This window comes from Vigna umbellata, chromosome 3 (genome assembly GCF_029865625.1).
Source record: "Vigna umbellata cultivar VRB3 chromosome 3, Vumbellata_1.0, whole genome shotgun sequence".
NCBI lineage: Eukaryota > Viridiplantae > Streptophyta > Magnoliopsida > Fabales > Fabaceae > Vigna > Vigna umbellata.
In genome coordinates this window covers 18788953-18860693 of record NC_142167.1, presented here as the reverse complement: position 1 = coordinate 18860693, position 71741 = coordinate 18788953, and the positions used below count along the sequence as shown (strand labels likewise).

The 71741-nt window shown below is 30.2% G+C and overlaps 7 protein-coding genes, 1 non-coding gene and 1 pseudogene across 8 annotated transcripts; 5 read left to right on the top strand and 4 right to left on the bottom strand.

Annotated features, from left to right (window-relative positions):
- Nucleotides 1-2865: 2865 nt before the first annotated feature.
- LOC124845835 (cyanogenic beta-glucosidase-like) lies at nucleotides 2866-5917 on the top strand. The gene is made up of 13 exons (XM_088108915.1): nucleotides 2866-3094; nucleotides 3206-3275; nucleotides 3369-3427; nucleotides 3584-3659; nucleotides 3752-3829; nucleotides 3918-4005; nucleotides 4095-4350; nucleotides 4484-4599; nucleotides 4684-4901; nucleotides 5009-5040; nucleotides 5144-5246; nucleotides 5341-5452; nucleotides 5540-5917. Exons 1-13 carry the CDS (start codon nucleotides 2918-2920, stop codon nucleotides 5730-5732), a joined length of 1578 nt encoding a protein of 525 aa, XP_087965041.1. The 5' UTR covers nucleotides 2866-2917; the 3' UTR covers nucleotides 5733-5917.
- A 6222-nt stretch (nucleotides 5918-12139) lies between these two features.
- Nucleotides 12140-15247, bottom strand: LOC124848824 (cyanogenic beta-glucosidase-like). The gene is made up of 13 exons (XM_088108914.1): nucleotides 15062-15247; nucleotides 14893-14962; nucleotides 14702-14760; nucleotides 14511-14586; nucleotides 14340-14417; nucleotides 14157-14244; nucleotides 13804-14059; nucleotides 13594-13709; nucleotides 13260-13477; nucleotides 13127-13158; nucleotides 12937-13039; nucleotides 12717-12825; nucleotides 12140-12624 (listed from the first exon to the last, which is right to left on the bottom strand). The coding sequence occupies exons 1-13, from the start codon at nucleotides 15230-15232 to the stop codon at nucleotides 12429-12431; spliced, it is 1572 nt and encodes a 523-aa protein (XP_087965040.1). The 5' UTR covers nucleotides 15233-15247; the 3' UTR covers nucleotides 12140-12428.
- Nucleotides 15248-17344: 2097 nt separating this feature from the next.
- LOC148201787 (uncharacterized) lies at nucleotides 17345-19299 on the bottom strand (annotated as a pseudogene).
- Nucleotides 18260-18563, bottom strand: LOC148201788 (signal recognition particle RNA). The gene has a single exon (XR_015785388.1).
- Nucleotides 19300-20136: 837 nt separating the features above from the next.
- Nucleotides 20137-23229, top strand: LOC124848833 (cyanogenic beta-glucosidase-like). Its single transcript, XM_047326645.2, has 13 exons — nucleotides 20137-20321; nucleotides 20421-20490; nucleotides 20625-20683; nucleotides 20798-20873; nucleotides 20970-21047; nucleotides 21142-21229; nucleotides 21327-21582; nucleotides 21677-21792; nucleotides 21911-22128; nucleotides 22235-22266; nucleotides 22354-22456; nucleotides 22568-22676; nucleotides 22769-23229. Exons 1-13 carry the CDS (start codon nucleotides 20151-20153, stop codon nucleotides 22962-22964), a joined length of 1572 nt encoding a protein of 523 aa, XP_047182601.2. The 5' UTR covers nucleotides 20137-20150; the 3' UTR covers nucleotides 22965-23229.
- A 14283-nt stretch (nucleotides 23230-37512) lies between these two features.
- Nucleotides 37513-41481, top strand: LOC124848826 (cyanogenic beta-glucosidase-like). Its single transcript, XM_047326635.2, has 13 exons — nucleotides 37513-37730; nucleotides 37871-37940; nucleotides 38397-38455; nucleotides 38558-38633; nucleotides 38731-38808; nucleotides 38910-38997; nucleotides 39105-39360; nucleotides 39575-39690; nucleotides 40152-40369; nucleotides 40480-40511; nucleotides 40632-40734; nucleotides 40824-40932; nucleotides 41157-41481. The coding sequence occupies exons 1-13, from the start codon at nucleotides 37554-37556 to the stop codon at nucleotides 41326-41328; spliced, it is 1554 nt and encodes a 517-aa protein (XP_047182591.1). The 5' UTR covers nucleotides 37513-37553; the 3' UTR covers nucleotides 41329-41481.
- A 2478-nt stretch (nucleotides 41482-43959) lies between these two features.
- Nucleotides 43960-47681, top strand: LOC148201786 (cyanogenic beta-glucosidase-like). Its single transcript, XM_088108907.1, has 13 exons — nucleotides 43960-44264; nucleotides 44619-44688; nucleotides 44870-44928; nucleotides 45124-45199; nucleotides 45280-45357; nucleotides 45464-45551; nucleotides 45670-45925; nucleotides 46150-46265; nucleotides 46406-46623; nucleotides 46847-46878; nucleotides 46987-47089; nucleotides 47184-47292; nucleotides 47421-47681. The coding sequence occupies exons 1-13, from the start codon at nucleotides 44097-44099 to the stop codon at nucleotides 47590-47592; spliced, it is 1545 nt and encodes a 514-aa protein (XP_087965033.1). The 5' UTR covers nucleotides 43960-44096; the 3' UTR covers nucleotides 47593-47681.
- A 1293-nt stretch (nucleotides 47682-48974) lies between these two features.
- On the top strand, nucleotides 48975-53273 carry LOC124848827 (beta-glucosidase 12-like). The gene is made up of 13 exons (XM_047326637.2): nucleotides 48975-49552; nucleotides 49780-49849; nucleotides 50372-50430; nucleotides 50866-50941; nucleotides 51023-51100; nucleotides 51187-51274; nucleotides 51396-51573; nucleotides 51688-51803; nucleotides 51880-52103; nucleotides 52301-52332; nucleotides 52460-52562; nucleotides 52635-52743; nucleotides 52828-53273. Exons 1-13 carry the CDS (start codon nucleotides 49370-49372, stop codon nucleotides 52997-52999), a joined length of 1488 nt encoding a protein of 495 aa, XP_047182593.2. The 5' UTR covers nucleotides 48975-49369; the 3' UTR covers nucleotides 53000-53273.
- Nucleotides 53274-54878: 1605 nt separating this feature from the next.
- LOC124848825 (linoleate 13S-lipoxygenase 2-1, chloroplastic-like) lies at nucleotides 54879-59829 on the bottom strand. Its single transcript, XM_047326634.2, has 8 exons — nucleotides 59432-59829; nucleotides 58094-58362; nucleotides 57756-57993; nucleotides 56865-57179; nucleotides 56709-56794; nucleotides 56520-56630; nucleotides 56128-56429; nucleotides 54879-56018 (listed from the first exon to the last, which is right to left on the bottom strand). The coding sequence occupies exons 1-8, from the start codon at nucleotides 59781-59783 to the stop codon at nucleotides 54992-54994; spliced, it is 2700 nt and encodes an 899-aa protein (XP_047182590.1). The 5' UTR covers nucleotides 59784-59829; the 3' UTR covers nucleotides 54879-54991.
- Nucleotides 59830-71741: the final 11912 nt, after the last annotated feature.

Below are 71741 nucleotides of genomic sequence, written 5' to 3'. Positions count from 1 at the left end.
TTTATTTAACATTTGATTAAATTGACACTAAGTTAAATAATTTTTAAAAAGTACATTAACCTTGACTTAGTCAACACTAAACTAGTTTAATTAAAAAATTAATTTTTGAATTAATATTAAATTAGCAACAACTTAGAGTTGGTCTTCAAAAACTAATAATAAGAATTTAGCCTCTATAATTTTAAAGTTTCATACGCGTGTAATCCAATTCTAATATTAATATGATTTGTTAGTATTGACTTGAATTTGTTGACTTACACTAAATATTTTTTTTGTTTAATAATAACAGTAATAATATAACAATGATCAATTAAAAATATATCCATTTTCACATAATTAATTCAAACATACATAGTGATTTCCGTTGTCCAAATTACAATAACTTCGCAATTAAAGTGGATGAAAAAAACTCTTGTTATAGAAAAATCAACCCTTAAAATAAATTCAAATACTTTAAGAGATTAATCAATTTTTCCATTAACAATATCCCTGTTAAAAAAAAACTGGCTTCTACTTTTATTTTTAGTTGATCATGTCTCCGATATCATAACACGTAATTGAATGGTTAGCTATTAACACATTTTTATCATTCAGAAATTTAAAAAGAATGTATATTGACAATTTGGGTGGTCAATTATGAATTGCATAATATTTTATTATAGCAATGTGTTTGACGAGAATGAAGAATTTGGTTGCTTGAGATAATATGAAAACTACAATGTGAAACCAATAATCGCTGATGTGTTGATCGCGTAGCGGAATTTTTAAATATTACGATTATTCAACAAGATGAATTCTAAGTAAAAATATATTTAATTACTTGCGTTTTAACTATGTCGAAATAAATGTGCTATCTTAATCTAATTAAATAATTTTTTTTATCTTCCATAATTTCATATTTTCAAAATTTGAGAATCAAAAGTGAATTCATGATTTGTTTTCAATTAGATTAAATATTTTTTTTCTTATGATGAATTACTTATATTTTATTTTTGATTCTAATTGTTTAAACTAGTTTGAAATTAATTAATTTTTTAAGTTGTGAAAATTATTTAAATAGTACTTTTAACATTGAAATAAAGTGATTTGGATAAAGTATTTAAAAAAGAAAAGATTTATAGGAGAGCAATGTTAGAAATTTTTTATTATACAAAAAAAGAAAATCCAATAACTTTTAGAGTAAGTCTCCTCAATTTAAACGATTTACCTTACAAATCATGCGTTTATATTGAAAATTCATTTAAATTCTTGCACTCTACTAAAAAAGCTCATGTGATCAACATTCGTTTTGAAAATTGTTTAAGTAATATTATATCTTCTAAATTCCTTTGAATTATTTGAAACCACCAAGGTTGGTAAGATTCGGGGTGATTGATTTATATATTTTGAACAAATTCAAATCTAGTGAAAAACACGGGTTTTCATAATGCTTGAATAAGAAAGGTCAAATTTAGATAATTACTCGTGGATCAAAGTTTAGTCAAATTATGGATAAATATATTTTGACTTATAGCAGCATTTTATTTAAACCAAAATTAAATATTAATTAATTGGTCGTTTGAGAAAAAGTGTGAACAGCTCTTTGTTTATTCATAAAGTCCTATAAAAATATATTATTTGTTGGAACCAAAGTAGAAAGTCATCCAAGATTTCAAAGGATAACTCAAATCGATACAGCACATGATAAAAATAAGTTAATCACCTTATTTTTCTTCTCTATAATGTGTTCATAAAAGGATAGTTCAAAGTCCATAATATACCAAAAGGTTTACGAGAACTGAAATCAAAACGAATTTCTCAGAAATTATAGAAAGAGATAAACATGGAATTGGCCTCGTATTATTACTGTGTGATTGCGTGGTAAAGAATTTTCTCAGATGAATAATTTTGAAAGTTCATTTGCTTAACATCATTGTTTTGATTTGGATAAGATTGTCTTCAACATCCTCAAAATTTGGTTAGCCCAGTCAACAAGTTACAGTAGACCTCATCCACATATAACTTTTGTCGACAGAGATTATGTACCTTATTTTTTTATACATTAAAATACTATTTTATTTGTATTAAAATAAAAAATGTTTAACGCGTAAATATTTGACAAATATATTCAACAGAGATTATTAAATTAAATACATCAAACATAATTCAAATACAGAGAGCTGGTTTTAAAAAATGAAAACTAAATTTAGATTTGACGTATTATTCTAACATCATGATTTTAATTACATGAATTAAATCGTGCTGTTTTCATTAGTGTGTGAAGTGATTATTAGATGATCCACCGATAAATTTTATAATATCAAATACGACAGATTTATGGCTTCATTTGAATTTAAGTTTGACGAATAGTTGAACCAGTAATTAACCATTAAGAAACATTGGTCAAATTAGAAGTTAAACGCGTAACCAATCCCTATCTAACCTTATCACCAACCAACAAAAGGTTGTTGCTATACCTACCACATAGCTTGTAGGCTTCACGTACAGCACTTATTAAATTAATGACACATGTTAACAAATGATGAATGAGATTTAAATGATGTGTGTTTAATTTATAAACACTAAACCAGACATTCGTGCTAATTAGTAATTAATTGGTAGTTCAGACGTTAAAAAAATAAAAATAAATAAAGTTGATGAATGATTCCGTAAGAAAATATAACATAAAAAAATGCCGCCATATTTGTCATTCAACTTTGAATTTGTCAAAGACAAAGCTCTAATATTGTTTTTCCAACATCAGCATACGAGACTGTGTCTGTCAATCTGCACATGCAATATTATTATTATTATTAAAAGGTAGCTGGCTACTTTCCCTATATAAACACACACTTGTGACCACATGAAGCAATGAATTAACACAATCGTTGACAGAAAAAAAGAAAAGAAAAGAAAAGGTTAAGCAGAATCATTAGAAATGGCACGCAAGAGCTTTTGCATTCTCAGCATCATTACTTATGTTCTTGTAATCAGCAAAACAAACGTTAATTGCATAGAAACTGATGCAGTTGATCCTATTATTGATGTTGCTAATCTGAATCGGGATAGTTTCCCACCGGGTTTCATCTTTGGGGCTGGATCCTCTTCATACCAGGTATTAATTAAGACAAGATAGAGTAATCAACCACTAATTAGTACTTAATGTTGTTCATTTCACTAATAAGACATGGTCTTGATTATGTTTTCATCGTAAAATGTAATATAGTTCGAAGGTGCTGCAAAAGAAGGTGGCAGAGGACCAAGTGTGTGGGATACTTTCACCCATAAATTTCCAGGTATATATTTTGTTTCCCAGATATATTTATCTATGGTTTGGTTAATATCTTAAAAGGAATTATATAATTTACAATGTGTGAATTGACTTGCAGATAAGATACTGGACAAAAGCAATGGAGATGTGGCTATAGATACATATCACCGTTATAAGGTATATGATTTCTTCAAAGTAGTATTTTATTAAGTCATTCTTAAGATATGATAAATTAATTCTTACTATATCTTGAGTATTGTGTTTGTTTTTAGTTTATTCTATTTTAATCGTTGATGCAATATAATAACATATACATTATACATAAATTTACAGGAAGATGCTAAATTTATGAAGAATATGAACTTGGATTCATACAGATTCTCGATTTCTTGGTCCAGGATTCTACCAAGTAAGTCAAATGCTGAACAATGATGATTTTAGATTAAATTTGACTTTTGAAAATATAAAAGTTGATTTTTACAAACAATGCATTCATTGCAGATGGAAAGTTAAGTGGAGGTATAAATCAAGAAGGAATTGACTACTACAACAATGTCATCAACGAACTATTGGCTAATGGTAAGGTTCAAACTCAGATTTCTTTTATCTCATCACATTCTTCTGTTATCAATGGTGGTATATGACAATTAAATATGAATATTTGTAGGTATAAAACCACTGGTAACTCTTTTCCATTGGGATCTTCCCCAAACTTTAGAAGACGAATATGGTGGCTTCCTAAGTCCTCTCATAATGTGAGTTTTGATTCCAAAGTATTACTTACTTTACTCTTGGAAAATTCAATAGCTAGTTTTGTTGATCAAACACCTGTATCAATCTTCAGCAAGGACTTTAGGGATTATGCTGACGTTTGCTTCAAGGCATTCGGAGATAGAGTTAAGCATTGGGTTACACTGAACGAGCCATGGACTTACAGCATTAATGGCTATGCAAATGGAACAATGGCACCAGGACGTTGTTCTAGTTGGGTAAATCCAAATTGCGTTGGAGGGGATTCTGGTACAGAGCCCTATATAGTTTCACACAACCAACTTCTTGCTCATGCAGCAGCTGTTCGTGTATACAAGACCAAGTACCAGGTTTGTTATTACTTTGTTAAGAACCTTTTCTTTCATCAGTTCAAATTTTGATAAACTTCACCGTATATATATATATATATAAGAAAAGGGATAGTGGGGTAGTAAACTGATATTTTGAAACGTGCATGTGCAGGCATCACAGAAGGGTTTGATAGGCATTACCTTGGTATGTAATTGGTTCATACCATTTTCAGATACCAAATCTGATCAAAAAGCTGCTGAAAGATCGGTGGAATTCATGTATGGATGGTAAGAAATCAATTCTTGTTCCTCTTCTCTTTAGTTTGTTAAAGGCTACCAATGGAAAACTAAATCAAAGCTTATTGATTTCAGGTTTATGGATCCATTAACAACAGGAGAATATCCGAAAAGTATGCGATCTCTTGTGAAATCACGGTTACCAAAGTTTACTGCGGAGCAAGCTAGGTTACTGATTGGTTCATTTGACTTCATTGGCATAAACTACTATTCTTCAATATATGCCTCTGATGCACCTCGTTTGAGCAATGCTCCACCATACTATGTAACTGATTCTTTAGTCATTTCTGACTGTAAGTAATCAATCTACAACACTTTTTCATCAACTTTCTAAATTGCTTATCTGGAGTTCGATCATGGTTAACATTGGCTTTTCTTATGTTTTAATATATAATTGCAGTTGAGCGTAATGGGAAGCCCATAGGTATAAAGGTACGTGTATATATACTCTCACTGAGCTTGCAAATTTACTTTAGTTTAATCCCTTTAATGAAGTATGAAACTAATTAACCTTTTTCATTTTATAATTATGCAGATTGCTTCTGATTGGTTGTATGTTTGTCCAAGAGGAATTCGTGATCTTGTAATGTATACCAAAGAAAAATATAACAATCCTTTGATTTTCATAACTGAAAATGGTGAGTAAAATAATTTACGTATAATGTTTAGTTTCTCAAACATATAAATATTTGTTCAATATTTGACAAGACAAATACATTATATTATTTGCAGGTGTAAACGAATTTAATAATGACCAAACACTGTCATTGGAGGAATCTCTGTTAGATACTTACAGAATTGATTACTATTACCGTCATCTTTTCTATCTTCGTTCTGCAATTAGGTAAGTAGTATTTTACATTGCTGAAAGGTGTTTTTGGTTATGCAAGTTAATTTCTTTCTAATTTGTTTGCTTCGTATGTTGTTACAGGGAAGGTGCAAATGTGAAGGGATATTATGCTTGGTCTTTATTTGACAATTTTGAATGGTCGATGGGTTATACTGTGCGATTTGGAATGACATATGTGGATTACAAAAATGGTTTGAAAAGATACGAGAAACTTTCTGCAATATGGTACAAGAATTTTCTCAAGAAAAACAACAGACTTTTCAGTTCCAGTTAGTGATATTGTAGTTTTTTTTTTTTCTATCTTTGAGCTTAGAGCTCAGAAGATGGAGTGATATTAGTTGATTCATTTGTTCAATATTTGTATATCATTATTTGTATTTATTCTAAACAAGTCTTGTTCATATATATAGAAAGCATATGGGAAATGAAGATATGAATACAATTGATTAATTATTGCTAGTAGTGATTGGTATTATTATTATTTTATTTCAGTCTAACAAAAAATAAAAACTACGTATGTTAAGACAAGGGACGACCAAACATAAGGTTTTCCAAAGTACTTAAATTTTCTTTTATTGGAAAAATAATAGTGGCATTAAAAGTATTATAAACATTATAAATTATTTACTAAACACAATGATAATATAAGAATTGAAAATAAATCTATTACTTCTTACCTCTTTAAATAATATTTTAAACTTGAAGCTTTCATACAAAGTTTGATTCACCATGAAGTGCTCCAAATTTCTATTAATATCCTTTTTATATGATCAAAATTTCAAAACATGTGAATTCCTTTTCGAGTTATTTCTGAAGAAAATATTTTTTTAAGAAATGTTCAAATTCAGAGTTTATTCCCAATATTTTTCTCTTACGATTTCGTTGGAAAAATTTAATTTGCCCAACAATTGTTTTTTTTTTTTTTTGTATTTAAAAGCATTTGTCTAAGAAAAGTGACACATGCCATTATTTAATATTGTTGTCCTTTTAAAGATGTTTTTTCTTTACATTGTACTAAGTCTAAAATTAATTTCGTTTGCACCATATAATTATCTTTAGTCTAACTAGTTTTGCCGTAAAAAAAAACTTTAGTCTAACTAGTTTTGGCATGAGTTCCTATTATATTGGTTTTGCCCTTATAATATAAATTGGTGTTTAACCACTTCTCCAACTTATTGAATATTGTCAATAATTTAATGAAAATACTAATTTGAAATTGAAAATAATAGTCACCATTAAAATTCCAAGATAAAAAATTACATAATTATAATAGTTGGTAAACTAAATTTATTCAACCAAAGATAGAAAAACTAACCGAAATTTGTTTTTATGTAAACCAACTTTATTTTAAATATGGATTTTAAAATTAAAAACTGAAAAGGTCATCATAACCACTTAACGAGAGTGGTGTAATTATTTTAAGATCTAGTGCCGATCACATTTTTGATTATTTTATTTCATCATTATCGAAGCTTATTCCATGTAATCTGTACTTAATTCACACCCACCCATTTACGACAATAGTAAACAAACAATTAATCTTCATTTTAAATAATGGAGAGGTGTTTATCGATTGAATGGACCGAGTAAATGCGGATTTTACAACTTTGATTTTAACTGCTTGTGTGCAGATACTATGTGCTTGTTCTTTTTTTTTTTTCAACACAAGATTGATAGTATGCTTATTTTAACGTAAAATTTTTATTATTATAATTAATTAATTTAAACAAAGATTTGAATTAAACCTTGAACGTGAAGCTAAACATTAATGGATGGTTCGACAACGAGTGAAACAATATATCCAACTAATATAGCTAGGATAGGCTCTAACTAGCCTAACTCAATTTCACAAAACCGATTTGTAAGGTGAGATTTGAACCACTTATATATTACAAATTGACTTTATATCTAGTTAATATGAGACTTCCAGCATTATATTAGATAAAAAAAAAGGACTATCACATAACAAAAAATTAATCAATATATTACTTTAAAGTTTTAGATTGAGATCTTATAATTAAGTTCAATTCTTATTGATTTTGTATTTGTCTAATAAACCTCTAACTTTTATAAACTTAACAGTCATATCAAAATTGATAGTTAGTTTTAAAAACCGGTTCATACGAATACAAGTGTAGACCTTAAAATGACAGTATGAAAACCAAGTATAAATAAGTCTAAAATTAAATAAAAATGAAAAACTGAAACATTATATAAAAAAAATCATCAACATATTATTTTAAGATTTTTAATTAAAATATAGTGATAATCGTTATCTGAGTGAACCAAATCTTATTGGTGCTATGTCTCGTTATTAACAGGACTAGAACAATATTTTATTTTTTGTAAGAATAATATTTACTAATAATAAAATAATTCAGCCACTTATCTATTATTAATTGTTGAGTGTACATCACTTACCGGATCACTCTATCCTGACTAATTCATCCGACTCTGTCCTAATTGTATTTATCAACATTCAGTAATGACATGCTTCCACTTGTGAATATTATTTAATTGTAACTGTTGTTATAAGTACAATTTTGAACTATTCCGAGTAAGTATTATGATTCAATTTAAGAGATGGGTTGCTTTCCTCCATAGCTATTTGAATCTTAGATGGAATACGTGGAATTAAAGGAATAAAATCGGTTGTGGGAATTGGTTCCTTCAATAGTTTTACAAGGATATAACTGGAGTCTCCAACTCCAAACTGATAACTTTTGGACAATTAAAGAAATAAAATTATTTATAGAAATTGATACATTTAAATAGTTTTAATGGTTTATAAATTGAAGATAGAGACAGTTTAAATATATGTTTTTTTAACCATTCAATTTTTTTTAAAAGATAAAACTAAAATTTCATGCTACGGAACAATGTCTTGGATAAGGTAATTAATATTAACAATCTTTATCTAAATTCACTACTTTTAACTTTAATTATGGTTGAAAGTGTACCTTGTAGATATTTTTTTTCATTACTCCACTTCTCTATTCATATTGTAATATTATAATATTTTTATATTTAGTAAATACTAAATAAGTGTAATATTAATGATTCAAACCTTGTTATTTATATATATATATATATATATATATATATATATATATATATATATATATATATGTAAGTAAGTAATTTGTTCAATAAATATAGGTCATTTGTCAGTTCTCAATTCACTCTTAAAATAAGTTTTTTATTTTATTATTTACTTTCATAAATACAACCCATTCAATTAAGGTTGAAAGTCGAGACAAGTTAATTCAATTCGAATGTTGTTTTGAATCAACCCGCGTCAAAAGTTAAAGCCTTTAATCTAGAATGACCCATTTTTTTCTTTTTGTCTAAGCTGACCCATGTCTAACTTTGGCTTAGACCTCTTGGATCAACCTTTAGTCTGAACGGACTTGCCTCAACCTTCAATTCTAACTACCTCGACTCAATCTTTGATTTAGGTTGCTTGACTTGGTTAGACTCGACTCGACCTTCAACCGAGGCTGAAGGTTCAGTCGAGTCGATCTAGCCCTGAAGATCAAGTTGAGTCAACCTGTGCCTAAAGTTGACGCCTTTGATTCGAGATTACTCGACTTTATCTTTTAGCGTAGGCTGACCTAGGTTAAACTTCGGCCTAGGCCCCTTGGATCAATCTTTAGCCTGAGTTAACTTACCTCAACCTTCAACCGATCTAGCTTCGCTTGACCTTTGGTCCCAACTTGGTAAGACTCAAATCGTTTTTAATCTTTAGTCTGGGATGACTTGCCTCGATTCTTCGTCTTGGGTCGATTCGGCTTGACCTTTGGCCCAAATTTACTCACCTTAACCTTCGGTTCTAACTAGCTTGGCTTGACCTTTAACCTTAATTGGCTTGACTTCACCTTCAACCTAGCTCATTCTGCTTAGACCAATTTGGGTTGACTTGCCTCAACCTTCTACCTACTCGCCTCGGCTCAACCTTCAATATGTCATGTTTGGTGTGATTCTTTATCCCAGGCTAACTTGACTTGACTTTTCAGTTTGAACCAACTTAATTCGACTATTTAGTTTGGCTCGACTTTGCTTAATCTTTGACTAGGTTGACTAAGCTTGATCTTTGGTGCAAGTTGGCTCAACCTTCAATCTCAATTAAGTTAACATATTTTTTAGTTTGGACTAATTTAACTTAAATTATAATGAACTTTACTTAACATGAGGTGCATCTGACTCAACTAAATTCTATTAATCTTTGCTTTACGTGAATCCAACCTAAACAATATATATGAGTTAGTTTGATTTTTCTTCACCTAATATCGTCTCATTTATCCATAGTTAGTCTTGTTTTGTTGTGGTTTTGATGTTTGTGGACTTTTATTTATGTGAGTTTTTTTAAGTTAACATTTTTTTTATTCCTACTTACAAGTCAAATATTATGGATTGTGCCAAATTCACAAAATATATAGAGAGAGAGATAGATAGATATAGGTGGTTGTCACAAATTGAATTATTTTATTAGTAGTAGGAATTATTCTTATTAAATAATTAAATATTGTTCTATTATTAATTTATATTTACATAAAAAAATTGAAGTCTCTACTGTTAATTGGTCAGAGTATGAACCACTGAGTCAGAGACAACCAAATATATGCAATCGTCAACTTCTCAGCACGAGGCCGCCACTTACCAGACCACTACCATACCATCATTCCGTTGACATAATCATTAACTCATTCCTGTCCATCCCAAACCCTAATTGTGTTTATCAACATTCATGAATGTCAACAATGTTTATCCACTTCAGAAGGTTTTTTTGAACATTCTTTAATTGCTACTAATGGAAATCGCAATATTGATGAGTATTTAAAAGTACAATTAACTCATGCAAACTATTAATATTCACTATTAAAATTGGATTAATTCCAGATGCAAAAGATTTCCCTTGTTGGATGTTATGGTTGTAACATGTACCTATGAAAAATCTTCAATTAAGAAAACTAACATTGATATTAAAAATATACCTATTTAAATACTTTTATTTTAAAATCATAAATACTTATTTCTCAATAAAATATGGTTTAAACATAGATAATTTAAAGTAGCACCTTTGAAAAATGGATAACCATACCCATGGTATTTTCCGTGGGTGTAATAAATCAGTAACATAAATTAGTTGTATATGAAAGTTTACATTAAACTTTTTCAGAAACACGACTGAGAAGTACTGGTATGAACAAGAGGAGCCAAATTATTGAAAGTTCGAATCAAAAAACTCATAAAAATTTAAACATAACTTATTTTAATTCATATATTGGAAGAGAAATTTTAGTATTTTAAAATGCGGGTTCAAAGTTCCGTAAAGAAAACGTTTCACCCGCACTTTGCCTTTTCCATGTAACTTCCTGCGGAAATGACTAAAGACATTCCCCTTTTTCAAAATATGCGTGGTCTTTTTGACCATTCAAATTAAGACAATACGATTACTATGCTAAAAGTTTTATTTTCTTTCTTACATATGTTGAACAATGCCACCATTGCTGATATTCAAATTCGCCGGGAAAAGGCTCAAAGACTAAAACGTGGAAAAAGTTAACAATAATATAATAATTAAACTTGGTTATCACAAAGTTTAGTCACTTTTTTTTTTTTTAATTTTCCATCTTTGAGCGTGTAGCTCAATAGATTGTTAAATAGCTTAAATAAATGAGAACAAAGTTTATTCACTCATTCAAGTCAACATTATTCTACATTATATTATAAAATAAATTGAGGATGTTTACAATAAGTATTTATATATGTTGTTTAGCTTAATTAAATTTTAATAAATTTGAGGATTTCAAATCTTCTCATCAACTTTGTTCATTCGAGAGATGCATGATAGAACACTTCAAAATAAGATTTTTGACCACCACAAAGAAACCAGAAGGCAAAACAAAAAGAAGAGAAGAAAGAGAAGAAGACAGAAAAAAAAATCTTATATATGATATTTACATGTACAAAGTATTGGTGCAAGATAAAGAAGAAGAAAATAGAAACACCTTGTGGCAAAAAACATATATCATTCCTCCAAATTTACACCTAGACACAAAAACATCCCTACAACACAAGAAATACCCCATGTTGTGGCTTTTTTATCATTAGCCAAATGAAAATTTAGGTTTAGGGTTTTTTTTTATCGTTTTCTTTTCTCTCAACCAATTCTTGAAATGTATACCATTGTCGTTTTTTTTTTGTTAGCCAGATGAAAATTTCATCTTATCCTCCACATTACGGACACTCATTTCTACGTTTATAAGAATACTATTCTATATATAGTTCCGTTCTATCCTATAAGCATAACTTAAACAAAAACTATGCATAAGGTGGATCAAAGAATCTAATCAAATACACACTACTAAAACTAACTAAAGTTACCTACACCATGCACACATGCACAATTTTTCAAATTCGTTAACTATTTTAATCCAACGTTCAAAATTTCAAATCGATATCAAATATAATAATTTATTTATAAATTATAATTCAAACGATCATGTTGTTAATTCACATTAAAAAAATATTTATATATATTTCAAGTGAATTTTTTAATAAATTATCTATTAATTATTGTGGGAAAGAAAAGAGATTTTTAGTGAAATTAATAAATTAAAATTTTAAGGCAAATAGACGAAAGCAATTAACGTTAAACTTTGTTGACTACATATATAGATCTTGTACATAGATGATGGATATGGAAAATGAAAACTTTATTATAATAACAATGTCTTTTTCATTCTGACTGTAACACCAGTGTCAACAGAACTACAACATATCTGTATCTTTTTTCATCGACCGAAGTCCAATACAATATATATAGGACTTTAATTACAATGAAAGAATAATGAAAGAATGAGAAGAAAATCTCTATTTTTGAGACCTATGAACTTTAGAATAAAAGAATATGAATTAATTAGTTACAAAGAAAATGTAATAATTGAATGAATGAATTTTGGTTGTATTATTTACTAGAGCTATAAAGTCTGGTTTCTTTTTTGAGGAAGTTCTTGTACCACGTTGCTGATAGTTTTGGATATCTTTTCAAACCATTTTTGTAATCTATGAAGATCATTCCAAATCGTGATGTATAACCCGAAGCCCATTCAAAATTGTCAAAGAAAGACCACACATAGTATCCCTTCACATTTGCTCCATTCCTATAATAATGAAATGAATATAAATTAAAAAAAAAATCAAACAACATATATAAGAATAAAATTTTAATATTATAAAAGTAAAAATTACTTACCTAATAGCGGACAGAAGATAATAGAGATGACGATAATGATAATCTATTCTGAAAGTGTCCATAAGAGATTCTTCAAGTGATAAGGAGGGTTCATTATACTCGTTGACACCTATAAAAATGAATAAGAATAGGTCAAAAAGAGTACGATGCACATTGAATTTAGCAAGGGAGAGAAACTGTGAAACTGATGTATAAAGAAGTATGAACAAATGATATTTACCATTCTCTGTGATGTAAATCAAGGGATTGTTATATTTTTCCTTGGTATATAACACGAGATCACGAATTCCTCTGGGATAAACGTATAACCAATCAGAAGCAATCTGCATGATTAAAAAAAATGTTAATTTTACATTTTATAAGATTGAACCAGTAGATAATTTTATGTCTTAATAGGAGTATAGAAGTACCTTGATTCCAATAGGTTTCCCATCGCGTTCAACTAGAATGAATCAAAAAGAAAAAAACACAAGCTATTGTTAGTCATGATCATATTCAACTATTTAGGGTGAACTGATAGAAGAAAATAGATGAAATCCTTACATGCAGCAGTGACAAGAGAATCGGTTAAGTAGCTGGGGTTGTCATTGCTCAGTTGAGGTGCATCGGTGGCATATGTTGTAGAGTAATAGTTTAGGCCAATAAAATCGAATGAACCAATAAGAAGTCTAGCTTGCTCTGCAGTAAACTTTGGCAACCTTGTTCTCACAAGTGATCTCATACTTTTTGGATAGTCTCCGTTAGTTAATGGATCCATAAACCTGAAATCATTTAGCATTCAAATCAGTTTTTTATTCATCAAACCATATACTTATCAAATTGTTAACATTTGCATTTTGTATAAAGCAAATTAATAGAGTGTGATAGAAAGTCTTACCATCCATACATGAAGTCAATTGCTCTTTCGGCAGCCTTTTGATCAGCTTTTGTGTCTCTGAGTGGCAAAAACCAATTAGCCACCAAGGTTATGCCTATCACACCCTCTTGAGATTTCTGCATATATATCATTCAAATATTAAAACAACCTTCGAGAATACTCAATTTTAACATAGCTAAATATTTAAGAATACTTAATAAATTGACTAACCTGATACTTGGTCTTGTATAGACGAACAGCTGCTGCATGAGCAAGAAGTTGATGATGTGTGACCAAATATGGCTCAATTGAAGAATCACCACCAGTGCAATTTGAATTCATCCATGCAGAGCAGCGACCTGGTGCCATTTGTCCATTTGCATAGCCATTCTGGCTGTAACTCCATGGCTCATTCAATGTAACCCAATACTTCACCCTATCACCAAATTCCTTGAAGCAAAGTTCTGCATAATCTCTAAAATCCTTCCTGAATAAGAAAAATATATGTTTGTTTGTCAAATTATATTCCTATGCAGCTGCTAATCAAACGTGCTAATCAAGTATATGTTAGAATTGAAACTTACACTATCAGTGGACTTAAAAAGCCTCCATACTCATCTTCCAGTGCTTGGGGAAGATCCCAATGAAAAATAGTCACAAATGGTTTTATACCTGTGCACGATTGTTAACATTTATTAATAATCATCATCAAATTTTATACAATTAAAAAGTCCAAATACGATAGCATTTAAGTCAAATATTCTAACCATTAGCCACCAGCTCATTGATAAGGTTGTTGTAATAGTTTATTCCTTCTTGATTTATTCCTCCACTCAGCTTTCCTTCTGTAAATATATGGTTTTATAAAAAGGGTTAGGTTAATTCAAAAGGAAGATTCAACTATGAAACACTTAGTCATTATCTACAAGATAACTTACTGGGGAGAATCCTTGACCAAGATATGGAAAATCTGTATGAATCCAGATTCGCATCCTTCATCATTTCAACATCTTCCTGCAGACACAGAAAAATATGTTATATTATTTATAGGTAATTGACGCTTATGAACACCAATAACTGTATGTTATTTTCTAAATAAATATAAAACAAAGGAATGCTGTGATCAAACCTTGTAATGATGGTAGGAGTCAATGGCCACGTCTCCGTTGCTTCTATCCTGGATCTTAGCTGCATTTCAGTAATTCAGAATTAATCAGAACATATATTTTGTTTATTATTTAAGATCATTCAGAAAAGTATCGTATTTGCTTTGTATTTGATCTGTTTGTACTGTGGAGAATCGGAGAGAGTGATACGTACCTGGATATTTATGGGTGAAAGTATCCCATACACTTGCTCCTCTGCCACCTTCCGTTGCTGCACCTTCGAACTATATATATGACAAACATAAAAGAAATCAAAATGTCATTCAGGAAAGTAATTCAGTTTGGTAGATATTATATGTAGTTTTTAAGAAGTATATATATACCTGGTAAGAGGAAGATCCAGCTCCAAAGATGAAGCCTTGAGGGAAAGTGTTGCGATTGATTGAAATGTCAATAGTTGGTGAAACTGAAACTGTTTCTTCGCATGTAACTTTGGAAGATCTAACAAGAAGAAGAGCAAAGAGACCGATAAAGAGAGAGCTGTAGAAGGCCATGTTATTTTTCTTAGACGTTTGATGTTGTTTCTGTGAATGCTTCAATCTCTCCTTATATATATATATATATGAAGGAATACCAGCTACCTACCACCTTCGTGCTTTGACCAGTTGATTTCATAATATAATATATACTATTTTTGACTTAGAGGAGTGACTGAACTTGTACTTAGTTTGTTCCATAAAACTATTATTAAAGAACTCCTCCCACGTTTTTATTCTTTGGCTACTTTTCCGTTGAATATCAAAATTGGCGGCTATATTTTATACAGCAATTTGCTAACAGGATATAGCACAACTTTTACCAGGTTTTCTTCAGATTTCTCTGGTGAGAGACAAAATAGTATTTTTATATGGGGATGCCTTCCATGTTCTGAACAGGAAGTTCAAACTAAGAAAACAAACTACTCAATTAACCATATCTAATTTGTTGGCACAAAATTTTCATGTTCTTATGCTTATGCTTATGTTATTACTCCCAAAATTTGTGTTCTTTTTTCTATTATTCACTTTTGGATTACATTATTTTAGTGTTATTTCTTTCCTCTGCAAACAAACACAGCTTGAATATACTAGAATTGTTTAATTAAAAGGTAAGCTGGACTAGGTTAGAGCACAGTCAATGTTGGATGTGTGAATAAAGTGTGATGGTCGTGAGAGGAAGTCGATCTTTATTAACCGAAAACAATATAAATAGTTTAATGTTTTATCTATGTAATTACTTAGATTTTTTTTATAATATGTAAATTTTGTTGATGTTTCGTGAAGAATAATTTTTATCATAGGTTTGATGTGGTTCATTATGATTTGTATTATTTTATTTTATTTTTTATTTTTAATAAATTTTCATTTAGTGACAAATGATGAATAAACTTTAGGATATCAGTATAGTTGGAATGTCAAAAGTTCATAATGATATCTTACATGAAATTAAATTATATCAATGTTATTTGAATATGCATAAAGGTAAATAGAATATTATGATTAAGATGTAATTAACACATGTAACAATAAGTATGGTTGAAATCAAAAACACATTATTTAATTGAACACCAAAGAAATTACTTTTTTTTTATATATTTAATCCAAAAAATATGCAATATACTCTTATATCATATACAAGAGTGGGTTTTTAAGCCTAACTCATCCCTACAAAACCAATTTGTAAGCTAAGGTTTGCACTCCACTTATATATTATAATTTGGCCTTATCTCTACCTCATGTGAGACTTCCAACACTACCTTCTTACTTTTGACATCTATTTATAGTTTTCAGATGGGCCTGAGATCAGTAAAACCCTAATCACGACTTAATCATGACCCATTACCTATTAATCATGTTCAACTAGGCACTCCTCACACTACTTATCTAGATTTCCTAGGTTTAGACTTATGTGGTCGATCGTTCTCTCTTAGTGGTATTTTCTGCTCGGTCTTATTTTTAGCCGTCTGACCATATAGTACGGTTGGCAACAATGAAAATGCCCATGAAGAATAATGTGAAATTCAACCATCAAACAAAGATATATAAGATTTTGAAAGTCAATTGCGTTAATTAAATTTTTTATTTTTATTATATTTTGTAATTTTATTTTGGTGTTCTTGTTTTTAAATACGACAATCTATCATCTACCCTATGATGTATATAATAAATATATAAATATATAAATATATATATATATATATAGTTATTAAAAATAACATCAATATATAAATATAAGATTACAAATAAAAACAATATACTTAAAACTCAATATATCCAACTATTTAATTTATTTCATAATCATTTATCTATTTAAAATAGATATAAGATATGAAATAGAGACTACTTAAAAAATATTAATATCAAATATGTCAAAACAAATTATTTAATCTGACTCGATTTATTATGAATTATTACTTAATAAGTTAATCTGACTCAATCTGGGTTGGTTAGTGTTCTATGATTCATGTTAACGGTGAACTTTTAGGAGAAAAAGGAAAGTTGAAAGATGAGATGCGGAGGGTAAACACATGAACTGTACAAAAAGATATAGATGTTGAAGTAACAATCCTCAATCGATATGTATTTAATAAATTATAAACAAATGTAATCAATCACATTCATGTACAATTGTGACACTCATGGGGGAAATTTGAGTGCACAAAAATCAAGTAGATACTATCATTAGTGGTTGAAGATGTTGAGAAGGGAAACTCTGTTTCTGATTAATTTTCTTGAGAGGTGATCAACACCTATTTCGAGATCATGAATGCACAGCTCCAAGTTTTCCATATCACTATGAAAATTCTCAATAGATGAAAGCTTGTGACTGACGAGAGACTTCAAGGCTGCATCCACCTTTTGAAATTCATTTGTGTTTGATTCTTTAGAGTCCACAAACTTCTCTTTTAGGCTTCATCAACTTGGATATTGCTGACCATCTGCTGGGTTTGAAGTGTTGTTGTTTTTGTGCTTCAAACTTTTCAGGGTGTTTTGAATTTGCTTCTTCATCTTCTTCCTCATTTGCTGACCGAGTATGTCACACATGCAACTGCGAATCCATTTTCACTGCCTTTCTTTCGGCGGATGGATGACTTTAAGTCACTCAAGCTTTCCTTTGATTTCAGAAGGAAATCTTTTAGCAGTACAGATATCCAAGAGCCTAAGAGACCCCTCCAGTAAGTCATCAACCGTTATTGCGATGATGCAGAGAACTTTGTGTTTTCTTTTCAATAGCTACCATTTTTTTCTCTTGAGAAGCAGATCCTTTAGAAAGTAATTTGCAGAGTTATTTGTTGTGGTTTGCTTTTGCTTTATATATAGGAAGTGAAGTTACATATTATGGGAGACTAGGAATCATTTTTTCCCCTCAGATGTCACCTAATGAGTATGCAATTCTATCATATTGATTTGGATATCAGCATCATCACTTGAAACGCTTTGCAAGCATCCAACTCATCCCACAAGTTTTTTATTTATAAGTTGGCAATCACATGGAAGATTGCAAAATGGCAGAGTTTGCATTAAAACAGGTATTTCATAAAAAAATGTGATTGTTCAAGAGCAAGGCTCACCAAGCTTGATTGGGAATGGAGGTGCAGCAGCCTGTTATCCCTCCACTGTCAAGAGCCAGAGGTTGTCGCTGCTCTGTGAAACCAGCCTCACGCTGTGCCCTCCTATCTAAGAGACAGGAAACCCATGCCTTCGCATAGATCCCATGACTCAACTCCGAACTTGGAGTGGGCAAGCCAGAAAATCGCAGCCTCCAGACCAGCTTAGCTAGCAATAGCCTTGTCCAACCACCTTAATGCCCCCACTCAGGTCACAAGCTGACGTTACCCAGCTCGGCGAACTGACATGTTCGTCAGAAGGTTTATAAAGATTATTTTGTCTGATATTCTGAACGGTGTGGGACTTCCAAATGGCAATATTAAGTACGTAAAGTGTTGAGTTGGAAAGTGAGGCTTGTTTCTTCCCGTCTATTTTCTCCATGGTATGATATGATACAACGTAATAATTTATAACCTTGTAACCAAAAGGTTTCATTGAGCATTTTAAGGTGATGAGAAAAACATAAAAGTGGCATTTTAAAGTGTTGATTCCACTTTGATTAATACCCTCATCAGAAAAAGTTCAATTTTGATTATATGTTTTAATGTACTTCTTTATGGATCTCCAATTCGGAACCACCGGGTCGAAAGAATGGAAAATTGGTTGATCACCTTCATCGTTTCTTCTTATACCCCTTAAATGTGATAAAGGTAAAATTGGTAGGAAGATTGGGGGTTAAAAACAGAGGAATCAGTGGGAGGTATAGGTGATTGACCAAACTCGTGAGAAATGGAGAGGCGAAGTAATTGTTCACTAATAATGTCATACGATGGAGCTCTTGTGTTAGATAAGAATTGATTGCAAACATATTCAAATTGAAGAGGAAGTCCAACAAGTGCAAGGACCATCAAAAACTTGTCTCGTTGTTCAACATGTTTGTCTTCAGTATTAGTTAAAGGCATAAGTGACTCCAAATCAGCAATTAAGTGATCGAGCTTACTAAGATACGTTTGTATATCATGATTCTCGAGCATGGCTGTGATAAGATTGAAAATAACATTATAAAACATCATTGGAATATACTTTCTTGACTTTGTTCCACACATCATAACAAGTATTAAAAGCATGGTATTATTTCTTATTATTATGATACAGAGAAGAAACATGACATATCCAGGAAAAGAGGAAGAAAACGGAAACAGAAAACGCAAAAAAGAAGAAAACATAAAGGAGTTAGGGAGGAGAAGAGTCATATTTTTTTGTGTTCTGACAAAACCCAAACAAAAAGTTCTAACCTTTTAATTAAACAATTATAGTATATTCATGCTGTTTTTGTTTGCAGGGGAAGAAAATAACACTAAAATAATGTAATCCAAAAATGCATAATAGAAAAACACAAATTTTGGGAGTAATAACATAAGCATAAGAACATGAAATTTTTGTGCCAACAAATTAGATATGGATAATTGAGTAAATTTTCTAGTAGTTTGTTTTCTTAGTTTGGACTTCCTGTTCAGAACATCGAAGGCATCCCCTTATAAAAATACTGTTTTCTCTCACTAGAGAAATGTGAAGAAAAGCATGGTAAAATTTGTGCTTTCCTGTTAGAAAATTGCTGAATAAAATATAGCCGCCAATTTTGATATTCAACGGAAAAGTAGGCAAAGAATAAAAACGTGAGAGGAGTTCTTTAATAATAGTTTTATGGAACAAACTAAGTACAAGTTCAGTCACTCCTCTTAGTCAAAAATAGTATATATTATATATATTATTATGAAATCAACTGGTCAAAGCACGAAGGTGGTAGGTAGCTGGTATTCCTTCATATATATATAAGGAGAGATTGAAGCATTCACAGAAACATCAAACGTCTAAGAAAAATAACATGGCCTTCTACAGCTCTCTCTTTCTCGGTCTCTTTGCTCTTCTTCTTGTTAGATCTTCCAAAGTTACATGCGAAGAAACAGTTTCAGTTTCACCAACTATTGACATTTCAATCAATCGCAACACTTTCCCTCAAGGCTTCATCTTTGGAGCTGGATCTTCCTCTTACCAGGTATATATATACCTCTTAACAACTACATATAATATCTACCAAACTGAATTACTTTCCTGAATGAGATTTTGATTTCTTTTATGTTTGTCATATATATAGTTCGAAGGTGCAGCAACGGAAGGTGGCAGAGGAGCAAGTGTATGGGATACTTTCACCCATAAATATCCAGGTGCGTAACTCACTCTCTCCGATTCTCCACAGTACAAACAGATCAAATACAAAGCAAATATGATACTTTTCTGAATGATCTTAAATAATAAACAAAATATATGTTCTAATTAATTCTGAATTACTGAAATGCAGCTAAGATCCAGGATAGAAGCAACGGAGACGTGGCCATTGACTCCTACCATCATTACAAGGTTTGATCACAGCATTCCTTTGTTTTATATATATTTAAAGAAAACATACAGTTCTTGGTGTTCATAAGCGTCAATTACCTATAAATAATATAACATATTTTTCTGTGTCTGCAGGAAGATGTTGAAATGATGAAGGATTCGAATCTTGATTCATACAGATTTTCCATATCTTGGTCAAGGATTCTCCCCAGTAAGTTATTTTCTTGTAGATAATGACTAAATGTTTCATAGTTGAATCTTCCTTTTGAATTAACCTAACCCTTTTTATAAAACTATATATTTACAGAAGGAAAGCTGAGTGGAGGAATAAATCAAGAAGGAATAAACTATTACAACAACCTTATCAATGAGCTGGTGGCTAATGGTTAGAATATTTGACTTAAATGCTATCGTATTTGGACTTTTTAATTTTATAAAATTTGATGATGATTATTAATAATGTTAACAATCGTGCACAGGTATAAAACCATTTGTGACTATTTTTCATTGGGATCTTCCCCAAGCACTGGAAGATGAGTATGGAGGCTTTTTAAGTCCACTGATAGTGTAAGTTTCAAATCTAACACATAATTGATTAGCACGTTTGATTAACAGCTGCATAGGAATATAATTTGACAAACAAACATATATTTTTCTTATTCAGGAAGGATTTTAGAGATTATGCAGAACTTTGCTTCAAGGAATTTGGTGATAGGGTGAAGTATTGGGTTACATTGAATGAGCCATGGAGTTACAGCCAGAATGGCTATGCAAATGGACAAATGGCACCAGGTCGCTGCTCTTCTTGGATGAATTCAAATTGCACTGGTGGTGATTCTTCAACTGAGCCATATTTGGTCACACATCATCAACTTCTTGCTCATGCAGCAGCTGTTCGTCTATACAAGACCAAGTATCAGGTTAGTCAATTTATTAAGTATTCTTAAATATTTAGCTATGTTAAAATTGAGTATTCTCGAAGGTTGTTTTAATATTTGAATGATATATATGCAGAAATCTCAAGAGGGTGTGATAGGCATAACCTTGGTGGCTAATTGGTTTTTGCCACTCAGAGACACAAAAGCTGATCAAAAGGCTGCCGAAAGAGCAATTGACTTCATGTATGGATGGTAAGACTTTCTATCACACTCTATTAATTTGCTTTATACAAAATGCATATGTTAACAATTTGATAAGTATGGTTTGATGAATTTTAAAAAAACTGATTTGAATGCTAAATGATTTCAGGTTTATGGATCCATTAACTAACGGAGACTATCCAAAAAGTATGAGATCACTTGTGAGAACAAGGTTGCCAAAGTTTACTGCAGAGCAAGCTAGACTTCTTATTGGTTCATTCGATTTTATCGGCCTAAACTATTACTCTACAACATATGCCACCGATGCACCTCAATTGAGCAATGACAACCCCAGCTACTTAACCGATTCTCTTGTCACTGCTGCATGTGAGGATTTCATCTATTTTCTAACATTCTATCAGTTCACCCTAAATAGTTGAATAAGATCATGACTAACAATAGCTTGTGCTTTTTTCTTTTTGATTCATTCTAGTTGAACGCGATGGGAAACCTATTGGAATCAAGGTACTTCTATACTCCTATTAAGACATAAAATTCTCTACTGGTTCAATCTTATAAAATGTAAAATTAACATTTTTTTTATTCATGCAGATTGCTTCTGATTGGTTATACGTTTATCCCAGAGGAATTCGTGATCTCGTGTTATATACCAAGGAAAAATATAACAATCCTTTGATTTACATCACAGAGAATGGTAAATATCATTTGTTCATACTTCTTTATACATCAGTTTCACAGTTTCTCTCCCTTGCTAAATTCAATGTGCATCGTACTCTTTTTGACCTATTCTTATTCATTTTTATAGGTGTCAACGAGTATAATGAACCCTCCTTATCACTTGAAGAATCTCTTATGGACACTTTCAGAATAGATTATCATTATCGTCATCTCTATTATCTTCTGTCCGCTATTAGGTAAGTAATTTTTACTTTTATAATATTAAAATTTTATTCTTATATATGTTGTTTGATTTTTTTTTTAATTTATATTCATTTCATTATTATAGGAATGGAGCAAATGTGAAGGGATACTATGTGTGGTCTTTCTTCGACAATTTTGAATGGGCTTCGGGTTATACATCACGATTTGGAATGATCTTCATAGATTACAAAAATGGTTTGAAAAGATATCCAAAACTATCAGCAACGTGGTACAAGAACTTCCTCAAAAAAGAAACCAGACTTTATAGTTCTAGTAAATAGTACAACCAAAATTCATTCATTCAATTATTACATTTTCTTTGTAACTAATTAATTCATATTCTTTTATTCTAAAGTTCATAGGTCTCAAAAATAGAGATTTTCTTCTCATTCTTTCATTATTCTTTCATTGTAATTAAAGTCCTATTATATTGTATTGGACTTCGGTCGATGGAAAAAGATACATATATGTTGTAGATCTGTTAACACTGGTGTTACAATCAGAATGAAAAAGACATTGTTATTATAATAAAGTTTTCATTTTTCATATCCATCATCTATATACAATATCTATATATGTAGCCAACAATAATTGCTTTCTTAATGGAAGTGTGTTAAGTTGATTCTTGTTTTAAAAGAAATAATTTAATCTTAACTTTTAGAAGTGCCTTAATTAGATTTTCTTTAAAAATATCATGAAAGACGTTAATGATATGTCACGTCAATTTGTGAATTTTTTTAAATTCTTTTAGTTTTTTTTTTAATTTATTTTTGTAAGAATTTTCTTGCCAAGTGTCATGTTTATGTATGACATGTGGCACTTGTGACGTTCAACATGGAAGTGACACCTTACCCCACCAGTTTTGTGCCTTGTCTATCTACCTCTTCCAATTTTAGCGTTGCCACAAAACTCTACTTTAGGTTGAATTAACAACATAATCGTTTGAATAATAATTTTTAAATAAATTATTATACTTGATATCGATTTAAAATTTTAAATGTTGGATTAAAATTGTTAACGAAATTAAAAATTTGTGCATGTTTACATGGTACAGATAATTTTAGTTGGTTTAGTGGTGAGAATTTTATTAGATTCTTTGATCCATTTCATACAACCTTTGACGGTTTTCTTTCTAGATTTTATTCATCTAGCTGGAGGATTCCAAACCGAACTTTAAAGAAAGTAACGTGGTTAAGGCAATATCAAATTAGTTTGACAATAGTTATTAAGAAAGGAGACAAAAGTTCATTTTTGGCACGATAATTGGAATATGGAGAATTATCTTTAACACAAAAATATTCTATAATATATAATAATTCATTGTTACTTTGATTTCAAAGATGGACAGTTGGAATAATAAAATTTGAGAATGGAAATTAAATCAGGTTAAGAAATTCAAGCAAGATATTTAAAATCAACTCAAGGACAATACACGGGAATGGAAGAGAGAAAGATACCAAAGCTTTTATTATTAAGTCAACTTAATTATAGTATCACACAGAACAATTGCAATGGGCAACAAATGGATTTTTCCAAAATAATATGTTGTGTGTTGCATTTAACATCTCTTCTTTTGAGTGTATGTTATATAATCCTACTTAAAATCTTACTTAAGAGTAATAATAACACAACACAATCAAACTTTACTACATTTTAATCAATTTTATATATCTGGTATTAATATAAAAAATAATAAGATTTGGTAGGTTATGTGAATAGTTATATAAGAAGTATGAGACCATAATAATATGGTTGTAGTTACCAACTCATAAAAGGAAGACATGAAAATTTGTAGAATATATATATAGTTAAAAGTTTAGACATCAATGAAAAATAAATATCAAAACCAAACTTATTGACATTCATGTCTAAAAATACATATTCATTCCGTCATAAATTAATTCAAAAATAAGTAAAAAATAAAGGTCTCTTCTACTATATTGTTATTTTTTATTTTCGTGTTAACCTGCTCCGATCAACTATGCTTTATGTTTTTATGGTATTAAGCTTTTTTAGACAATTTTAATGCATAGGAAGATGCTACAATTTAGAATTATCACACAAAAAATAATTCTAGAAAGAAAATTGTCTATTGTATACTTCATTGAAATTTATCTCTCTTCACTTGCACGGGAGACATATACAATATATCTGGTAGTTTATGGAGGTGGTGTTCAATCCCCTGATTTTATTACTAAATTGATGGTTAAAGTAATCATAAGAATTAGCATTATCATAGTTACCATTTTTTTTTAACTTACATTTCTTTTATATAAACTTATTAATCATGTTTTCTATTTACAAAAATTATTACTATCAATAATAAATACTAAGAGAAAATTATTATTATTTTTTAAGGTAAATATTTTAATGGGCTTTACAGGTTTTTTCTGTTTCTTGTGTGCAAATCTAGTATGGTAATTATAAAATCTAGTGTTTACATCCTAACCTATTTTTTATACTTTTGTACGCAATTTGAGACATCATACTTCATTCTTTAATTTATATATTAATTATATATGATAAAAACATGTACAAAAACGTGTACCTTGATTGTCTATATTATGCATCACATGATTTTGTACAATGGTTTTTTTATACTTTTAACATGTTGACTTATGATCTAATATATAACTTTTTTATTTAAAAAGTTCGATTAAATGGCAACTTTAAATATGTTTAAAAGGTGAATACGGATAAAAAATAAATCTTTAAAAATTTAAATTCTTAATATACACATAAGATAAAGTTTTATTTTATTATATTTCAAGACAGTATAAATCTCTCGATATATAAATTTCTAACATTTTTATTTTAATGATGCTATAAACCTAACATGTTGTTCAAACTATGCATATGTTGAAGTGTTGATTAGGCTTGTTGTCTTAGTGAAAGAAAAACTAAATAAAAGACTTTCATATTTTTTTTGGGTCCATATTCACTTTTACTATTTTTTTTTTCTATATTTTTAGTGATTTTTTCAATATAAAATTTTACTCTTTCAGTGGAGACAAAAAGAATAAAATGTTAAAGTATATACTGGGAGTAAAAAGAAAAGAAAAAATATGAGGACCAAAATAATGAATATATATTACATGGACCATATACTTAAGCCTTAATTTTTCATAAGTAATTTAAAAAATTAAATATTTAATATTGTTATAATCATTTTATTAATTTATCCATATATAACATGCTTATCTACCCAATCAAATAAAATAATAAAAATTAAATATATTTTTAATGTTTGATTATAAAAAAAGACTATTTTCAAATATAAAGTTGACATGTAAATTTCTATATTTAAGAAAAAAAACACTGTTTCAATTTATTTTTCCAAACTTCTCTTATCTAAATATGATCTAAATAAACATTTAAAAAAAAACAGTTAAATAAAATATATTACAAAATTTAAAAAAAACTTAAAAAATATGTTGACCATATTTCCAAAAACGATTAACTTATTCTTTTATTTTTTTGTTTTTAGTTTTTTTGATATGTTTTACTTATTTGTTTTAAATAATAATATTTTATAAATTTAAATATTACTGAATAAAAAAATATATAAAAAATACTAAATTAATTAAATATTTAATATATTCATTAAAACAATTTTTTGATTTTTAAATTTAAAGAAATAATTTTTTTAATTTCATTTTTAAATTTAAATATATTAAATTTTTAATTCTAAACATGTTATAGAAAGAAGGTGGTTATTAGTAAAAAGGATAATAATGGAATATTTGAAGATGTATGATGAAAATTAGGAGGTGCAGCAGGAACTCCTCTAGAATTTGATTAGATTCCTTTCATTTGGTTTTCCTCTAATGGTCTCCTTCTATATTTGGTTCATCCTAGTTTGAAGATTTGAACCAAATCGAATTTAACTTAACCGCATCGAACCCAATCGAACTCAACCCAATTCAACCCAACTCAACCCAATCCAACCCAACTCAACTCACCCCAACCCAACCCAACTCAAACCAACCGAACCGAACCCAACACAACCCAACCAAATCAAACCCAACCCGTTTGTTGAATATATCATTTGGTGAATATATCGTTTGGTGAATATATCGTTTGGTGAATATATCGTTTGGTGAATATATTGTCTAGTGAATATATCGTTTGGTGAATATATCCTCTGGTGAATATATCCTCTGGTGAATATATCATTTGGTGAATACATCGTTTGGTGAATTTATCGTTTGGTGAATTTATCGTTTGGTGAATTTATCATTTCGTGAATATATCGTTTCGTGAATATATCGTTTGATGAATCTATCCTTTGGTGAATTTACAATTTAGTAAATTTACGGTTTTGTGAATTTATCGTTTGGAGAATTTATCGTTGGGTGAATTTAACGTTTGATGAATTTATCGTTTGGTGAGTTTATCATTTGGTCAATTTATCGTTTGGTGAGTTTATCGTTTAGTGAATTTATCGTTTCGTGAAATTATCCTTTACTCAATTTATCGTTTAGTGAATATATCGTTTAGTGAATTTATCGTTAAGTGAATTTATCGTTTGGTAAATTTAACGTTTCATAAATTTAACGTTTGGTAAATTTATCGTTTGATGAATTTATCGTTTGGTGAATATATTGTTTGGTGAATTTAGCGTTTGGTGAATTTATCGTTTGGTGAATTTATTGTTTTGTGACTTTATCATTTAGTGAGTTTATCGTTTAGTGAGTTTATCATTTAGTGAACTTATCGTTTAGTGAGTTTATCGTTTAATGAATTTATCGTTTAGTGAATTTATCCTTTGCTGGATATATCGTTTGGTGAATTTATCGTTTGGTGAATTTATCGTTTAGTGAATATATCGTTTAATGAATTTATTGTTTGGTGAATTTAACGTTTGGTGAATTTATCGTTTGGTGAATTTATCGTTTTGTGAATATATCGTTTGGTGAATTTATCGTTTGGTGAATTTATCGTTTGGTGAATTTATCGTTTAGTGAATTAATCGTTAATTGACTTTATCGTTTAATGAATTTATCGTTCGGTGAATTTATCATTTGGTGAATATATCGTTTGGTGAATATATCGTTTGGTGAATTTATCGTTTGGTGAATTTGTCGTTAGGTGAATTTATCGTTTGGTGAATTTGTCGTTTAATGGGTTTATTGTTTACTGAAATTATGGTTTAGTGAGTTGATCCTTTCAGATTTATCGTTTAGTGAATTTATCATTTGGTGGATATATCGTTTAGTGAATTTATCGTTAGTGAATTTATCGTTTGGTGAATTTATCGTTTAGTGAATTAATCGTTTATTGACTTTATCGTTTATTGACTTTATCGTTTAGTGAAATTATCGTTCGGTGAATTTATCATTTGGTGAATATATCGTTTGATGAATTTATCGTTTGGTGAAATTGTCGTTAGGTGAATTTATCGTTTGGTGAATTTATCGTTTGGTGAATTTATCGTTTAGTGAGTTTATTGTTTAGTGAAATTATCGTTTAGTGAGTTGATCCTTTCAGGAATTTATCGTTTAGTGAATTTATCATTTGGTGGATATATCGTTTAGTGAATTTATCGTTAGTTAATTTATCGTTTAGTGAATTTATCATTTGTTGGATATATCGTTTGGTGAATTTATCGTTTGGTGACTTTATCGTTTGGTGAATTTATCGTTTGGTGAGTTTATCGTATAATGAACTTATCGTTTACTGAGTTTATCGTTTAGTGAGTTTATCGTTTAGTGAATTTTTAGTTTAGTGAATTTATCATGTGGTGAATATATCGTTTTGAAAATTTATCGTTTGGTGAATTTATCTTTTGGTGAATTTATCGTTTGGTGAATTTTTCATTTGGTGAATTTATCTTTTGGTGAATTTTTTTTTGTGAATTTATCGTGTTGTGAATTTATCATTTGGTGAATATATCGTTTGGTGAAATTATCGTTTGGTGAATTTGTCGTTAGGTCAATTTATCATTTACTCAATTTATCATTTGGTAAATTTATTGTTTAATGAGTTTATCGTTTAGTGAATTTATCGTTTAGTGAGCTGATCGTTTCGTGAATTTATCGTTTGGTGAATTTTTCATTTGGTGGAGATCGTTTGATAAATTTATCGTTTGGTGAATTTATCGTGTGGTGATACTATCGTTTAGTGAATTTATCACTTGGTGAATATATCGTTTGGTGAATTTATCGTTTCTTCAATTTATCGTTTCGTAAATTTATCGTTTTGTGAATTTGTCATTTGGTGAATTTATCGTTTGGTGTGTTTATCGTTTAGTGGTTTAATCGTTTAGCGAATTTATCGTTGAGTGAGTTTGTCGTTAGTGAATTTATCGTTTAGTGAATTTATCATTTGGTGGATATATCGTTTAGTGAATTTATCATTTGGTGAATTTTTCATTTCGTGAGTTTATCGTTTAGTGAGTTTATTGTTTGTGAATTTATCGTTTCGTGAGTTTATCGTTTAGTCAATTTAACGTTTAGTGAGTTTATCGTTGCGTGAATTTATCGTTTAGTGAATAAGCGTTTCGTGAATTTATTGTTTGGTGAATTTATCGTTTGGTGAATTTATCGTTTCATGAATTTATCGTTTAGTGAATTTATCGTTTAGTGAGTTTCTCGTTTAATGACTTTTGTCGTTTAGTGAATTTATCGTTTGGTGAATTTATCGTGTGATGAATTTTGTCGTCAGGTGAATTTATCTTTGGTGAATTTATCGTTTAGTGAGTTTATCGTTTGGTGAATTTATCGTTTTGTGAATTTATCGTTTGGTGAATTTATCGTTTGGTTAATTTATCGTTCGTGAGTTTATCGTTTAGTGAGTTTATCGTTTAGTGAGTTTATCGTTTGGAGAATTTATCATTTAGTGAGTTGACCGTTTCATGAATTTTATCGTTTTATGAATTTATCATTTGGTGAATTTATCGTTTGGGGAATTTAACGTTTGGTGAACTTATCGTTTGGTGAATTTATAGTTTCGTGAGTTTATCATTTGGTGAATTTATCATTTCATGAGTTTATCGTTTAGTGAGTGTATCGTTTGGTGAATTTATCATTTTGCGAGTTTATCGTTTAGTAAGTTTATCGTTTAGTGAATTTATCGTTTAGTGAGTTTATCGTTTAGTCAATTTATTGTTTAGTGAATTTATCCTTTGGTGAATATATCCTTTGGTGAATATATGCTTTGGTGAATTTATCGTTTAGTGAATTTATAATTTGGTGAATATATCGTTTGGTGAATTTGTCATTTGGTGAATTTATCTTTTGGTGAATTTATCGTTTTGTGAGTTTATCGTTTAGTGAATTTATTGTTTTGTGAATTTATCGTTTGGTGAGTTTGGCGTATCGGTGAATTTATCATGTTATGAGTTTATCGTTTAGTGAATTTATGGTTTCGTGAATTTATCATTTGGTGCATATATCGTTAGGTGAATTTATCGTTTGTTGAATTTGTCGTTAGGTGAATTTATCATTTAGTGAATTTATCGTTTGGTAAATTCATCGCTTATTGAGTTTATCGTTTACTGAATTTATCGTTTAGTGAGTTTATTGTTTGTGAATTTATCGTTTCGTGAGTTTATCGCTTAGTCAATTTAACGTTTAGTGAGTTTATCGTTGCGTGAATTTATCGTTTCGTGAATTTATTCATTAGTGAATTTATCGTTTGGTGAATTTATCGTTTCATGAATATATCGTTTAGTGAATTTATCGTTTAGTGAGTTTCTCGTTTAATGACTTTTGTCGTTTAGTGAATTTATCGTTTTGTGAATTTATCGTTTGGTGATTTTATCATTTTGTGAATATATTGTTTGGTGAACTTATCGTGTGATGAATTTGTCGTCAGGTGAATTTATCATTGGTGAATTTATCGTTTAGTGAGTTTATCGTTTGGTGAATTTATCGTTTTGTGAATTTATCGTTTAGTGAATTTATCGTTTGGTTAATTTATCGTTTGTGAGTTTATCGTTTAGTGAGTTTATCGTTTGGAGAATTTATCATATAGTGAGTTGACCGTTTCATGAATTTTATCGTTTTGTGAATTTATCATTTGGTGACTTTATCGTTTGGGGAATTTAACGTTTGATGAACTTATCGTTTGGTGAATTTATAGTTTCGTGAGTTTATCATTTGGTGAATTTATCATTTCATGAGTTTATCGTTTAGTGAGTGTATCGTTTGGTGAATTTATCATTTCGCGAGTTTATCGTTTAGTGAGTTTATCGTTTAGTGAATTTATCGTTTAGTGAGTTTATCGTTTAGCGAATTTATCGTTTAGTGAATTTATCCTTTGGTGAATATATCCTTTGGTGAATATATGCTTTGGTGAATTTATCGTTTAGTGAATTTATAATTTGGTGAATATATCGTTTGGTGAATTTGTCATTTGGTGAATTTATTTTTTGGTGTATTTATCGTTTTGTAAGTTTATCGTTTAATGAATTTATCGTTTTGTGAATTTTTCGTTTGGTGAGTTTGTGGCGTATCGGTGAATTTATCATGTTATGAGTTTATCGTTTAGTGAATTTATTGTTTCGTGAATTTATCATTTGGTGAATATATCGTTAGGTGAATTTATCGTTTGTTTAATTTGTCGTTAGGTGAATTTATCATTTAGTGAATTTATCGTTTGGTAAATTCATCGCTTAGTGAGATTATCGTTTACTGAATTTATCGTTTAGTGAGTTGATCACTTGGTTAATTTCTCGTTTAGTGAATTTATAGTTCAGTTAGTTTATCGTTTTGCGAATTTATCGTTGAGTGAGTTTATCGTTAGTGAATTTATCGTTTAGTGAATTTATCATTTGATGGATATATCGTTTGGTAAATTTATCGTTTAGTTAATTTATTATTTGGTGAATTTATCATTTCGTGAGTTTATCGTTTAGTGAGTTTATGGTTTGTGAATTTTATCGTTTCATGAGTGTATCGTTTAGTGAATTTATCGTTTAGTGAGTTTATCGTTTAGGGAGTTTATCGTTTAGTGACTTCATCGTTTAGTGAATTTATGGTTTAGTGAGTATTTTGTGTAGTGAATATATCTTTTTGTGAATAAATCGTTTTGTGAATTTATCTTTTCGTGAATTTACATTTGTTGAATTTATCGTTTGGTGAGTTTATCGTTTGGTGAATATATCGTTTGCTTAATTTAGTGTTTGGCGAATTTATCATTTAGTGAATTTATCATTTGGTGGTTATATCATTTGGTGAATTTGTCGTTTGGTGAATTTATAGTTTGGTGAATTTATCGTTTCGTAAGTTTATCATTTAGTGAGTTTATCGTTTAGTGAATTTATCATTTAGTGAGTTTGTCGTTTAGTGAATTTATCATTTGGTGAATTTATCCTTTGGTGAATATATCGTTTGGTGAATTTATCGTTTGGTGAATTTATCGTTTCTAGAATTTATCATTTGGTGAATTTATCATTTGGTGAGTTTATCGTTTAGTGAGTCTATCTTTTAGTGAATTTATCGTTTAGTGAATTTATCATTTTGTGAATTTATCTTGTGGTGAATTTATCGTTTGGTGAATTTAGCGTTTGGTGAACTTATCGTTTGGTGAGTTTATCATTTGGTGAATTTATAGTTAGATGAGTTTATCGTTTATTGAATTTATCGTTTAGTGAGACTATCATTAAGTGAATTTATCGTTTAGTGAGTTTATCGTTTAGTGTATTTATCATTTCATGAATTTATCATTTGGGGAAGATATCGTTTTGATGAATTTATCGGTTGGTCAATTTAACGTTTGGTGAATATATCGTTTGGTGAATACATCGTTTGTTGAATTTATCGTTTGGTGAATTTATCGTTTGGTTAATATATCGTTTGGTGAATTTGTCATTTGGTGAATATATCTTTTGGTGAATTTATCGTTTGATGAGTTTATCGTTTAATGAATTCACTAAACGATGAATTCACTAAACGATAAATTCACTAAACGATAAATTCACTATATGATAACTTTACCAAACGATAAATTCACCAAATGCTAAATTTATCAAACAATAAATTCACCAAACGATAAATTAACCAAAACGATAAATTCACTAAAAGATAATTTCACTACACGATATATTCAATAAACGATAAATTCATTAAACGATAAACTCACTAAACAATAAATTCACTAAACGATGCATTCACTAAACGATAAATTTACTAAACGATAAACTCACCAAACGATAAATTCACCAAATGATAATTTCACCAAACGATAAATACCATAAACGATATATTCACCAAACGATATATTCACCAAATGATAAACTCACTAAACGATAAATTAACTAGACGATAAACTCACTAAACGATAAGTTCACTAAATCATAACTTACTAAACGATAAATTCACCAAAGGATATATTCACCAAAGGATATATTCACCAATGGATAAATTCACTAAACGATAAATTCACTAAACGATATATTCACTAAACGATAAACTCACTTAACGATAAATTCTAGAAATGATAAATTCACAAAACGATAAATTCACCAAACGATATATCCACAAAAAGATAAATTCACTAAACAATAAATTCACTAACGATAAACTCACTACACGATAAATTCACTAAACAATAAACTCACTAAACGTTAAACTCACTAAACGATAAACTCACCAAACGATAAATTTGCCAAACGATAAATTCACTAAACAATAAATTCACTAACGATAAACTCACTACACGATAAATTCACTAAACAATAAACTCACTAAACGTTAAACTCACTAAACGATAAACTCACCAAACGATAAATTCGCCAAACGATAAATTCACTAAACGATAAATTCACTAAACGAGAAACTCACTAAACGATAAACTCACTAAACGATAAATTCATTAAACGATAAAGTCACCAAACGATAAATTCACAAAACGATAAATTCACCAAACGATAAATTCAACAAACGATAAATTCATCAAACGATATATCCAACAAATGATAAATTCACTAAACGATAATTTCACTAACGATAAATTTACCAAACGATATATCCAACAAATGATAAATTCACTAAACGATAAATTCACTAACGATAAATTCACTAAACGATATATCCACCAAATGATAAATTCACTAAACGATAAATTCCTGAAAGGATCAACTCACTAAACGATAAACTCATAACATGATAAATTAACCGAAACGCCAAATTCACCAAACGATAAATTCACAAGACGATAAATTCACTAAACGATAAACTCACAAAATGATAAATTCACCAGACAAATTCACCAAACGATATATTCACCAAATTATAAATGCACTAAACGATAAATTCACCAAAGGATATATTCACCAAAGGATAAATTCACTAAAAGATAAATTCACTAACGATAAATTCACTAAACGATATTTCCACCAAATGATAAATTCACTAAACGATAAATTCACCAAACGATAAATTCACCACATGATAAATTCACCAAACGATAAATTCACTAAACGATAAACTCACTAAACGATAAACTCACTGAACGATAAATTCATTAAACGATAAACTCACCAAACGATAAACTCACCAAACGATAAATTCACCAAACGATAAATTCACCAAACGATAAATTCACTAAACGATATATCCACCAAATGATAAATTCACTAAACGATAAATTCCTGAAAGGATCAACTCACTAAACGATAAAATCACTAAACGATAAAGTCATAACATGATAAATTAACCATACGCCAAATTCACCAAACGATAAATTGACAAAACGATAAATTCACTAAACGATAAACTCACCAAACGATATATCGTTTGGTGAATTGATCGTTTGGGGAATATATCGTTTCGGAAATATATCTTTTGGGGAATATATCATTTGGTGAATATATCGTTTGGTGAATATATCGTTTAGTGAATTTATCGTTTTATGAGTTTATCGTTTAATGAATTTATCGTTTGGTGAATTTTTCGTTTAATGACTTTATCGTTTACTGAATTTATCGTTTGGTGAATATATTGTTCAGTGAATTTAGCGTATAGTGAATTATCGTTTTGTGAATTTATCGTTCTTTGAATTTATCGTTTAGTGAATATAACGTTTATTGAATTTATCGTTTAGGAATTTGTCGTTTAGTGAATTTATTGTTTCATGAATTTATCGTTTGGTTATTTATCGTTTGGTGAATATATGATTTTTTGAATTTATTATTTGGTGAATTTAGCGTTTTGTGAATTTATCGTTTGGTGAATATATCGTTTTTGTGAATTTATCATTTAATGAGTTTATCATTTAGTGAGTTTATCGTTTATTGAATTTATCGTTTAGTGAGTTTATCGTTTAGTGAATTTATCGTTTAGTGAATTTATCGTTTAGTGAATTTATCATTTGGTGGTTATGTCGTTTGGTGAATTTATCATTTGATGAATTTATCGTTTGGTTAATTTATCGTTTGGTAAATTTATCGTTTAGTGAGTTTATCGTTTAGTGAATTTATCGTTTAGTGAGTTTACCGTTTAGTGAATTTATCGTTTAGTGAATTTATCATTTGGTGAATATAGCGTTTGGTGAATTTATCGTTTCGTGAGTTTATCTTTGGTGAGTTTATCGTTTAGTGAATTTATCGTTTTGTGAGTTTATCATTTAGTGAATTTATCGCTTAGTGAACATTTAAACTTGTATTTCTAAAAAAAATGGTTGAAATGGTGTCAATATCATCAGGGCACACAAGAAGAGCATAATTTATAGGATGCCAACAAAAGTTTATTCAATGCACTAACACCGATATGATAGTTATATAGATAAGTGTCAACCATTTACCCAACCCAACCAAACCAAACCGAACCCAACCCAATCTAATTCAATCGAACCCAACCCAACCCAATCGAACTGAACCGAACCCAACTCAATCCAATCCAACTCAGTCGAACCGTATTTGAATAATATATATTTTTAAGCCTAAAATTTAATTTTAAAAATGAAACTTTGTATAAATTAATAACATTATTTTTAAAATAAAAAAACCTATAACAATATTAACTTGTTTCATTACCTTAAGTAATTATTTTTTAAAATATTATTGATAAATATAATTATATATTTAAGAGACATAAAGGGGCTATAAGATGTTTCGTACTTGTTAAAAAGGATTTTGTGTCCATTATTTTATTATTTTATATTTCAAAAATAAAATTTAGATTTTAAAACTAAAAAACAGACATTTCCTAAAATCATCTCTAAATAATAAAAAATATGCAATGATTTATAAAACAAAGTTTAACACTTTCTTCTTCTTCTTTTTTCTTTTAACATAATGAGGAAAGCTTATATCTTTTTTCATTGTTTTAGCAGATATATTTGTTGGAATAAATAAAATAAAGTTGGTTCTTGCGAATTTAATAACTTTATTTAAAAAAAGAATATAGTAGTGGGATTTTGATAAATATGTTAATTTAATTTTGAGGAGCACCTGTGAGAATCTTGCAGGAAACAAATGGTTTATTGAGATATTCCCATTGATTTAGGTGGGGGAAAAGTTTTGGAGAAAGGTTTTTTTTCAAAGTAGCTTTTTATCTTTTAACCCATTGATACGGTGATTACCATCCTCTTAGGTGCATACACTAATACTTTGGAAAAAACAATATAAATAACTAAGAAATGGGACAGAAAATTAATTTATTTTATTGAAAAAATTATCAGATCAAAGTGAAAAATTCATCTAAATAATTATTTTAAGGATATTTGATCTTCAAACACATAAACACACATAATTAAAAATTTAAAAGAAAAGTTAGAGAAATACGAAAAAAAGAGTTTAAAAAAATTATGTTATTTAAAATAATAAAACTTTTTTATAAAAATTATATTTATACTTAAACTTTTAATATTAAAATAATTAAATTTTATTATTTAAAACGCACTTTCAATTTAAGACATAATTTTATAGACTGTTACAATTATTTTATTTTATTACCATCTTTATCAAAATTATATTAATTAGTTATTTAAATACAATAAATGAATTACATTAAAATATCATCTTTACTCCTACTTCGAATGGAAAAATAAATTATTTTATTATCATTCTTTTCCAAATATCCATATAAATTAAACACACGAAAAATTTAGTAACAATATCACCGTATTCAACTAATACAATTGGTGTCAATATTTTAAAGTGAGTTGAAATAAATAAGATTAATAATATATAAGTAAAATTCTTAATATATTTTTTTATTTCTATCTTTTCATTGTCTCTTCTCGAAATTCTTAATAATAATGAGTTGAAAATAAGTAAGATTAATAATATACAAGTAAAATGATTCATTAATCTTTGTATTAAGAAATTTTGATTCAAAATATTAGTTTTTTTAATGATTTAATTATTTATTGGTGTCAAATCTTTTCATTCTTTCACCAAAAAAACTTAACAAATATCAAATCTACTTTTATCTTCGTATAACTCAAAGCTCTATTGATATAAATAGATGATGAATCTTAAAGATTAATTTTTTTATCAAAGTTTTTTTATTTTAGAAAAGTATGTCTCATTACAAAACTGACAATTAAAAGGAAGCCCACCACTAAAAAACTTATACTTGAGATGAAAGATCACACTTAAGAGGTTAAATTTTTATATTAAAAATAGTGTATTAAAAATTTATTTTATTTTAATTTTAAATTTATTTTAACTTTAATTTATACTTTTAAAATTTATTTTATATTAATTTAAAAAAATTATTTTATAAAATATTATCTAAATATATTAATATAATATTAAATTTATTCAATCACATCAATTAAATATATTAAAATCTTTTAATTTATTTTCAACCTTCTTTCTTTTTATTCAAATAAGTTCTATTTTTCTCTTTCTTTCTTTTCCTCTCCATCATTGGTTAAATGATAAAGCAGAGAGAGCAGAAGCACTTACCCGAATTACGATGATGCCATTACACTCTGACTTGTTTCCGTTACTCTGCGTTTTGTCTCTTTTTGTTACCTCCTTCGTCATCGTCACTCATTCCAAGGCCATTTCACCCATTCATGACGCTTCATTTCTCAACCGGAGCAGTTTTCCCCAAGGCTTTGTTTTCGGAGCAGCATCCTCGGCATACCAGGTACATTATAAACATATGTCTGTCTTTTTTTTTTTGTTATTATTACTTTGTCGATTAATTTTAATCATTTTTATCTTCCAATTTGGTTATTGTTACCGTTCATGTAATCAGAAGCTAAGAGACATGATTTTGCTGTGTAGTATGAAGGGGCTGCAAGGGAAGGTGGAAGAGGACCCAGTATATGGGATAATTTCACTCATAAATACCCACGTAATGTATCTTCTTCACTACTGTTTCATAGTATTATTAATTTTTTTTTTCAAATAAGAGTAAATGCAGTTATTGCAAAAACGTTGGAACTTAGAGAGAACCTTAGAACACAGTTGTTAAGGAATGGAGAAAGTATGCGCTTTTTAATTTCTCCAGCCTTTCTAGAATTTTGGGTCTCTTAGATTGGGAGCAATTTTGGACCTTGTTACACCAACCAAGAATGTTAGTACTTGAAATCAGAACTCAGAGAAGGTTGATAGGATGTGACCAGATATCATAGAGATGAAACTAAAGGAGAGGAATAGTAGAGAATTCTATAGCTGATAACTACTAACTAACTCAATGAGTAATTTTCCAGCTGTATGAGTTGAATGTACTCTCTTGTACTTCATATAACTATAAAATGCAAAAATTACTTGTATATTTCAACTTATTTATCAATGAATTGGCATGCAGAAAAAATAAAAGACGGAAGTACTGGAGATGTAGCAGACGACTCATATCATCGGTACAAGGTATGGATGGTTTCAAATAGTTGTACTAGATAAGTGTTTTTCATATGAATGAAATATATTACTAATATGTATAATCTTGATACATTGGGGCACATGTTTTAGGAGGATATTGGAATCATGAAGTACATGAATTTGGATGCTTATAGATTTTCCATTTCTTGGTCTAGGATTCTACCCAGTAAGTTAAGCTTTATTTATATTCCACCCAGATAATTTATTTCTTTAGTTTGTGTATCGTAACATACTATTAACTTCTTATAACTAATTGTCTGCAGAAGGAAAGCTTAGTGCAGGTGTAAACCATGAAGGAATAAACTACTACAACAACCTTATCAACGAGCTAATGGCAAATGGTCATAATTGATTAAAATTTGTTTATTAATTTAACTCTTTACATTGCTTTAGTATCATGTCCATATTGTTATCACTCAAATGATCGTCGTGAATCATGCAGGTCTGCAACCATATGTGACCCTTTTTCATTGGGACGTTCCCCAAGCCTTAGAGGATGAGTATGGCGGTTTCTTAAACCCTCATATTGTGTGAGTGACTGCAATTTCCTCAGAGTTATAATTGACTGATAAATATTGTATAACTATCGAGAGATAATGTTCTGATAAACATATAAATAATTGATATGAACATGCAGAGATGATTTTAGGGACTATGCTGAAGTTTGCTTCAAGGAATTTGGTGATAGGGTAAAACATTGGATTACTTTAAATGAACCAAGGAGTGTGAGCAAGAATGGCTATGCAAATGGTAGGTTTGCACCTGGTCGGTGTTCTGATTGGTTAAAACTGAACTGCACAGGTGGTGATTCCGGAATCGAGCCCTACTTGACTTCACACTACCAACTTCTTGCTCATGCTGCTGCTGCCAAACTGTATAAGACCAAGTATCAGGTCCTCTGTATTCTTGAGTGTTTTAATGTTGAATCACCAACTATGTCCTGAAATTTAGATAACATGACACTTGAACTTTTCTAATGGTGGGTCAATGAGTACAATACCCACACGTAATTTCTTTTTTGCTGATGGACCATGCTTTATTTTCATGTAAAGATATTGGACGCTGTTAGTAACTAAATTGCCAAAATATTTGAAAATTTGTATGCAGGCATCTCAAAAGGGTTTAATAGGGGTTACATTGAATTCTGATTGGTATGTTCCGGTTTCAAAACAGAAATCAGATCGAGATGCTGCACGTCGGGGCCTTGACTTCATTTTTGGATGGTAAGGTTATACTCAACACTAAAACCTTGAAGGGAACTAAAATGGACAGAGACGATATTTATCATTGAAAATATGATCATGGCATGAATGATGGTATACTACTCCATCATGTAAGAAAAGTTTGGACCCACAACATTAATGGCTATGCAATTATGTGATCGAAATGTTACTGTAAAGCATTCCACATCATTGATCGCCATTAGTGGATGTAATCAAACTTGATGTGTGATACTCATCTTAATGTGGCTGATTTGTGATGTTTACATAACTTATAGCTCTTCTCCGAAACATGAATAAAAATTTGATTGTATATTACTTAGGAATTCAAATTAACTCCACATGAGTTTAAAAGAAACACTCATAAGTCTAACCAGCAAGATTCAAATGTAGTGATGTAGCATTTGTTCTGTTTCGGCACTACTTGTTGATTGCATCTACATTTTTGCACTTTATATTATCAGGTTTATGGAACCACTCACTAAAGGTGAGTATCCAAAGAGCATGCGATCTATGTTGGGAAACCGGCTACCAGAGTTCACCAGAGAAGAGTCCAGACAACTCAAAGGGTCATTTGATTTTCTGGGCCTAAACTACTACTCATCCTTTTATGCTGCCCATGCACCTCACCAACTTGGTGTCAGACCAGCCTTACAAACTGATTCTCTTGTTAATGTTACAAGTAATAATCAAGTTGCTTATATGGCTGAACTAGTTGTTTCTCTTCTAATGAATGATACAGAACTCATAAAATTTCTTGAAAACATAGTTTTTTTTATTTTTCAATTACAGATCAGCATAATGGCAAGCTCCTTGGTCCAATGGTATGTATTTCATAATTTCATTGGCACCAATGTTACGTATCAATGGTTTTCATTTGTTACTTTCTTCACTCTAAAAGATCATACAATTTTATTTAAACTCTTGTTTATAATAATTTGCAGGCTGCTTCTAACTGGTTGTGCATTTATCCACGAGGATTCCGACGACTGTTGCTTTTCATCAAGAAGCATTACAACAACCCCGTAATTTACATTACTGAAAACGGTATTAGATCAGTCATACATAGTGCAATATTGAAAAAGCCAATGATTCATAAAAAAAATTAACGAAAATTATGCAAAACTAATTGATAGGTTATGACGAGTTTGACGATCCAACACTTTCACTTGAAGAAAGCCTTCTAGATACATACAGAGTTGATTACATATACCGACATCTTTATTATCTTCAAACTGCAATCAAGTAAGTGATGCTTTATCAGAGTTTTTTGAATCTTGATTCACAGATTGAAGCTATATTTGTTTTTCGTACTTGCTTTTACATTTACCATTTATAGGAAAAGGGGGGAAATAGTTTCTTTCTCCAATTTCATTTTATTATAAAAAAGTGTGAAAGAGTAGAAAACTAATACAGGAGTGACTTTTTTGGTTAATTCCTTTGTTTTTGTTGATTTTTATACATACAAGGGATGGTGTGAATGTGAAGGGATATTTTGTGTGGTCATTGCTGGATAACATGGAGTGGGACTCTGGCTATAGTGTGCGATTTGGACTCGTCTTTGTGGATTTCAAAGATGGCTTGAAAAGATACCCGAAATACTCGGCACATTGGTTCAAAAACTTCCTTAGTAAATCTTAGTTTGACATATATATGGAGCATGGTTCAAAGGAATATGAGATTTGAAACTCAGGTTTTGAAATATGCTATATAAAATTCAGTACAGTTAGATGAATGATTCGTTTAAACATATATAATGTATCTTGAGCACTAATACAACAGATTACGACATCACTTCTGAATTCGTGACTTTTCTTGATTATATGTTCAACTTTCTTTAAAATCCATCCAGAAAAACAAATAATTTTAAAATTTAATGTATAACTTGCCAATTTTCACTTTCTATGGACTTCAAAATCATTCATCAACGTTTTATAAGTAATATTTATAACACTTCACTGTCAATATACAAATTGATGAATGCTTGCTTGGGCATTGAAATATATTATAGAACAACTTACAATTGTCAATTACAACTCACAGCAAGAAAATACCACATTACGGATAGATAAAAAATTAGTCAATAAAATAGAATTTATTCAAAGGAAAAAAAAATCTATTGTTAAAATAAAATTTATTAACAAATTTTACCAACAAATTCTATTATTTTAATTATTTACGAAAATATCACTTGATAATGGGTCTTTTAGTAAATATGTCGATAATTCAAAAATTTTATTTTCAATGAATATTTTGTCACTATATTTTGTGATTGAAGAGCCTCCGCTCTTAATGAAATATTTAGTGAATGGTTATCACTATGGAATGTTTTGAAGTGTGAATTGAACCTACCTGGCTGATGGTTCTGACCTTGTATTTATAGGTTGTCTCCTGGATCTAATCTGATACAGGCCCAATAAAATATAAATAGATTTACCTTAAAATCCGGTTGGTTACCTTAAAATTCGGTTGGTTGCTCATAAACCGCCTATCAGATCTTTAATCCGATATCTTTGACTATTTTATCATTCGTTGGACACTTGGCCCAATAATAAGCGCTGGCCCAATTGTGGCCCAGACCGATTGCCCTTGTTGGCTATAGAGGTGACCGAACGGTGATGATCGTTCGGTAAGTATAACTGACGAGCGTTGTCGCCCCAGCTTTAATAACAACAATCGCCCTTTTTGGCTATAGTGATGACCGAACGGTAATGAGTGTACGTCCATTCGGTAAATATAACTGACGAGCGCTGTCGCTGTTTGACCTGGATGACGAGCGGTGTTGTTGATGAACACTGTTACAGTAAATAGAGCGATCGGTCTTGGATGTTAACCGTTCGACCTAGATATCATACTATACAATAAGTATCAAAGTTTTCATTTTAACTTTGACAATGTTGTAGTAAAGTTCATTAGTTATTGAATTTTTTTAAAATCGATCAATAAATTTATTAGTAATTATATTTTTGAAAATAACGAAGGTATCAGTAATCATAATTTTAAAAATATGTCGATAACCGTAGTATATATAATTCGTCATTAATCTTTTGGTAAAATGGTCAATAGTTTTTTCATCAAATTTAACGAAATACTCGTTATAAATTAAATGAATATAGATGAAAAAAAGAGAATAAGAAAGAGAATGAGGAAAAGGAAAAAGAAAAAGTGACAGACGATAATAATGATAGTGGTAGTAGCAACGGTAACAACGGTCATACGGTCATAGTGGCAGTGATGGATGAGGAGAATAAAGACGATGAGAAGTTAAACAAAAAAATAAAAGAGAAAACATTCAGATCAGGTCATACGAAAGGGAAAAAAACAAAGAAAAGTAGAAAAAACCAAAGTTATAATTAATATGCATCGGAAAAAAAATAGCCAAAAGAAACCTATCTCATAAAAATTGGGAAAACACAAAAAGAAATCTCCCAAAATGAAAAACATACTTAAGTTATAAAAGAAAAATAGCAATAAAAGAGCAAAAGATCAAAAGGAAAAAGTAACACAAACCAAAACTATCATTAAGAACTATGAAAGAAAATAAAAACGAGAGAAGGAAAACATTCAAATCAAGGTTACGTGAAAAAGATGAAAATGTAAAGTAGATGAAATCAAAATTACAGTAAGAATTATACTTAACACACTTCACATAAAAAAAAAAGTTAGGCAAAAAAGAAAAATATTCTTGTAGAAAAGAAGCTTAAACAAAATTTTCCAAAACTCCTGAAATGAAAAAAACGGTATATATCAAATGTAACAATAATAAGTGAAAAATGAAAAAGCAAAACAAACCACATTACCAACAGTGTTATTGTGACCTTTGAAACAAAAAGGAAAAAGAAAACAAAACCTTATCCAAATGAGGGAATAACGAGAAGAAAGAAGGAATAATTATTTTTCACATCGATTGTATCTGTCACTTAACTGTTAGAAAAAGATGGAAGATGATGAATATAAGGTGAATGTGGAAGTTTGTAGCTATAGATTTAGCGAAAAGAAAAAAGACTATTAAATGGTGCTATTCACATCAAAATCAATCACTCATATACACCTTAAAAGTCAGACTGAGATACAAGTTTATCATAATTGTCCCAATGTAATATTGTCAAATTTACATGTTTAAATTTACATAATGTAACATCAAAGACAATTAAAAGTAGAGAGAAGAAAATTAGAGTCCAGAGCCACTCACGACACGACACAGTCTTAAATTATTGGTAGAACTGACGTTGTCTAAACTTCATAATTCCAACTTTCGTGTCCATAGGAAAATGGCCTCAGCTTTATCCTTGAGTAATTAAACAAACTCGCAGGTTTCTTTGTTTGTATTACAACAGAAACTGAAATTATATATAAAGGTGACAAATATAGAACACAACATCACTTACCTTAACTTCACTTTGTGAATCATGATGATCACAACGAACATGTTTCCGATGCTATGCGTTTTTGTTACCTCATCCATCGTCACCCTCACTCAATCCAAGGCCGTTCCACCCATCCTTGAAGTTTCTTATCTCAACCGGAGCAGTTTCCCCAAAGGCTTTGTTTTCGGGACAGCATCTGCTTCATACCAGGTACATCATATTTTAACTTAATCATATGCAAACATGTTCCTGAGCTGAAAACTGGTATGATTTTTTCAACTGCATGTTTGGTTTAAAGACACAATTTATAAATTTCAATACAACGTTGCGCATTCTGATATGCATGAATTGAAAAATAAAGATTTATTTGTTTTTGGAGTATAACTGGCACTGTGTAACTCTGGTACGAGTTAATAAACTTGGTCTTAATATTGTTTTTTGTATCACTCGATGACTGTATAAATATTCTATAGTTACATGTGCTATTTACTCTCTCTTTTTTTTTATTATTAGTTTACCATTGTTATGTATTGAGAAGGTAAGAGAGATAATTTTGTGGTGTAGTATGAAGGTGCTGCAAGGGAAGATGGAAAAGGCCCGAGTATATGGGATACTTTCACTCACAAATATCCAGGTATATTTCTCCTCCAACAGTGCTGTCAATATTTGTTTTTTCAAATACATAGTGGAAACTGAAGGAAGTATTTTTCCTGTTGGATGAGTATGTTGTCTGAAACTTGCCATACCTAATAACTTTAAATTGCCTAATTACATGTCTAATGTCTACTTATTTATATCGATGAAATGGCATGCAGAAAAAATAAAAGATCGGAGTACTGGAGATGTAACCACAGACCAATATCATCGGTATAAGGTATATATGGTTTTAATAGAAATACATTAATTTATATCAGAACATACAAATATAATAATATCGTTATGAGTGATCACTACTCACTTTGGAACCTAGAGCTTTTTAAAAGATGCTTCGGAAAATAGAAGAGACTGGTAGATATACCAGAACATATAACATAGGTAGAGTCATGACAACCTGATTCACATGTTTTAGGAGGATATAGGAATCATGAAGGACATGAATTTGGATGCTTATAGATTCTCCATTTCTTGGCCAAGGGTATTACCGAGTAAGTCAAGTTTATAAGTTCTTTTTCTTCGTTCGTGCTTCATAGTAACTTTTTATTAATTTCTTGTGAATTATTTGCAGAAGGAAAGCTTTCTGCAGGAGTAAACAAGGCAGGGATAAACTACTATAATAATCTCATCAACGAGCTACTGAAGAATGGTCATAATTCATTAATATTTATCATTTACCTCTTTACATTTCCCTGTTATATCACATCTATATAATTGTTAGTCAGAAATTATAATAATAATCTTGAATAATGCAGGTATGGAACCATTTGTGACCATTTTTCATTGGGACGTTCCCCAAGCCTTGGAGGACGAGTATGGTGGCTTTTTAAGTCGTCACATTGTGTGAGTAACCCCAGTTTCCACTGTATAATTAACTAATGAACATTGTGTGACTATTGAGGGAAATGGTTTGGTGAATCTTATAAACTGATAAACTTATATGATTCATGTGAGTATGCAGAGATGATTTTAGGGACTTTGCTGAACTGTGCTTCAAGGAATTTGGTGATAGGGTGAAATATTGGATTACTCTGAATGAACCCAGCACTGTGGCCTTGAATGGTTATACATTTGGAGAGCATGCACCAGGTCGGTGTTCTGGTTGGCAAAAACTGAATTGCACAGGTGGTGATTCAGGAACTGAGCCCTATTTGGTTTCGCACAATCTACTTCTTTCTCATGCTGCTGCTGCCAACTTGTACAAGACCAAGTATCAGGTTCTCTGCACTCTTCAACTGTTTTATATCACCAAATGCTTTATAAAACCCAGAAATCAATATTTATATATTGACCTTTGTACATGAACATGAGAATTGAACTTTTCTAATACAAAGGGTTAAACCACTAGTCAATATTCGGACAATGCTTTATTTTCATGTGAAATTATATTGAATGCCATATGAGACTAAATAACCAAAATATTTGAAAATTGCGTATGCAGAAATCTCAAAAGGGTTTACTAGGAATTACCTTGAACAGTGACTGGTTCTTGCCCGCTAGTGATGACATAACAGATCGAGACGCTGCACTTCGAGTCCTTGACTTCAGGTTTGGGTGGTAAGAAATTATAGTATTCTGACATCTGCAATTGAAAGTGAAATTTAAAATGATACATATTTATCTCTAACCTGCGGAAATCAAATGTAATGATATTTCCTTTGTTCTTGATGACATCTGCATTTTGCATTTGTGGTTAGGTATATGGATCCTCTCACAAAAGGTGAGTATCCAACAAGCATGCGACATTTGGTGAGAAACCGTCTACCTAGGTTCTCCAAAGAAGAAGCCAGACAACTTAAGGGGTCGTTTGATTTTCTTGGTCTAAACCACTATGCAACTGTTTATGCTGTCAATGCACCTGATCTAAGTGGTTCCAAACCATCCCCACTCAATGATCGTCTAGTTAATGTTACAAGTAACTATCAAGTTCTTTATACATCTGCACGAGTTGCTTTATTTCTATTGAATCTTCAAACAAGAAATCATTAGATGATCTGAGATCATTAAGTCTCCAATCTCTACATGTTATGAGTACATCTGTTGCAATTTGCAAAACATAATTATGTTCATAACATGATGACATCAGAGTCTCAAACTACATAGTACTTATGTTTGAAAACCTCTTTCTTTAATGACAGATCAGCGTGAAGGCCGGATCCTTTGTCCATATGTATGTATTTCATCATATCATTGACTGCTACGTTACAGTTGCTACTTTTTATACTCCAAAAGATCACGTATGTCGAAAAAATTTAGAGAACACTGCAATTATTTGCAGGCTGCTTCGGACTGGGTATGCATTTATCCACGAGGATTACTACAGTTGTTGATTTACATCAAGAAGAATTACAATAACCCCTTAATTTACATTACTGAAAATGGTAATAAATCAGTCATACATTACTTTGTACAGGTAACGAATTGATGATGTTTCATTACAGAAAAAAGCTAACGAAAATCCAACAAAATTGACAGGTTATGATGAGTTCAATGATCCAACACTATCACTTGAAGAAAAGCTTTTAGATACACCCAGAGTTGATTACTTATATCGTTATCTTTATTATGTTAAAATGGCAATCAGGTAATAATGTTTTAGCAGAGGAGCATGGCCTCTTTCTTTTGATTGATTTATTTGGTTTTGCATTTTACTTCACAGTATTGTTGATGATATAATTTTTTTGTGTTTTTATTATTTTGTTTGCATACAAGGGATGGTGTGAATGTGAAAGGATATTTTGTATGGTCATTTCTGGATAACATGGAGTGGGCCGCTGGCTATACTGTGAGATTTGGATTCATCTTTGTGGATTTCGAAAAGGGTTTGAAAAGATACCCAAAAGTCTCGGCACAATGGTTCAAGAACTTTCTCAGAAAATCTTAGTCAGTCAAATATCTTCAGCATGGTTCTAAGTAAAACGAGATATGAAATTCGTGTTCTGAAACTAATATGGAATTCTGCTGCTTTATCTCCTTTCCCTTCCCTTCCTGCTTCTTCCTCTCAGATTCTCTTTTAATTGTGAGCCTTCTCTTTGATTCAAATCTGTTACATTCTCCATTTACAATCAACCCCCAAATTCTTTTCAGATTCTTTTTCTCCATTTTCTTATTTATCAAAAAACAAAAATAAACCTCCCTTTACTGTAAACTACATAATATTTTTTTTAACTTCTTTTCTTACAAAATATAACCATTTTAGTTTTTTTTCTAAACTAAAATAATCTTATTCGCAAAATAATTTTTATTTCGTTATGATTATAAAATGATTTATTTTATGACAGAATAAATTTTGGAGGTGCAAAGAGAAGCCCCATTTGGTTAGTGTCTGAACCCAAACAAACTTAATCCATGTGTCTGCTTTCATAAATGTGAAAAAAGAAAACAATTAAGTCATGATCGTCAAGATGTGCACATGAAATTTAAAGTTGTATTGTTATTGAAAGTCTTAGGTTTTGAACTTAATAGCCTCTTATAATTATGATTATAGTTGGTTTTGGTTTCTCAGTTTTGGTAAATCAAATTTCCTTTTAGTCTATACATATATCATCATAAATTTAAAACTTTTATTTTAAAGAAAACCTTCCATCAAAAGATTATAATAAATATTTTTTATATTTTAAAAACAACTAAATAAAATTAATAAAAATGTGAGTCTTATAGTAAAAGTTTTAAGAAGTTTTAAAAGTTATATACATAAAGAGACTCATCAAAAGTAAATAATAACTTTATATAATGACTTTGCAAGGCAATAACATAAGAAGTTATAATTATAGTTGGTTGGTTTTTTATTTTGCCAAATAAAATTTATCTTTCTCCGTGAAAATGATGTTAATGATATACTACTTACAGGGATTTCAAACGTGTGTTACATAAACTCTATTTATTAGAATTTATGACATGAAATATATATATATATATATATATATATATATATATATATATATATATGTCACTGACAAAAATACTCGTATTCAAAATAAATAAAGATAAAATTTATAATAAATATTTAATATGATATAATATTATCCGTATACATAGATATTAATTAAAATTAAAATTATATTTTATATAGTTAAATTTAGTTAAAATTAATTTATATTTTATTATATTAAATTTTAATTTATATTAAATTTAATTTATATTATATTATATATTTCTTTTGTAATTCTATTTAGATTTTATTTTAAATATTTTTTTAAAATATTCGCAGATATGTTTTTAAAATATCAACAGATATATTTTAAACCAATATCATCTCATCGGGGGATGGGTAAGAGATAATGGTAAGACTATTGGTACTGCAACCTATTGTCATTCCTGTCTCTGTGCTAGTTGTATAATCTAATTCTAGTTTCATTGTTACTTATGAATATAAAACACATCCGGTTATGATGTTATAATAACTCCTAACTTTATTTATATATTTGTTCTTTTAAGATTTTCTAAAACAGGAAGACATGTTTTGAAACGTGCGTGTTTTAAAGTGTGTCCTGCAACTAGTAGTGGGGGACATGAATATTTTAAAATGTAAAACTGAAAACCTGCGTATCAGTTTTCTTTGGAATTATTTAATGTCAGTATGTAACAGCTAATCACACCTCAATATCATTATGAGTATATTTAATCAACAAAATTAAGCGCATACAGAGACTTCACTGAATATGAACAAGGATATGGTATTCAGTGGCTATCAATTTCTTCTCCATGTTGGACTCTTCACTCTCCTTGTAAACTTTTCCATTACAATCACACAAGCTGTTCCGCCCATTCTTGATGTTTCTTCTCTTAATAGGACGAGTTTTCCCCCAGCTTTCATCTTCGGCACTGCCTCCTCAGCCTACCAGGTGGGTATCATTTTATTCAATTCTATATCAACTAAAAATAAGATAAATTTATAGTATAAATACCTTATGGAAATCAGTATCCTAGAATATTATACGTATTTGTTGACTGTTCATTGCTGTTAGAATCCCTTAAAAGACTCAAGAACCATGTCATATCATCTCCCTAAGGTTGTTAGAAGTGTTAGATTTGTATGGTATAATTAATAATTGTTGTGTCTGTAATGTAGTACGAAGGTGCTGCAAATGAAGGAGGTAGAGGACCAAGCATATGGGATACCTTTTCTCATCAACATCCAGGTATCTCTATATGATTGTCTGAATAATTTGGATGAAAGATGAAGAGGTGTTTGATTTACCTTATCTGTTTTGGTTGTTATCTATATTCATTTAGTTTAGCCATTTAGAAATGTGAGTAGATGTAATGGGTGAAAACTAAAGATTAAGTGTAAAAGTAAGTGTTTGAAAATCAGATAAGTTCGTGACTGGATTAGATTGTTTGAACATATCAGTACGAAGCTTGTATTAGCTGAAGATAAGGAACATACAGCGTGGAGTTCCTCACTTTTTGTGTGTAAAATTTGACTGGTAGTATTGTAATGTCATTTTATGATATGAAAAGTGGTTCTTCTAATCCCCGTTAAAAGTGAAGATTAGAAAGATTGTTAAGAAAAACATTTGTAATTGATTAGGTATTTAAGAAGAAAAAATTGAAGGCTCAATCAACATATTGATCTGATAACCACTGTTTTCACTTCCTCTGGGCAATGGCAGTTTTAATGTATGGTTTTTTTCATTACAAATTGTTGTATTTGGAAACAGAAAAGATATCTGACAGAAGCAATGGAGATGTAGCTGTCGATCAATATCATCGTTATAAGGTACAATCCAAACGAGATTTGTTCTGCACTCTCAGTGTCTTGTTAATTCTATTTTATCTTGGTTTTTATCAGAAATATTAGTATCTCTCTTATTGCCTAAAAATTATTAAATGAGTAAATTTTGTTCTCAAACTAGCGTGATCTATATGAATTTCAGTCAATCAAAGAGTGTATGGAAAAGAGAGTATGATGTTAAAAGTCCTTTATATATATATAGGTTGTTTTGGTCTAATTTTGTGGATAAAATATTTTTGGTTTTGGTTTAAACTGTTTGAGATGTCAAAGTCCTGTTTAAAACTGTTATGTTTTATCTTGAGGCATTGAGTAGTTGGGTTTAATAAGCACATACTATGCAATAATGGCTCTAATTTAAACAGCATTGCATCAGTACTTACTGTTTTTGTTTATATTTTATCATAAACAAAATTCATATAGGAAGATGTTGGGATCATGAAGTATATGAACACTGATGCGTACAGATTCTCTATCTCGTGGTCAAGGATATTGCCAAGTAAGCAAAGTTGGAATTAGTATTGTATTTAAAGGTTTCAATAAGTCAAAAAATCATTTACACTGCTGAGAAAATATGCAGAAGGAAACATTAGCTCGGATATAAACCAAGAAGGAATCAAATATTACAACAATCTCATCAACGAACTGCTGGCTAATGGTCATACATATTATCCATTCTGTATTCGTACATGTGTGTATATATTGACATGTTCATAATAATGAGAAAGAATGTTACTAATCCAGATATTCAGCCATTTGTCACTCTTTTCCATTGGGATCTTCCCCAAGCCTTAGAAGATGAATACGGTGGATTCTTAAGCCCTCGTATTATGTGAGTTACAAAACATAGATTTGCATTCAAGATGTAGAATATTAGACATTAATTATAGATCATTGCTGGTTATATAGATTGAATTTTCATCAGAGTTGAATAGTCATATCTCTATGTGCAGAAACGATTTTAAAGACTACGCAGAGCTATGCTTCAAGGAGTTTGGAGATAGAGTGAAACATTGGATTACTTTTAATGAGCCATGGAGTTACAGTATGGGCTCAGAGCCCTACATGAGCTCACACTACCAACTGCTAGCTCATGCAGCGGCTGTCAAAGTTTATAAAACCAATTATCAGGTGCACTACCAGAAAAGCTTATTCCAGTTTATAAACATTTAACCCTTTTCTATATATGCTTGAATGTGTTAGTAGTAGACATCATGTTCTGCCGTTCATTCTGAATGTGAGCAGGCATTTCAAAAGGGTTTGATAGGCATCAGCTTAAATTGTCACTGGTTTATTCCGTTCTCAAATGACACATTAGATGATCGAGCTGCCAAACGAGCTCTTGATTTCATGTTTGGATGGTAAAGTTTAAGTAATGTTGTTAAACTCTCTTTGAGCCTGTGTTAGTTTGATGTTTCTAAATTGGCTTCATTGCAGGTATATGCAACCACTTACAAGAGGAAAGTATCCAAAAACCATGCATTCTTTGCTTGGAAGCCGATTACCAAACTTCACAGAAGAGCAATCCAGGCTACTTATTGGCTCGTTTGATTTTATTGGACTCAATTACTACACAACTGATTATGCTGCTCACATACCCCATCCAGTTAATAGCTCAGGCAATACTAGCTATTTCCAAGATACTAGAGTCAATTTTACAAGTAAGAACACTTTGGCTGCAAATCTTAATCAGGAATTATACATCATATCCTCTCTTTTTTATCTTTAATTAAAGTAAAATACCTTAAAGAATGGATAATTTCTTAGAAAATTAATTACTGATACTGCCTTTTATTCTGCATTTCAAAAAAATGGAAACTGTCTTTGATGGAAACAAAATTCTTCTGACTTATGACAGCTGAACGTAACGGGTCACCCATTGGACCAAGGGTACGTAACACTCTTCTTCATTTGATGTTATTATATCAAAAAAATTAGCCATCTGAGTGTACCTCATAAGTAAAATGAAGTCGTTTGTATTATGATGAAATAACAAGGAAACATCATCTCTGTGCAGGCTGCTTCATCTTGGCTATATGTTTATCCAAGGGGACTTAGAGAACTATTGTTGTACATCAAGATTAAGTATAAAAACCCTGTAATTTACATAACAGAAAATGGTAATACTTTAGTATTCTCCTATTTGTTTCCATTTATACCACTTCAAAAATTTCCTCATGCTTAAATTATAGGGATGGACGAGTCCAATGATCCAACACTATCACTTGAAGAGGCACTGATGGATACTTACAGAATTGACTACTTCTATCGCCATCTTTATTACATTTTAAGTGCACTAAAGTAAGTGAAACTGCCTTTACTTGTTCCATAATTTAAATTGTATGATTTGAAGTGGTTTATTATTTGATGGGTTTTGGTTTGAAGGGATGGGGTGAAAGTACATGGATACTTTGCATGGTCGCTTCTGGATAACTTCGAATGGAGTGCTGGCTACACCTTGCGATTTGGAATTAACTTCATCGATTACAAGGATAATTTGAAAAGACACCAAAAGCTCTCTGCGCATTGGTTCAGGAATTTTCTTCGAAAACAATAGACTAGAAGCTGGTCATTGATCAAGAGCAACAACAATTTTTATTTCTTTATTTTAAACAAGTTCCTAGATCTCTGTTATAATTGTTTTATACTTTTCTCTATATATCCTGCTCTTGAATGAGATTCAAGTTAAGGATCAGTGCTGTTGAGTACTAATTCTGTGGATCGTGAGAACGAAAGGAAGATCCAACACATGTTCTCATTGGTTCAAGAACATCCTCAAGAAACATTTCTTGTATCATGTCTTTATGCAAATTCAGTTCTTTAATTTTGTATTTTGATTCCTTCATGAATCAGTGATTCTAGTTTGAGTTGAAAGTTTATCCAAGACGGCCATCACAGTGTTTTCCCCTTCGGTTTGCGTATTTTGCTGAAAAACACGGTAAAAGAAACTCACGTTATGCCAATGTGAATAATTAACACACGTTAACATTTAATAAGCTATTAAATAAATAAAAAAGAAACTAGAATTTGAAATGTATCTTGAAAGAATAAAATTTTAGGTCAAAAATTAAATACTTTTGGACAACGTAGAGTAATTTGACTAAAAAAAGTATTATATTTATTGATTTGATTTTGTAATACTGAAGTAACATTAAGAAAAAAGGTTTTGAAAATAATATTACTGATGGAGAATATATTAGGGTTGGGAGGAATTTGAGAAGTTTAATGAGTTGGAAAATGAAAAAACTTTTCAAAACTAACATAAAGTAAATTAATTTCTTAATACGTCATTACTTGATAAATAACATTTTAATTATCATTAAAAGTTAATTAAAAATTCTTATGTTAAATTTTTTTGTAAACGGCAATAGTAATTAGTATTTAAATATGTGAATTTGATATTTTGTGTTAATGTTTTCCATTTTTTATATAATTTAATTACATATAATATTAATTTTACATGATAAAAAATATTTCAAAAATTTAATAATTTATAGTAATAAGTCATAAAATAAAGGGGAAAAAAAGGAAGAAACTGAAATTTGAATGTGTTGTTAATGTTTATAAATTTTTTTATGATTTAGTTAATTTCAAATGATAAAAATTAATCGAATGTTTTATTAATTTATAGTAATAAGTCATTAAATAAAGAAAAAAAATGAAGAAATTGAAATTTGAATGTGTTTTATGTGTTAATGATTATAATTTTTTTTATGATTTATTTATTTTCAAATAATAAAAATTAATTGAATTTTTTATTAATTTATAGTGATAAGTCATTAAATAAAGAAAAAGAAAGAAAAAACCTGAAATAAAACTAAATTGAATTATTAAAGAACCAGTTAATCCTAATAATATATTGTTTGTGTAACTACTACTATTGACAATAACAATGAAAAAGATTTCAAATCATTAAAAACGTTTATAACAATAATACTAATTTTAGATCATAGAAATTATTTGAAAATTTTAATAAAAATATTAACAGTATTAATTAATTAATTAATTATAAGCACGCAATATATTGAAAATAGAAATTACAAAACACATTAGACAACAAATAAAAAATAGAAAATACTTAAGAGATGAAATTAATTGATTAATTTTACTATTTATGCAATAATATATATATATATATATATATATATATATATATATATATATATATATTTCTAATACTTTTTCTAGAAGTTTAAGGCTTAATATATTTTCGTTTTTAATATTTTAATTGTATTGTTTATGTTTTTAATTAAATATACTGTCAAAAATTAGTAAAATACTATAAAAAATCCTTAATTTTTGTTGAACAAAATTTACTGATAATAGTAAAAATCTGGTAATAATTTGAGTTTATCGAAGGCATATTAACAATTAATTATATTATCTATATTTTATATTCTTTATATTCAATTATAATAATTTTCGATTGATGGATATAGGGAAATTATAGAATTTATTCAATCAACTTAACTACATTTTATTTTCTCTTAGATTCAATTATAATAATTGATATTAAAGTCACGTAACTAAATTACTGAGAGGATTAACATCAAATGGAGATGCTGTAAGGAACACCCTTTCCGGTAACTCCGGCCTCCGACGTCGGCTTCAGAAGTTCGTAGGGCACAACCCCGGCGCCGTTCCGGTTCCTCATCATCTCATCAGCATTCCTGCTATCAATCTCCCCTTCAAGCTCGATCAATCTCCCTTTGAACTTCTCAAACGCCGCCTTCACACGTGGCTCCTGCTCCCACGCCGGCTCCACTGCGGCCCCGATATACTCCTCGTCCGGCGAGTGATTCGACAGAATGTCCAACACCGTCATCACCGTGGTGGCCTGAAACTGCGACGGAAAACACTTCAACATAGTCACCTCTGGTTTCTTCAAGAACAGCTCCCACTCCGGATCTGAAGGGTCCTCGGTGGGCATGTTGGTACGCGCAATGGTTGGCCTGTTGGGGAAATAGCCGGCGAAGGAGAATTGTCCGAAGTTCACAGCAGCATGGTGGCCCGAAGTTGTCCACGCAATGGTCGTCACAATCTCAACGAGGTCCTCTTTGGTTTTCAGCACCGGCCACCACGGTTCATCCTTTTTGTCGCCGTGTCCAACGGTTCTGACCTCTTCCCACCAGGCTTGGAGTTCTGTGTCTGATTGAATAGCGTTGGAGTCGGCGTAGTAGTGGTCGATGTATTCGGTGAACCAGGTTTTGAAGGCCGCCCAGAGGTCGAGGCCGTCGTTGGCGTAAGGGTAGTCTTGGATGGTGAGTTTGAGGCCGTGAGGGGCGGTGGGGTCCTCGACGGCCAAGCCCCTGTGAATGAGGTCCTTGGGAAGGGATTGGAGATCAAATTGCCATTCTTGGTCATAGACGATTGAGCTTAGCAGAATGGAGTGTTTCATCGGAGTAAAACATCTCTCTATTATTCCGTCGGAGTTTATCAAAGCCTCTCGAGCAAGCGCGTTGATCTCCATCGTGTAACGGAAATGCGGACGCAGTAATCTGTAGATCGGATGCATTTCACTCAGTTGCCTGTTTGCTGCTATAATGTATGGCTCTGTTGCACAATGAGTTCTTAGCCTGCAGATAAAAGCCAAAACCTACATGGATCACTATTTATACTTACAGAAACTAGTATTTTCAGCTTCAACATGAGTCAGTACGTAATGACTAAAAATGATGTTTTTACCAGTGACTGATGAGTTGGTGGTAACCAGTGTCGTGAGCTAGGACATGGATTTTGGCGAGCCTCCAAAGCCATACACCGGTTGAGTGCCAGGTGGGTTTGAAGACTTTCTTCCACTGAGGTTTTCCATCCATTGGTGGCCGAGTTAGCTCAATGGCCAGTGGTCTCAAAGTGCCGCTGCCTGTCAGGAAGAACAATGCCCTTGATCCATATAGCGTCGTGCCATCTATTTTTCTCACTTCCTCCACTAATGGCAATAGCAAGTCGTGGTAGTCCAGGATGAACAGTTTCTTCTGTTTTATGGCCTGCATTAATTTTGCACATTTTCACATTTACACACTGACATGTAGTTATGTTCACGCATGTGTGTTATTCATTCTTGCATCAAAACATACCTCTTCGACTGGAAGATATCCTTTTATTTCCTGCTCAACTAGTTCAGTTGTGATGGCCGATTCCGCAGGGCCATAAATTTCAGGGTCAAGTTTGCTTTTCAATGGCCATTCCTACATGACAAAGAAATTTAGTTGGTATAAAACTCTGATTAAAAACTTAGTACTGGAGAAGGGAAGAAATCTACGTACCGTGACCAACTTGATACAACAAGGGTTAAGACCCGCTAGAGTCTGTCTTCCAAATTCTTCGTCCCTCAACCAAAAGAATCTATCCTCTGGCAGTTGAATGACGATTAATTAGTAAGTAGTAACCTGAATAAAGATGGAAATGGAAATGGATCTTACTGTCCATTGTTGCGGGAGGCTCGAAACGGAGAATGTCCTCTCCTTTTTCCTTAATAAAACTGACGATTCTGGGCAAGAGAGTGCTGATTTTGACTTCTCCAGGAGGCAAGCTAACTCCTTCGTCGAAAAGAGAATCTATGTCCGAGAACACGTGAAAAGGTTGTTCCTTGTCAGTGATGAGTGCCGTCAGCGCCGGTACCAACGCTTGCAATCCCGAAGCTAGCGTCTTTGTGTTAAACGTTAATTGCTTTACTTCGGAGAAGCATTCGTCTCTAGGCACGTACACGGTACTACTTCTTTCCTCCGACAACGGATCTGTTCAACCACCACTACACTTAAACTATGCAAATTTAAATGTAATTTCGTTTTATTTTTTAATATTTAATCATTTTCTGTATTATACGAAATAGAAAACGAATTTTACTAAAATTTTTAGCATAAAAACATTGTATTAACTTTATGATTAATATACAAAATTATTTAATATATTTATTTATTGGAATACAATTTCTACAACATATTTTTTCTCTGAACAGTTGTAAAATGACTGGAAATGTGGGACAGAGAAAAAGCTAAGGTGCATATGGTTGAGAATTCCGTCATAAGACAATCTCATTAAATTCTTTCGACCATCAACACTTTTTAAACGATAATGAAATGATAATACTGATTTTTTTTATTGAAAAATGTTTTTTTAGAAATAAATTTACAGTTTTTTTATAACCGTGTACATGATAACGACGCATAATCCATTATAAAAAAAATTGTTAAACGTATCATAGTTTTTTTTTATTATAACACAAATTTTAATAATGAGAGAGTAAAAAATGAGAATAAAAAATCTGATATGTTTTCTAATAATAGTAAGATATCAATGAGTGATTTATGTACCTTTTAAGGAGCGAGGTCTTCCTGTTCTGCAACGCCTTGGATATGGATGTTCTGGGCCACCAAGAACCGGTCTGGCGAGATCAGGGTCGCGATCTGGATCTCCGAGGTCGTTGTAAACATCGTAATCGTATATTCTGTCAAACTTCTTGCGTTGACCTTGTCCATTCCCTCGCAAATGTTGTAGTTCTTCTTCTCTTAACCTCTTCACTCCTTCTGGAGTTTCTGATGGCAAATATGACTGTTTCAACCTCACAATGTTACTGTTTTATATTCATATGTATCTTCATATTTAACGTATGGATAAAAACAGTGAAATAGGTAAGAGGTTTTGATGAAACCTTGTCGGGGAAAAAAACTCTTTTGACAGGGTTTTCATGCTTGGGATGAAGCCATGACTCGCAGGTAAATCTAATGGGACCCAATTCGAAGCCATCGAGGACAATTTCTTTGACGAACATTTCCCTGCGATGTTCGTTCTCCACCAAAATAGCGCCAACCTCTCCGAAGTCTTCTGGCACTTCAAACTCAGCCAAATACCTAACTTCTTTCGTTGATCGAAACGTCCTGTGGGCAAAATCTTTGATGGTTTTCTTCTCTAATTTAGTCTCTTTTTTGCCAAAACAAAATTCAACACCACAAGTAATAATAACGTTAATCACCTTCCTTCTCTTTGGCTAATTCAATTAAGCAACAGCTCAAAGTGAAATCTAATCACGAACTGTTTATCTCAAGTCAGACAAAAGGACTGAGTAGAGTTCTTTAGATAGATAAGTATAGTCACAAAATGAGTGGTGATAGCTATAAATAATATACCAACTTCACATTAGTTACTTCAAATTTAACTACCAGTTTAACATATTAATCTGATTTAATTAAAGTATTGTAGTCTTAAAAAAAATAAAAAATTACAGTATCTTGCTTCTTTATCATGTTCATTTACTTTTCTTGGTATTAAATCTAAGAATTCTTATATAGTGCTATCATGTGATACTATTGATACAATAATCCGGTTAAAAATTTGAATTATTTAATTAATTATTTCAATTTGTTTAATCAATCAAATTTAGTCTACGTTGGTTTTTCATGTTATTATAAAATTAATAATAAAGACTTTATGAAAAAATTAGTGATTATGAAATGTTCGAATATATTACAACTTACGTGTACATGAATTTAACCATTTTAACTAAAACATTAATTACAATGGTTTAACTAATGGGTAGTGGTTTAAAAAATAAATAAATGTGATGATGAGTGTAAAATGAATCTACCTCACATAAAATCATTTTTCTTAAAATATGTTATTTATCTTCGTCCTGGTTCAATTTTTCAAATATTTCACAAAAACATTTTATCTTCAACATACAAGCATTTAAATTTTAGATTTTTGCAAATATTAATATAAACACTTACCAATTAAAGTGGTCCCTCGTTCTTTGGGTTTTAGCTAAAAAAATCTGAAGTTTCCATTGTCCTTTAGTTTGGTTGGATTACCCATCCAAATACATATGAAGTTGAAAGAGTTTTTTCATAATTAATTTTTTAAATTATTAATTAAACTTATCTTACGATTAACTTAAATATAAAATTCTGAATGGTTTCTTATATTCTTAGTCCTTTTAAGATGATAAAAAGCAAAAGTTGAGTAAAGAAAGTGATGATTGTGGCATACGTACTGGGATCAAGCTCAGCGCTAACAAGTTCCACGAGAAGTGATTTTCCGAGCAAATCCGTTAGATCATCGGCGTCTATGGCCAATGATGAGAAAATCCCACCGATCGTTGGCTGAACACTTACGATGGCTTTAACTTTGACAGCTGTTTCAGTTTTGTTTACAGCCACAGCTTTGATTTTGGTGACATCATTTCTGCAACCATGGCTCACCCTTTTTAGCTTCCATTGGGTTGGGAAAGATGATGGCCTTGACCACAGCTGAAAAGAAGGATGAGGTATGCCACGGACGCTTGGCGTGTGAGGGATGAGATAGCTTGGGCTTGAATTTGATGCATGAATTTGTTGCATCTGCATTTTCTCTGCTTCTCTGTGTGTCACACCTTCTTCTTAGTTTACAGCATGAGCTGAGTGAGAGAGATTGTCCTATAAATAAACAAAGGAGGGAAATGAAAGGCTATCAAAAAAGGAAAATGTTATTTGGACAACAAAAGTTTGACACAATTTTGACAACGGCGACGTGGCAGCTGTGCATTGGCTCAGTGAACCGGGGTGAGGGGTATTTTGGGTTTTTTCTGGTTTGTTTTCAATTCACTGAGCCAATGCACAGCTGCCACGTCGCCGTTGTCAAAATTGTGTCAAACTTTTGTTGTCCAAATAACATTTTCCATCAAAAAAACCTTTCTTTTATTCAAAATCTCATTTCATATTTTACACACGTGGTTTATCATGACTACAAATATTTATGCATAAATACTTTTAAATTATTTAGATTGTTTATTTAAATAATTTTTTAGATTTTCTTTATTTAAATATTCTTCTATCATGACTACAAATATTTATGCATAAATACTTTAAAATTATATTTATACAAAAGACAATTACTTTAAATCTAATTTATAATTATAAAATTGATTTATAAGATAATATTATTTAAAATTTATAAATTAACTTTATTTAATTAATGTAAAATATCAAATATATTTTTTATGTCGAGACATATATATGTTTGTTCATGAAATTACTTGTGAACGATTTTATACCGGATACATTGATACATGCAGATATTGCTTATTTTTGTCTAAAAACGAGTCAACTATTGTGGTATATATTTTTGTAAATAAGTAAAAATAATTTGTGTTAGATTTTTTATTGTCCAATGTAAAATAAATCATTTACATCGGACACTACAAAATTCAATGTAAATTATTTATTATACGTCGAACAATAAAAAGTTTGACCTAAATTTTTTTTTATATCAAATCCAGAGTTCCTCCTCATTCCCCATATTGGACAAAAAACACCAGAAAAAAAAGCTCTTGCAAATTAAGATTTGTTCTTTGACAACAAAACGATGGTGGTTTGGAGATTCATCTGTGCATTGTTGTTGGCTTTGTTTTGTTAGTGAGGTTTGTTTTCTAATATTTGAATTTTCATTTGTGCACATGACTATTTATTAGGAAACTCAGTCATGATTTTGAATGTCTTCTTATTTTGTGCTGAGTTATTAAGAACCCGATTTTATCAACCCGAATATAAAAAAATACTTTTTTTAGTTATTTAGAATTATGATTTAATTCTTTTTTAAGTTTATTTGTTATCTAAATCTTTGAAAATTTCGATATACAAATGCATTACCGACGAATTTTAATCATCTATTATATCAAATTAAACTTTAATATTATATTAAAAAATGAATTAAAATTATTTTATTTTTACAAAACTGTGTCAAAAGGTGATATTGTTTTTAGTTTATTTTCATGTGAAATATCCAATTCACTAATGTAATAACTATATCACATAAGAATTAATAATAGGTATACATAAGTTTATAGATAAAAAGAAATAAAAAATAATTATGATTTCAAACTGCGATATCGTCTTAATTGAATAAATTCATCTTATAAATTAGTTCTATGAAATTGAATTAGGTTTAAAATTTATTTCTTAACATGTTATCTGTTGGGTACAAATAAAGTCTCACATCGGCCGTTATTGAATCACTAATTAGTATTTATCTTTACTTTTGAAATCTATATACTTCGACATGATAAAACTCTTATATCAACTAAAACTAAACTTTATTTTACATGAGGTTAGGATATATTAAATCATATTATTTTAGTTGTCTTGTTTAAGCGATGTGGGACTCTTTAAACGACAAAACATTTTTTAATTACTATGGAAAAGAAAGTTGTTTAAAATAGAAAATCCCACGTGATGAGGCTAGCAGTGGTATTCGATATGATGTTAATTGATGCACTTATCAAGTTAGTTAATCAATTTTTTTTGTGTATGTAAATTATTTATGTTTTCTTCTTTTATGTTTACATTGACAGGTCAATTTCAATAAAACCAAATAGAGAAAGAGAATTACGATCATTTCTTTTACAATTCTATTAAATTGAATTGACTATACATAATTAATCATATCTTTATTTTGATTAAATTGTAGTATTTTGTAATAGAAATGGTATTACTTGGTAGACCCATTAAAACACAGTCAAAAACCCAAGTAGTGGGATCCATGTGCCAAGGAGAGAGTGAGCGTCTCAGTTAGTGGAAAACAAGTGGCCGCAGGAGAGTGGTCGTTCGTTTTGGGTGGCGGCAGTATTTAAGGCCAAATTTCAAATAACATGTCACTTCTCTGCACCGCTGGAACACTCCCAGTGTCAAGAGCTTCCAGTTAAACCGATCGGTTTGTGATTATGAGCTGGTGAGTTCTTTCTCTTTAAGCACGTTCGTTTAGACTCGCATGCAACCCTCTAGTTCTGGTCGCCTGAGTGGGTAGTTTTATTCTGAGCGTTTCTGGTTTTCTATGTGGTTCAGTATTCCTAAAACGTGGTCGTCGAACGTTAAGTCTTTGGTAGTAGGGAGCTCAAATTCTGCATAGTTGAGCATTCGGTTGCGTGTCGAGGTAAGGGAAGCTTATATAATTTGATTAAATTCTTGTTTGAACGTTGATATGTTTGCATGATACATTGTTTGATTTTTGATGAGTATGAGATATGAGTGTATAGGTTGTTTGGACATGTGGATGGATGAATGATGCATGTGGTGAATTGAGTTGAGATAGGGATTGATCGTCAACTGTAGTATTCTGAGTAAATGGGGTAATCTGGTCGAGCGTCCATCTATATTAGGTTCTCTTATACAAGGAATTACGGTAATAACGAGCGTGTTATAATATTAGAATGCATATATGAGTGTTCAGCCTAAGTGTAGTTTTCCTTTAGACTTCCTGAATAGTTTAGTTAACGTGTTATATACTACTCAAGGTCGTAGACGTTATTGTTCTTTTCATTCAGAATAAGTGGTGGTTTAATTGTATAGATTTATATAGTCATTTTTTTATGTGAGTTTATTAGCGATCGGTCTTGGACCAAGCGTTCAGTCTCGGTAGCGCTCGTTCATGATAAGCATTTGGTCTTGGACCAGCGCTCATTCAATAGTATTCGGTTTCTACAGGGCTCGGTCTTAAACCAAGCGTTGGGTTTTGTTTTCTATAATATATATTATTACCGTGTTTAGAATAAGAGTCTTCATTCAAACTCTATAGCGTTCCTTACTCATAGTTTCTCATCAGTATTATTATCGTGCGTCAAACAATGTTGGTCTTTAAAAGGTATTTGGCCTAGAGTCTTAGTACTCGGCCTAGGCTTCGTGACGTCCGTTTTGAACTCTTAGTGGTCTGTTTATTTAAGTTAATAAGTAACGCTCAGTCACGTTAGTTTCTGAAGTGTTATTCTAGTCGAATTTATGAGATAATGAGAGAGTGTGATCGTATTTCAGTCGAATGTGTTAATGATTGATTTTAATGGAGTTTGACATGTGATGTAAATGAAATAGCGTGATTATGAACAAGTATTCCAGTGAGGAATATCTCAGGAAGTGGTTATTGATTGGTAAAGTATGAATGTGGGCAAAGCTTAGCGGGCGTTCATCCTGATATTCCATGATTATTCGTTCTCATGTAGAGAGGAGTAAGTCATGTGTGGGAATGGCAGGAGGTCCTAGTCCATAAGGTTAACTTGGACGGAACGGATCAACCTCGAGTGACAACTGTTGAGGGTATCCCAGTTACTACATCACCCGGGTGCACGAACGTCGTAGCTACACAGGATTCATACAGTCCGGACAGTCAGAGTCAAGTGGTCGTTTTTGCATGCCTTAAATGTATGAATGATGATTTAAGTGTCGTTGGTTTATTTATGAATGTTGCCTATTGTTATGGAAGAAATTAAATTATATAAGCTTACCTTGTTTATCATTTTTGTCTGTGTTGTACGTCCTGTCGTTGTCTTGTTGCAATGATCATCCGTGTGGATGTGAGCAGAAGGAGAAGAGCTACTGGAAGAAGTATTGGAAGACGCAGTGGAAGTGAAGGCCGAACCTATCAAAGAAATGACATGAAAAATGAGTTGTTATGATAGTTTACCCCATAAAACTCAAACAACTTAAAAGTGTATTGTTTGAAGGCACATGATTGGGCTAAAACACCAATCAGAATATGAAAACGTTGCTTTTGGATAATTAGATGTGATTCATGCCTAAACCATTACTTATGTTAGGGTAAACACTTCCTCTGCATCAATTTTATAGTAACTAAATATACAGTTATTTTTATTACATTCCTTATAATCACCACCCAGATACACATTCAAACTATAAGATGAAATTGTGAAAAGTGTTCCTTAGCACAGTTATGGTGAACTGAATTTATCTCAGACCAAATGTCACACTTGTTCCAAATTTCACTAGTCACCAACCAAACGAAGAACAATTGTGATACTGATTCTTCTTTAATTCCACACATTTTGTTTCTTAGTCATTCCTTTCCTAATCAAATTGTCTTTGCAACTCTTCTGATAAAAACTCGTCGGACCCGGAATCAATGAGTTATAATCAAAATCAATTAAACATTTCATTAGTTTCAATAGGTCAATAATTAAATTTAAAGGGATTGGATTGTAATTAGGTTTATCCTGATCAAAAATCTATACAAAAAAAACTATAAATGTAAATCAAAAGTATGATTGTTTCAACTTTTTATTACACATTCATTATTAATTACTTTATTGATTGAACATAAAATGATTTTATTATCATAAAGTACCTCAATATAATTTGAAAAACAACTTATCCAACGTAAAAAAAGATAACATTGAAGCATGCAATTTTTTTAAAATGGATGTTCAATCGTAAACATTATCTAAATTCGTGTCGATTTTGAAAAAAAAAACATTGGATTAAGTATGTATACTAAAATAAATTATATTTAGAATTGAATATGTATGTATATTTTTTTTCTATCTATATCCATGTTCTATCCTAATATACATCATATTTTAAATTATTAAAATATCTTTAATTTATTTTAATTTAAACAAATTATTTATTATTTGTAACTTATTTATTATTCATACATTTTATATGTTTATTTTTTATTATAATTATTTCATTTTTATTTATAAAATTATAACTTTTATTGATATTTAACATTGAAAATAAGAAAAATTATATCTTTTTGTCATTGACTACTTTTATATATTTAAAGCTAATTCAAAATTTGATAAATCCACGACAAAATTTAAGTGAATCTTAAAATAACTCTCTATTAACTCGTGTTAAACTCATTACTCAATTTATATATATATATATATATATATATATATATATATATATATATATATATATATATATATATATATATATATAAGTGAGTTAATTCTAACTTAATAGATTTTGATTGAGTCTGATTGAATAATTCAATCTAACGAACATCACTGTCTAAAACATAATTGGTAAAATACGAAATAATAATAAGAACAAACTATAAATTTAATAAGCATGCGTTATATATAAAATAGTGTCACATCATCATATTTAATTATTTTAAAAGTGATAAAATTGTCATAATAATAAAATAGTGTGACATCATGAATAATTATTTTAAAATCAGTTTATTCAATATAATTATGAACGGTGGAAGAAAATAATTGGTAATTATGTAGAAAAGGAATTATTGAGATGTGGTGGATTGGTTCCAAACATGAAACACAAGGGGAATGGATTGACTCTTCTGTCCTCATCACTTTGTTTGTCATCTTTTTAAATAATTACTGTCTTTATTCATTCTGTTGTCTCTTCAAAACTAAATTAGTGCACTACAAATCTGATCAACTGGGTCCCATAAACGCTATCTTTTCTCCTCCACTCCATTCATATCCTATCTATATTCAATAATTGCGCAAATAATTCTCAAATAAATAATCACTAATCTCTAAAAAAAAAAACCTAAGTCCACCCACCCATTAATGTTCTGTATTATGAAATATTATTTACATCGAGTTAAAAAAAATGTAATAATTGCTTTTAAATTTTAAAAAGGTTGCTTTAATTTTTTTACGTTTTAATGCAAAATTTTAGTTGCTTGAAACGTAATTAATCTTATAGATATTTTTATTGAACGATGTAAAAAACAAAAATAGGTGAAGAAGAAACAAAAAACCTATGGTTACACATTGCGCGTTAAACACGTGCATTGTACTGTTGAGGTACCATGTGGACGCGACCCTCCTGAGGTACTCACATGGCAACCAACTCAATCAAATAAATTTCCCACACATGCATCAACACTGTCCCGAACAGACATCACACGTTAGAATGAAAATAAGGTAAATGAAAAATATAACACGCATTTACATTTTATTTAATATAGATTATAAATGAGTGAATTTTTATATTTCAAAAATAAATAAATACACAAAAAAAATTGTATATTTGAAAATATAATTTTTTAATGAAAAAATATCTATTTCTACACAGTTTCCTGATAAAATCTACGAATACAACTAAAGAGAAACCTTATCATCTAAACATATATTTATATATTTTTATATTTGGAATATTTAAAAAAAAAAATCATGAATATGTATGGATATCTTTAAATATAGAAAATGATATTTTGAAGTAGGTAAGCAAAGACAAAGCGGATAAGATATTGAGATTCTCTGATAGAAAAATAGAAGCAAATATTATTACCTGTTTCTTTTTGAAATGTGACTCCTTCAGTGTGAATAGCCACTCGTACATGGTCCTGTACACTCCAGCTATCATTGGTCCTACACACTCTCACACTTCGATTTTTTAGATGACACAAAAATATGATCTTTTTATTTTAAATAATTTTATGCTAAAATACTTTCAGTCCTTAAATTTCTGAGAGTTTTCTTTTAGCTTTCCTAAATTTAAGTCACAAGAACTCTATCCGAAATAGCAACTATCAGAATCTCCAACATTACCTAATAATTTAGTGTAATGATAAGAAACTAGACAGACCAATAAGAATATTTTCAGCAGATTTCCATCGAAAACATGCAGTAGAACCATAAAGAGTGATAGGAGAAAAAGAACTTACTCCAATTCTAATAACATGTAGAGGCTGAATTTGAAATCACCTTTCTATTAAGAGAAAAAGATGAATGAAATAATTTGAAAAAGCTAGAGAAAATTTTATTATATTAAAATGATTTTAACGATTTTTTAAGTCATCCTCACTAAACTAGAAAAAAAAATGAGTTTTACTCAATCGAGTAGATTAATTATTTCAGTCGTTAGCATGTCAACTACGTTTTTTTCAAAAAGAAAAAAAGAAATTATATTAAAAATTTTAATTTAAAAGTTTACTGTATATTTATTTTTTAAAAATAGTTGTTGATCTTAAAAGTTAAAATACATGCTTATTAATTTTACTTTTTTTATATATTTAATATTTTAGAATTAAAAATAATATTTACATAAATTTAAATGAAATATCAACATATCATGTCTTCATTGTTTAAATTAATATATAAATTAAATATTTAAACTTCTTTTCTAAAGCGTATCTGTGAAAGCTACTGGCAGCCCCTGTTAAACGGGCCGGCTACCCCATTTTACTACCCTTTATATAATAATTGCGTCTCTTATACATAGATTCTGAATGATTGGTATTTACTATAATTATTATATGTAAGTATTGGTATTTTAATAATTATTTATAAATAAATTGGGTGTAAATATTATATAATTTATACTGCAGTATTTATTATTTAAAAAAACAAAAATTAATGTGTTTTATTGAATTTAATTTAATTAAAATTGAATTTATATTTTATCAGATTCAATTTAATTAAAAATAAATTTTAATTTATCATTAATTTAATTTATATTATTTATATATTCTTTTTGAAAAACTTATATTTTATTTTAAAAATTTATAAAATATATATTTTAAATATTTATATATTTATAAATATCTACAAATTCTAGAATATTTTGGAATATATTTTAAAAGAATGTAACAAATAATAAAATAAATAATAGATAAATTTTTTTAGAGTCAAATAACTTGTTAATATTATAAATAATATATATATATATATATATATATATATATATATATATATATATTGAAAATTATTCGTATAATGACACATAAAAATTTTTAAGTGACTATTTAGTCGTTTAATTCATTTCTCGTGAGTAGGGTATTTTTCCCTACACCATGTTTGTAACATCCCAAAAATATAGCATAAAACTATATACAGGTGTCATTGTTTAACAATATAATAGAACTGTTGCTGAAATAATAAAGTTAAACTTACAATTATTACAAAATAATCATAAAATTTAAAACTTTACATAAGCTTCCTATACTACTACCAAAATATACTCATATAACCGAACGGTTATATTTACAAAACAAAATAGTGACCGAACGGTTCACCAAAACTATCTACAATAATATGACTGATCGATCATGACCTAAACAGTAGGAGTCTCACCGTCCAACTCCTGTTCTAGAGTGAACTCTTCCCCTTCTGCTCACATCCAAAAAGGATGATCATTGCAAGAGAAAACCGAACGGTAACATGGACAAAACAGAAAATAAGGGTAAACTACTACAATTTAATTGGTATTCATACATACAATTCATATAAGTACAAACAATACAGTATCAAACACTACAACATATAAAAACCAACACCAATAAGCATATACAAACTGAACATTATATTTCATGCATAAATCGAACACTTGACTTGACCATCCGAATTGTATGAATACGTAGCTTGAGGCCGTTCATGCACTCGGGTGATGTAGTAACTGGAAAACCATCAGCTGCCACCCGAGGTTAGTCCGTTATAACTCACCCAAGAACCTATGGGCTAGGACCTCCTGCCATTCTCACACAATGAATTACCCATCTCTACTTGAGAATTGGTAATCATCAGAATATCAGGATGAACTCCGTGAATTTCACTATCCATATTCATACTTTACCACATCAATACTCATTTCACTGAGACATTCCTCCTTGGAATTCTCTTTCACATTTACATGAAACATATACCTTAGATCCATTTAATTATCTCAAATAATCAGAGTCACACTTTTGAAAATGTTATTTAAATATAAAATAATCATTCATAGAAGGAGACCGAACGATAACAACACCACCCTTGATTACGACCGAACGGAAACTCACTAACTATTACAAAACCAAACACTATAGCTTAGACTGAACACTTATAATTTAACTAGACCCTTGATGTAAGACCGAACGATATTTAACTATTCACAAATCAGGACCGAAAGATATTCAACTATTCTCAACACGAGACCGAACGGTATTTCATACTAAGCGAGGATGAGAATTAGTTGATTACTAGAACTAACTAAAATACTACTACGAAACCGGACAGTATAACCTAAAATGAACAATTATAATTCAATCCGAATATTTAGGATTAATCCTACAAATTATTCATCAAACCTAACACTTTTTAATGAAACCGAACGTTACGACAATATGATCAGACTATGCACAGGAACTACTATCTCAGTATAATCAATGTATTTAAGCCTAGTATAAGGAGGAGATATAATACTAATATAAGAACTATTGCTGACCAGAATACCCAATCCGATACAATTGATCATTAATACTTAATCATAAACACTTAGAATACCAATCACTCACCTAAAAATCGAACGGTCATGCACTGGTAAGACTAAAATCCAACTCCATTGATGAATTATTGAATGATCATGACCGAGCAGTCAAGACTGGACACTCAGCTTTTCTGCATAATTCTGCATAACTTCTACAGACTTATACAAGATCACCAAACTCATAAACACAACATTTCATACAACATAACCAAATCCTCAAACCATTCGATTTCACACAAACACAGAATCATCACTCAAACAATTAAATTAAATAGCTTTTCTGCATAATTCTGCATAACTTCTACAGACTTATACAAGATCACCAAACTCATAAACACAACATTTCATACAACATAACCAAATCCTCAAACCATTCGATTTCACACAAACACAAAATCATCACTCAAACAATTAAATTAAATAGTTTCCCTTACCTCGTAACAGAAAGAAACACTCTCAAAGAAGATCTTGCTCACCGCCAAAAATCTCAGAACCTAAGAGTCACTGATTTGGGAAAAATAGACCAACCACAAACCAAAAAGGTGATCAGAACCTTAGAAGAAGAAGAAGATATAAACACATGCAAACAGAACTTGGTTTGCATGTGCCCGAAACTTATATTTTCTTAAAAGTAGAAAGACCTACCAGCTCAAACCACCACTTGATCGTTTGAAAAGAGAACCCTTGCCACTAGCAAACCTCAAACACCCTCTAATGAATGATCAGATGAAGAAAAACGTGAAATCAGTGGAGGAAAGTATGATATTTTAGAGAGAAGTTAGAGAGAAGGAGGAAAAAATGAGTTTTCAGAAAGTTAGGGAAGAGATTGCATGCAGAAAGTGACACCAGATTTGAAATTTTTCCTTAAGTACTACTGTCAAAAACCGATCGGTCCACTCTGCTTCTCACACAAACTTTAACAAATTTCGAGATCTATTAATGGTTTAAACAAATTTTTAAATTTATCTTTTTAATGAATTTCAAAAAATACCTTTAGCAAATTTCAAAATATATTGAAAACTTTAACAAATTCTAAAATTTGTTGAAATTTTAAGAAAAAAATTAACGAATTTCAAAATCTCTGTTAAAAAAAATAAGAAATAGGGTTTTTTTGAATTTCAGAGAGAAAATTAGAGAAAAAGGTTATTTCAAGTAAAAAAAATTGTAAAATATAATTTTAGGATTTTAAAAGCATTTGGAAGTGTATAAATGGATAGTGCAAGAAAAAAGCTTCCCCATTAGATTGGGTTAGATGGACTTCACTTCCTTAAAAGGCTTATTAAGATAATGAAGTCACAATAAGTAACGACTTTGATAAACATGATCTCCATGATTATTTAAGGAGAAAGCATTATTATTGCTATAATCATTCAATTATTTTAATTTGTTAGGAAAATTTAATTAATTAAATTTGAGTTTGTTGTTGTGCATTGTTGGCATTTGGAAGAATCGAAAATGTAATACAGCATCGACCTCACTTTATTGTTCTGCAAAATTGCATTTGTTGTTTTTCTCTTTTGTTCTCTTACCAGAGAAACAAAGAAAACACAAACCAAGATTTATGACAGTACATATGTACAGCTGGACCACATTCTCAACATTAACATATTAACGCACCCACATGCAATTCACAAATATCTTTCAGACAGTCTTCTTTCTGTGGATTTTGAGTTCTATGATTAAATATGCCAACATTCAAGTTATTTGAAATAACTCAAATGCGTGGAGATTGAATTTGAAAGAAGTTACTGAATAAGATTTATAAGATTAGATAAGAAGAAAATCTGGACTTTTAACTAAGATCAAAGTTTATTATAAATGTATTAAAGGGATCTCATATTATATTATAGGCTTAATATCTTATTTTGTCCCCAGTTTCGCTCGAAAATGTCAAATTAGTCAATCCTTTAAAAAATGCGTCAATTACGTCCTCACTTAATAAAATTTGCATAATGAAATCTCTTCCGTTAAATCCGTACAAACGGCGTTACTTAATAAGAGAGAAAAATAATTAACGCCGTTTGTACGGATTTAACGGAAGGGATTTCATTGATGCAAATTTTATTAAGTGAGGACGTAATTGACGCATTTTTTAAAGGATGGACTAATTTGACATTTTCGAGCGAAACTGGGGACAAAATAAGGTATTAAGCCTACATTATACATGTATAAAAGTATATGAAAATATAATATATATATATATATATATATATATATATATATATATATATATATATATATATATATATCTTATTTTACAAGGCAACCTTATATATAATTGAGTTAGATAAGCTTAGTTTGTTTTTAAAAACGAAT

Coding starts and splice junctions, on each gene's coding strand:
- LOC124845835 (XM_088108915.1), top strand. CDS start 2,918: ATGGCACGCAAGAGCTTTTGCATTCTCAGCATCATTACTTATGTTCTT. Junction 3,428..3,583: donor ATACATATCACCGTTATAAG/GTATATGATTTC, acceptor ATAAATTTACAG/GAAGATGCTAAATTTATGAA. Junction 5,453..5,539: donor TATCTTCGTTCTGCAATTAG/GTAAGTAGTATT, acceptor ATGTTGTTACAG/GGAAGGTGCAAATGTGAAGG.
- LOC124848824 (XM_088108914.1), bottom strand. CDS start 15,232: ATGGCCTTCTACAGCTCTCTCTTTATCGGTCTCTTTGCTCTTCTTCTT. Junction 14,761..14,892: donor TTTCACCCATAAATATCCAG/GTACGTATCACT, acceptor ACTGAAATGCAG/CTAAGATCCAGGATAGAAGC. Junction 13,040..13,126: donor GGAAACCTATTGGAATCAAG/GTACTTCTATAC, acceptor TTAATCATGCAG/ATTGCTTCTGATTGGTTATA.
- LOC124848833 (XM_047326645.2), top strand. CDS start 20,151: ATGGCCTTCTACAGCTCTCTCTTTCTCGGTCTCTTTGCTCTTCTTCTT. Junction 20,874..20,969: donor TTGGTCAAGGATTCTCCCCA/GTAAGTTATTTT, acceptor ATATATTTACAG/AAGGAAAGCTGAGTGGAGGA. Junction 21,793..21,910: donor ATTGACTTCATGTATGGATG/GTAAGACTTTCT, acceptor AAATGATTTCAG/GTTTATGGATCCATTAACTA.
- LOC124848826 (XM_047326635.2), top strand. CDS start 37,554: ATGATGCCATTACACTCTGACTTGTTTCCGTTACTCTGCGTTTTGTCT. Junction 39,361..39,574: donor TGTATAAGACCAAGTATCAG/GTCCTCTGTATT, acceptor ATTTGTATGCAG/GCATCTCAAAAGGGTTTAAT. Junction 40,512..40,631: donor GCAAGCTCCTTGGTCCAATG/GTATGTATTTCA, acceptor AATAATTTGCAG/GCTGCTTCTAACTGGTTGTG.
- LOC148201786 (XM_088108907.1), top strand. CDS start 44,097: ATGATGATCACAACGAACATGTTTCCGATGCTATGCGTTTTTGTTACC. Junction 45,358..45,463: donor CAACGAGCTACTGAAGAATG/GTCATAATTCAT, acceptor TGAATAATGCAG/GTATGGAACCATTTGTGACC. Junction 47,293..47,420: donor TATGTTAAAATGGCAATCAG/GTAATAATGTTT, acceptor TTTGCATACAAG/GGATGGTGTGAATGTGAAAG.
- LOC124848827 (XM_047326637.2), top strand. CDS start 49,370: ATGAACAAGGATATGGTATTCAGTGGCTATCAATTTCTTCTCCATGTT. Junction 49,553..49,779: donor CTGCCTCCTCAGCCTACCAG/GTGGGTATCATT, acceptor TCTGTAATGTAG/TACGAAGGTGCTGCAAATGA. Junction 52,333..52,459: donor GGTCACCCATTGGACCAAGG/GTACGTAACACT, acceptor ATCTCTGTGCAG/GCTGCTTCATCTTGGCTATA.
- LOC124848825 (XM_047326634.2), bottom strand. CDS start 59,783: ATGCAGATGCAACAAATTCATGCATCAAATTCAAGCCCAAGCTATCTC. Junction 57,994..58,093: donor GAGTTTTTTTCCCCGACAAG/GTTTCATCAAAA, acceptor AGGTTGAAACAG/TCATATTTGCCATCAGAAAC. Junction 56,430..56,519: donor GATATCTTCCAGTCGAAGAG/GTATGTTTTGAT, acceptor AAATTAATGCAG/GCCATAAAACAGAAGAAACT.